Raw genomic sequence first — 60276 nt, forward strand, 5'->3', positions numbered from 1 at the left:
GCCTGCCTCTGCCTCCCAAGTGCTGGGATTAAAGGCGTGTGCCACTACTGCCTGGCCAGTTATCTCATAGTTTATCTCAGCCTTAACACACTTGTTCTTAAAAGAGAAGCCCTTTCTTGTGCATACGAGCAACCACACTTTTTATTATTACTATCATATCATTATTATAGAATAATGATAATGATAGTAATAATAATAATAATAATAATAATAGGAGTGATGGGGTCTTGCACATGCTGAGCCCATGATTTCCTAGTTAGCTACAACCTAGGCCCAGGAATCTTATAATTAAAATTTAGTAGCACCTCCACCCTCCCTTCATTTTCAAGATGTAGACTTACACTGGCCCTTTACCACAGCTAGTGAGCTCAGCGGGCCAGGCTCACCTATGCTCCTGAAGGGCTTAGTATTGGTGAGGTGCAGCTACACTGCACTGGCTCCCTGCCCTGGATCCAACTACATAGGTAAGCATCCAGCTCTCCGATTTGATTGGCCACTGGGGTCAACGGTGAAGTGGAGAGTGCTGGGCTGTTTGATCAGACAAGGAAGGGTTGGTGGGGTTCAAAGGCCGAGATAAGGTTGTCTTGTAAGCAGTCACAGCAAACAGGAAGCTCTGTCAGACACAAAGGATGCTTCCAAGGGCAGATTGGAGGCAAGAGGGGGCCAGAGCTGGCAGCTAACTTACTTCCTCCAGGAGGCCCAGCAAGACTGAGCTGCACAGATGAAGTTCTTTCTTCTCGCAACATGAAACACAGCAGGGCAAGCCAGACATATTAGGAGTCATGGTGGAGGTCTCAGGCCCATTCAAACTTACTGGAGCAAACAGCTCTACACAGAGTAGGTAAGTGTCACCTGAGCTGGGCCCAAGGCAGAAGTGGGAGAAACTGCTTCCAAAGAGCTTGGGTTCTGAGCCTGGATAATGCGGAAGCTACAAGTTGTGCAGTCTTGCTTACACCTACACTTGATCCAAAGCTAACCCTCAGTGATCCAGCCCACAATGTTCCCTGAAGGGCCACCACAGGCCTAGGGCCTTGACCCCTCCCACTTTCCAGACCATCTCTGGCCACTATTTCTTCCTCTGATGTCACGTCTTGTCCCAGATCAGCAAATTAGACACCTTTGTTTCCCAAGAGCTGCCATTCTTAAGTCTTCTTCAGGAAAAAAAAAAAAGAAGTGTGTGGTGGGTGAGGGATGGGGGAACACTTTCCAGAAGTCTAGTTCAATGCTATTTCCAACTAGACTGAATTGTCAGAAATGAGCCGCCCACCCTTGAAAAGCACACTGGGGAAAAGGCTGCCCAAACCCAGTAGGTGCACTCTGCCTGAGTCTAGGTGAAAGTCACCCAGGGCAAGGGGAAGCTCACACAGTCCCTGTCAAAACATCAATGATGAATTGCCAGGACAGATCCAGACTGGTTCTGAAAGCCCAGCTGCTGTCCTACTCCTGCCTACAAGGGGAGACACAGACACCTCCCTCCCCAGACTGGCACCATTAAGTGGTGGCTCTGGGAAAAACGGCAAGTGAAATCCAGGAAAGAGGCTCAGAATGATCTCCCGCTGGGGCCCACAGTCTTACTCATCCCGGGGTCGCAGAAGGATCTTAGAGCTGCGGGTGTAGGGGGGCAAACCAAGCACCTGGAGACATTTGCTGTCTTCCGTGTCCTGGCTCCTCCTCACCCTGCCTTCCTGTTTGCCCTGGGAAGGGAAAACGGCTGGAGTTAGAGAAGCTTCCAGAAGGTGCATGCTCCTCATGGTTTTTCCTTGACTGTTCCATTTCTGGGCCTTCTGGGTAAGTATCCTACCACGAAGCGTCATCTTCTGTCCCCAGAGCTCGTTTGCTTTCCTTGTGCGTCCCAGACACAGAGCCGCCTCTCCGATTGGTTACTGGGCAGACGCAGGGGCAGCTCAAAGCACCCAGACATGCCTAGCCTTGCCACCCATTGGAAGGCCAGATTATTCTACAAATGTGGGGCCTCAGTGGAAAGTTTAATCCATGTCCCCACTCCACACACACATACACACACACACACTCCTAAGAACTAGACCTGTAGTAGGCAAACACTCTATCACCAAGCCACACCCTCAGCTTTTGAAAACTTGCTTTGGGATAGAGAATTAAGTCCTCCAGTGATATTTTTTTTTTTGCATATTCCCATAATTCTCTTCTTTTTCGTGCCTTTCTTCATAGCATTACTGCCCCGATTAACAGGAAAGCCACCTGCCAGCTAATACCAGGGCCCTGGAAACGATTTATCTTTGCACATTCATCTCCTTTAGCTGAGGAAGGGTGCCTCCCTACCTCCCCAGTTGACTACAGGGTCTGCAACCCAGAGAGTAAGGTGAGTGAGGCCCCAGCCCTTCTGGTATGATCCTAAACAAGCAAGGCCAGGCCCCCAGCAGTAGGCCTTATTCAAAGCTGACCCCAGCAAAGGGCTGGAGGCCAAGTCTCAGCCTTAGTGGTCCCCTGGTACCCAAGGGCTGAGAGAGGTCTCCCAGGGCGGTCCATTTCCTGCTTCTAGAAACTTGGCCTGGGGCCTTTCCCAGCAAGGACCCGCCTTTCCTTTCCTCCCGCCCTCGGGGCGGGTCTAGCCTCGCCACCCAGGGCGGGCTGCAGCTTGTGGCCCAGGGCAGCGGGCTTCCAAGGCGCCCAGCTACCCCGCGGGGTGGCATTGGCCCTCCCTTCTCCCTCGGCCTCGTGACTTCTGGTAAAGGCCCCGTTAGTCCCCACCCACCTCCCACCACCGCCCTCCGCCGGAGCCGGACTGGTGAGGACCGCGCCTCCCCGGGAGGCTGTGCTCTCCCCCGCCCCTGGCAGCAAGCTGCGCTTCGGAAACTGTTGACTCAGAGGGTGGCCTGGCGGCCAGCGTCTGATGTCAGCCTGGAGCCCGGCCGCGCCGGGGAAGCCAAGGAGATGCACGGTGCGGGTGCGGGCGCCCGGCCCGGTGGGCGCCGTAGGGACGGCGCTGCAGCGAAGCTGGCGGGCTGCGGCTGCCGGGGCGCCCGTGACTCACGATGCGTCACGGAGCAGATGCCCGCAGCGGCTCGAGGCTCCGGGCTGCTGCTGACTCATCAGAAAGCTGTGCGCGGCCCGGGTGGCTTTGGGGCGCCCGGAGCCGGAAAACCCCCATGAAAAGGCTGGGGCGCGGGCGGGCACTGCAGCGGGAAGCCGCATGGCTGGCAGCTGCTGGAGCCACCTGCAGCGCAGCCTTCTGCGAGCGACCGAGACACACACAGAGACAGACGGACAGAACTGTTCCTAGGTGTCCACTGGCTGGGATGTTACCCAAGGTCGCTGGTGTTCGCTCCCCTGTCTTTAGACGTGAAGGTCTGTTTGGGAAGAGCAGAGCATCTGTCAGCAGCACACCGGGGACTGGATCCGTGCCTTCCTGGCCTCACTCTTACCCTAACCCTCTCTAGGGAAGCTACACTGCGGCTGTGGACACCACTTGCTGGCTCAGAGCCTGGCTCCAGATCTTTCCTGTCAATGATGGCTGGCCACAAGGCCCTGTGGCACTCAGGAAATGCAGCCAGGGGTCATAGAATTCTCAGAAAAGGGTGTGGATCTGGAGGGATTGTCTGTGTGGTGTCCACCCTGTCCTAAACTGGGACAAATGCTCTAAAGATACTTGAGGCTCCTCTGTGCAAGGCTTTCCACCCCAGGTAGGGCAATACTGCAAGATGAAATAGGATTTCACAGGCATGCACATATAGGATAACCTGCACCCAGAGTAGTCATGGGAAGGGGCGGAGGTCTGTATGGAACACAGTCGCAGAAACCCTAGTGGGCTGGCGTTAGGATGGGGGCTTTGGTAGAAATGTTGTGGACAGGTGGAGGAAAGGCATTCCAGACACCTAAACGCCCTGGGAAACGGGAGGGTAAATTTTAGAATCAGCAAGCAGTCCCTTTTGCTCGGAACCTCAGAGCATTAGCTGCTCCAGCCTAGCAGCACAGATGTGGCACTTAGAATCACCACGGTGCCCCAGGAGGACCTGGAGCAGACTCCAGTCTGCCCACTGCCCCTGGCAGGTAGTCACGTGCATTCCCAGATGGGTCCCTTCCAAGAATCCCACGCCCTGCTCAGTCACAGCTGCAGGAACCTCAGCTTTGGATGTCTTTTTATGACTTGGCGCCGAATGCAGATTGCAGATCGATCCTTTTTAGTCCATACTTCACATTCTTTTCCTGTTCTGTCCTTCGGTCACTGTACTGACCTACACCATCAGTTCTCAACTGACAGAACTTTGGAATTATTTAGAGGTGCTTTGGAAACTGTACAGGTGTAGCATGAGACTTCCCTCCTGGAAATGTGGTCTCATGGACCCACTGATTGAGGTGAGTCCCGGTGTCAGCCGGGAACTTAGAGCTGGATCTCCTGGCCTTCGGAGTCCTCATCTCTGGTAAGATGGTATGGGAGCTAGGAGGCCGACAGGAACATTTGGACTCCCCGTGACTTATGTCTTTGCGAGGCATGTGCCCTGCTGCTGAGGCCAAAGGTTCTAACAGGAAGGCACCTAAGATAGCCTTTCTGGCGGTGATAAACTGTGAACCTCCCTGGGGGGTTAACCCCCTATGACAATGGCAGTCAAGTCACACCCCCATGCATACTTAGGCACCAGGTACAGAGGGTGGGGGCTGGGAATCTTGCGGTAAATTCTCCATCAGTGTTCAGCACAGGGTTGGACAATTTTACCTTGATCCTGATTTACTAGTAACTTTGAAATTTTAGGGAGACTCCCAATCTGGGCAAGAGGCTTCCCCGAGTTTACCCCCACTTCCTGTCCACTGGGCTAAAGATATCACCGTCGTATTTAAATGTGGCTTAATTAGGCTGCTCTGCTGCAAGGCAGAGGACACTGGTTACTAAGTGTGAAGGCTCAAGCACTATAGGAAGAACTGCTTGACATAAATATTGAAAGAACTCATGGTCTGCAAACGGAGAAAGTTCCTCATGTGCCCCAGATCTGGTCACAACCAAGCAGTGTGGTTTCCGTTTGTCAGCTTAAGAAACAGGCCCTAGGAGGGCACTAACCCTAGGAGGGCAGCAAATGGGCAAGCTGGAACTGGGACCAGCCAGTATTAAGACAAACAGGACAACTCAGTGACCTTTGGCTCTAAGGTCTTGGGACTTATTGCTTTGCTGGTTATAGGTCCCTAATCCTAAGGGGTTTGGTGTTGAACTCAAGAAAGACTGTGATTGATTGAAAAGCAGCAACCCCACAGTAGAATTTGTTTTTTCCCTGAGGGTGTGAGAGAGGTAGGGAGGGTAGAGGGCAAGCGAACTGTCAAGGTCCTTAGGGGAATGCCTTGTTAGAGCTAGACTTCCTTGGAAACTGATGGTAGGCATTCTGGCAATTGCAAGCCCCCACCCTGGCCTCGCCCCGGGACGGAAAGCCTCTCTGTGTTTGGATTTGCAGGTCGGGGTAGATGGATGGGCGGGATAGTCCAGGTTCTCAAATTGTAGATTAGGAAATTGAGGGACTCAGCCCCCACCGTCAGATTTACTGCAATGCATGAAGTCCATCTAGTCCAGTGCAATAATTCTTACTCGTCTAGTGACTGTGGGCAGGACCTGTGGCCTGGCCCCCATCCCAGGCAAGGCTCTGAAGCGGGAAGAGGAACTAAAGGCTCGTTCTTGGAGAATGCACGCGGGTACGCAGAGCCGGGAGCTGGGGCGCCCGTTTCCCTTTCCCCTCCCCGAGGAACGCGAACTGCCCCAGGTGCCCCAAAGCTCAACCTCCCCCGCCCGTCCCTGGCGCGCCCTGAGTCTCTGCGGTCACGTCTCCCCATCCGGCTCCAAAGTGCGAGCCAGCTGCAGCCCGGCCAGCGGGTGGGAAGGCTGCGCCGGGGGCAGGCACGGGAGTGGTCCCCAGCCCTGCCTTGCCCCAGTCGGCAGGGGCGAGGTCGCCGGGAGGCAGGCAACGCCCCAGCAGGGCGCTCCTGGGGCACCAGGGCGGGGAGGGGCGGGGCTGGGGAAGCCTCCAGGCCGCGCCCCCGAGCGCCGCGGGGCCCCTGTTGCTGGGGAGAAAAGCGCGTCCAGCCCCGCCCCGAGCCCGCGGGCGCAGCGCCCTCTGCTGGTAAGGCCTCGGAACTACGCAGATACCCTGTCGACCTAAACTGGGGTGAAGGGTCCCCATCATCTTAGGGAAAAAGGAAGAAAATAACTAGATTAAAAAATGAGCCGTGCGTGTTACAGGACATTTTGAAAGGTGACGAAGTTATGCCTATTTTTTTTTCTAGAAAAAGCTCTCTGCAAATTTATATGTGTTTGTTTTTATACAGGGTCTTATATAGCCCAGGCTGGCCTTGAACTCTGGATCCTCCTTGCCTGAGCATCTGAGTGCTGTGATTGCAGGTATTTGCCATCGGACACTCCTAGATGATTGGTTTAGGAAAAATCCAGAGACGTTTTTAGTCATGTGGATGCTCAAAAAACATTTGTTTCTATAGAAATAGGATCAAGACTTACCCAGCTAGAATCACCATTTTTTTAATTTTAGTATTTATTTATTTATTTATTTATTTATTTATTTATTTATTTATTGTTACCATACTAATGTTTCCTATGTGGTTCCCTGGTTGTGAGCACCTACAAAGCTGACAGTAAAATGGCCCACTGGCCAGCCAGGTTGACTAGAATCTGAGGTGAATGAGGATGGAGTACTGTTCATAGTGACCTACAGATGTCCTTCTCACAGCACTTTCTGGGACAATACCCTGTAATCAAACACGCCCCATTTCTACAGTAGAATGTATGACTGTTCACACTGAGTAGGACAAATACGTGCCAGCAACCAGCTGCATGTCAGTTCAGGGCAGATGGGTTTTTATAATAAAGAAGTCTTTTTTGTTTTCCAGAGTGTTTTTGGGGTCTGGACCTGCACTAACTTCCATGCCAACGGAGAGGCAGATGGGGTGAGCAAGGCTTCCCCCAGCCCCGGCTGTTCAGCTTGCCTCTCGTGGTCTAGTGCTGGGCAGTTTGGTTGGAGTTTGGGAGTGTGGACAGACTGCCTTCTCCACTCCCAGTTTGCCACTTTAAGGCCAGTAGACCAACCTAGGTTTCCTGGCCTCCTGGATTCCCTTCAGGACTAACCTTGGCACTGGAACGCTTGCATGGACTTTTGAAGGAAAGCAGTGGTGTGACTTACTGACTGCTGGCTTGGGCAGAGCCTTCCAGCCCAGTCCCAACTTGGCTTTGCCACATGCAGCTAAAACATCCCATATCTCCTATAATAGGTTTTACCACTTCGTTCTCATATGCAGCCAGCAAGAATGGCGATATCTCAAATTGTTCAGGAGCCTCTGGGGCTTACCCAGCTCACCCCACTCCCCCATCCCCGGCTCTGGGATTTTCATTCAGTTAATCTTATGACTTCTCTGTGAGTCTGTGTGCCTTTCCTATCCACTCAAGGCGCCCTCTGCATTTAAATACCTTACATTACTCGACATATGTTTTTTTTCTCAGTCACCCTTGTTAGATATCATCGATACCTTACCCATCCTTAAAACTTGCAAGAGTTTGACAGGTATGTCTGATCCTGTGTGCTAAGCCAAATGATGTCTTACCTCTTTAGATGCCTGCACATCTTCAATGCTTCCTCAGCACACTCAAAGGTTGGAATTATAGCATATCTGCAATGAAATCTCTGTATAAAGGGTAAGTAGGATGTCTGAAAGCCCCTGTCATTCCAAACAAGTGCCATTCTGGCTGGGAATCCTGCAGTTAAGGAGATGCTGTGCAGGGAGGAGGGGTGTACCAAAGAGCCCACCACACCCATCACATGCCTCAATTGTCTCCTCAAAAGGGTGCGACTGGGGGTTAGATGGCTCAGTAGTTAAGCACACACCGCTCTGGCAGGGGAATCCCAGCTCAGCCCCATCACTGAAGCCAGGTGGCTCAGAACTACTTGCAACCGAAGTGCCAGGGAATCCAACTTCTGGCCCTCACAGGTACCGCATGCACCAAGCCATGCCCAGATGCACATAAACTCACACAATTAAAAATAAGGGGTTGGTGGGGGGGGTGAGAGGTGATGGGGTGAAGAACTCTGGGAGAGGGGGGGACTGGGAAAGGGATCAATGTAAATAAAAAGATTTAATAACAAAAATTGAAAGTAATTAAAACACAAATAAAAATCAATCTTTATAAAGAGTAACACTGGGTATGGCAGCATGGTAGAACGCATTACTTTATTCAACTCTGTAAGATGCAATTGTTCCCTACCAGCCACTCTACCTTCATGTCCTAAGGCCCTGCCTCCTGCCTCCCCAAGTCTGAGGAGCTCCAGGCAGGAAGCTGGCTCTATACATCCTACCAGTGTGAAGGAAGAGCAGAGCTAGGCTTCAGGTTCCCAGCATCTGATAGACTCTGCACCAACATAAGCCAGCAGCTGCCTCTCCATGAGCCACATTGGCTGCTGGGAAGGCCCTGGGCTTGGGTGAACAATCTCTACCCCAGGACATTTTCTTGTAGGGGAGAAATGTCCATAGCCTACTATCGGAGGACAGTTGCCTTTCCCCAACACAGCATACACAGAGATTTAATCTTCATTACGTGCTCTGTTCTATCATTGATAACCCTGTCAAACATTTGCTCAGGTGGAAAAGAGGCTCACAAGTGTCCAGTCTGGCTTCCTGTCAACAATTTTCTTTAGGAATTCTGACTCAACACAAATCTTGCCATATTTGCTTTCGAGTGACCCACTCTGCCTGCCTTTCTATTATTCTAGCTCTGTATAAACCCAGCTTGCATACCAGTCTAAGTCATTTGCATCTGCCAGAGCCTTTTCTACCTTGTAAAGCACGTGACCTACCTTTGGACTCAACAAAGCCACTAACGGCTCCACACAGTCCTCAAGGTCCCTGCTGAGTTAAATTGCTTTTAAAGATTACATTCCTTTATGCCACAGTGCATGTGAGGGGTCAGAGGATGCGCTACTGGGGTTGGTTTTCTCTCTACCATGTAAGTCAAGGAGATCAAGTTCAGGCCAAGATTGGTGGCTAGTGCCTTCACCTGCCGAGCCATCCACTGCACCAGCTTGTACATTCTTTAATTCTCTTATGAAAACAGTCCTACCAGGACCAGTGACTGGCCAAATCCCAGTCACTACTTGATGAGGATGTAGTCCCCACAGTAAATCCTGTCCTTCCTCTAGTGTGTCCAGTCCCTGATATTCATGGGGACTTCAGTTTGTGACAACCAAGTGTCTGTATGTTTGTGTTGGGTTACTTTCTGTTGCTGTGACAACACACTATGACCAGGACAGCTTGAAGAAGAAGAAGAAGAAGAGTGCATTGGGACAGACTTTTCCAGAGACAAACATGGTGACTGGAGCTGGAAACCTAAGAGAGGTCACAATGTCAACTATAAGCACAAAGCAGGAAGTGTAAACGGGAAGTAGGGTGAGGCTATGTCCTCTCAAAACCCAACCCCAGTGACACACTTCCGCCAGCAAGGACACACCTTCTAAACCTTCCCTAAGAGCACCAGTAACTGGAGCCAGGTGTTCAAATGCTTCAGTCAGTTTTCATTCAAACCACAAGAGCCCACGTGAGCCAGCCCATCAAAGACAAAGTAATCCCCCCTCAGCTTGACTTGAATAGTTTTACATAGGTTCTTCATCAGCTCCATGCTCAGACTGATGCCATCCACTCCCAGGTCCTACAGCCCTACTAACTATGAGAGGGTCTTTCACATTTGCTCAAACTCCTTCCTGCTGGGCAGCGCAAGTCTTTAACCCCAGCACTATCTACTGGGGGAAGCAGAGATAGGTGGATCTCTGTGAGTTCAAGGCCAGCATTGTCTGTCTGCAGAGTTACAAAATAAAGACCCAGTCTCAACAAAATAAAATAAAAATAAAAAGCTTTCCTAAAGTGTCACCCCTGGTTGTCATAGATTCCTGTACTGGTCTGCTATGCAAGTCCCGTCTGCACACCGAGAGCTTGGCCTGAGTGAGGGCCTACCTTTTCTTCTCAGTTCTTCCCATAGGTTAAGATTTTGGATACCAAGGAGGACTGCTTAGCACAGCTCTAATTTGTTTCCACCCCCCAATCCTAAGAACCCCCAAGGATAAAAGCATCGCACCGACACCTCCAGCTCAGCCTCCTTTCCCTTGCCAGTCCAGAGGCTAGTGCAGGCAATAGCATCTGCACTCCCACAGCAAAGGCCCCAACACAGATGCCACACCTGCTTATAATCTGCTCCCATACATACGAGCTACAGATGCTGCAAAATGATCTCTAGCACGTCAGCCACTTGGGGGCACCCTGGGCTCATGTGGCAGACCTCCATTTATCAAGGTGGTGTCACTCCGTGCCACATAGAAGATGGTCACCATGCCCCCTACCCCCCTCAGCGTGCACAGCTCCATCCTTGGATTGCTATGCTTCCCTTGCATGTTTTAAGGTTGCCCAAAGCATCTTTCCCTCTGTTATGCCCTTGTTTAGGTGCCCTGTTTGGGTTCTAGGGACACATCAACAGTTGTCTATTCATCCTGGGTGCAGCACTAACAGACCAAATAAACCTATCCATGTCTGGCATGGTGAGCCAGTGTATTTCCTGGTTATAAGGAATGTAGGTAACTGGTTACTTATGGGAGATGGGTCATTGATAAATAGCACGTCTAAGCCAGCAACTGCTAGCTGCTACTTTACTCTTGAGGTGTGAAGATGCCCATGGGGTTCTGGCATGGCGTGGGGTCCTAGAACTGTAAGGGCAAGGAGGGAGTAAAGGGCAAACACATGGACACACAGACAAGCTGGGATTGGGTGGACTGGGCTGATGGATAGACTGAAGGATCCTGGAGGCTCAAGGTGTTTATCATACTCAGTGGCATGCAACTGAATAAGGAGCTACTTTACTCAGACAAACGAGGCAGGGCTTTATAGGTTATATATAGCTGAATAGACTATAGACAGCTAAACCAGGAGGCAGGTATGGCTAATCTCAGTGGGAGTAGTCTCTGTAGGGGAACAGTTGTTCAGGCTTGTGAACGTGGTGGGGGTAGGTGGGTGGGTGACTACAGTGACTGTTTTCTGCATAGTCAGCATTTGCACTTGGACCAGAGGAAGACTTTGGGGAAGTCCTTGGGTCTGAGACATAGGTCCTTGACCTAGCTTTGCCACGTCAAGCAGTATATATACATCCACTAAGGACTTCACGAGTTCCCTCTAGGGGATGTCTTCATGTACCCTTTGATGTGTCCTCATTTTTCTCTATTTCATGGAGAGAATGTTTGTGCCCAGCCTTGTGAGGGGTTTGTGTAAAGGCCAAAAGCCATGTGGTGCAAGCACATCTCTCTACATAACACTTCAGTGGCCAGGGTCTATGATTTCTTACATAGAGCATGAGAAGCAAGCAATTCAGGCTGCTAAGGTCATGTGTGGCACAGCTCCTCATAGCAAAGTCTGTGAGGCCTCGGCCAACTTCTGTACTAGTCAGGGTTCTCTAGAGTCACAGAACTTACGGGTAGTTAGTCTCTATATAGTAAAGGAATTTGTTGACTTAACAGTCTGCAGTCCAACTTCCAACATTGTCCAGGCTGACTTACTCCTCCTTCTAGCACTCCCACTAAACCCGTTCTCTTCTGTTATTTGTAGCAGCAATGGAGGCCATTAGTCACCTACTGTGCTACACAAACTAGAAACTCCCTCCTTGTAGCTCCTCCTTCACCTTCCTTACTTAGCTCTAAAGCAGTCCTTTCTCTGCCTCCCATCTGATCCCAACAGAAGAGCCTAGCCAGGCTCCCCAGACTCCCAGTCTACAGAACCACAAGGCAGCTCTGAAACACACCAACCCCCATTTTAGTTAACACTGGGCGTCCATGATGAGAATGGATCCATAGGCCTGTCTGTTGGAATGCTTCGTTAGTTACCAGTTGGTGGAACTGTCTGGGAAGGACTATGTATGTCCTTGTTGAAGGTGTGTCACTAGGGATGGGCTTTCAAGTCTCAGAAGTACCATTCTCATTTGCCTTCTCAGATGTGAGCGCTCAGCTACTGCTCCAATGCCACGCCTGCCTGTCTGCTGCCATGCTCCCTGCCATCATGGATGTGGACTCTATCCCTCGGCAATGGTGAGCACCAAATTAGAGGCTTTTAAGTTGTCTTGCTCATGGTGTTTTTGTTCCGGCAATGGAACAGTCTCTAAGACAGGATTGCTGAGTCCTTAATGATGCTTGCGAGTCTACACACAACAGGGCTTCAGCACACACAGTGCTCTTTCAGTGAATTCTCCCTTAACCTTACTCTGGGTCTTCATTCACATCTCAGTGCAATTGCTAATTTCCCAGAAAAAGCTCCTGGTCCCAGTCAGCATATGTGCTGCTTGTCAAAGACAGTATCATGTAGCTAAGGCTGGCCCTAACTATGTAGTAAAGGGTCCCCTTCAACTTCTCATCCTCCAGCTTTGGCCTCTTTGGGTTCCAAGTATGCATCATAGCACAGGATTTATGTGCCTTGGAGGCTAAGCACAGAGATTTGCACATGCTAATTGAGCACTCTTCCACGGAGCATAGTTCTAGTCTCACCTAAAAGAATTTTTTTTTTTTTTTTTTGGACAGAGTGTCCCATTGCCTGCTAGCCCTGAACCAGGAGAGGATAGAGAAAAGGTAGTACATTGCACTCAACCACTCAAAGTAAGTGGAGGATGTGGCTCAGTGCTTGGCCCAGCATGCACAACTCCCTGGGAATATTTAAAAAGCTGCAGCCTATGTCCTCTACTTCAGAAAGACAGTAGATTAGAAGAGTCTTATCAGAGACTACACAGGGAGCAGGTGGTATTAAGACTACGAGAAAGTGGGCAGGGCAAAGAAAACTCTGGGGACAGGAAAGAGGAATATGGTAAGAGAGAAATCAGACCTAAGAGGCAAGTGAGTGGGTTCCGTGTGTGTGTGTGTGTGTGTGTGTGTGTGTGTGTGCGCGCGCGCCTATAGGCCCAGTTATGCAATAAGCCTAGGTAGGCAGGATGGCCTAGGCCCACGAGTTCAAGGCCAGCCTGGGCAACATAAAAAGAGACCTTCTAAAAAAAGATTTAAAAAAAAAATATTTCAAGACAAGGTTTCTCTGTGTAGGCCTGGCTCTCCTGGAACTCAAATCTGCCTGCCTCTGCCTCTCAGTGCTGGGACTAAATATATATGTCACCATGTCTGGCTTGAGAAACCCTTTAAATGGTAGACTGCCTTACAGAGTATAGTATAATGGGAAATTCACAGGCAAATGTGGATCACCAAAAGAACAAATCATCTTGGGAAGGAGGACAGAGAGGCATACCTCACCTTGATGAAGCTATATTTATATGTGAGAAAGCTGCTTGGGAGAAACAAACATCTAAAGTTTGGGAAACAGACTAAATGCTGTCAGACTTGGTCTCCTGTAAACCCTGCTGATTTGCCTGCGCCACCAAAGTCAATGGACTTCTCCCCAGTCCCACAGTCTGTCCACAGTGTCTGTCTGTCTGCACTCATCAGCCAGCACCCTTTCCCCCAAGGAACAATGCCAGCTATTTCTTGCTTTGCAAGCCTCCACCCCAACCCCCGACCCCAGAACCCACATGTCAGGCCTTTGCTTACATTGTCTCAGACTCTGACACCTTCCCACACTTCTCCTGTGGCTCAGTACAGCCGAGTTCCCAGCGAGCTCTCGGGTTAAAGGGAAACCTTTGTTTACAATTTACTTTTGGAGTGTGCTTTTCCCGATGCAGAGGAAAGTGAGACCATAATCTTCCTGCCCCTGACACTCCACATGGAACAAACCAAAGGATGGGAGGCAGGGCAGTTAGTAAAACAACTTTACAAAGTACCTGTAAGGCATGGGACTAGGTGCTGTACCCAATGTGGTCTGGGAGCGCCATCTAGCGGAATTATCAGCTGCCGCTACCTAAATATCCCTTTGAGCCCCAGGGCCAGGCCCTAGTAGTCACCTACAACAGGATCTCTGCATGCACATTTTTGGGGGTTGGGGGGGAGAAGACCTGGCTGTCCTGGAATCTGTAGAACAGGCTAGCCACCTGCTTCTGCCTCCTGAATGTGGGATTAAAGGTGTCTACTGCCACGCCCAGCTTGTTTTGTATATACCTTTTAAAGGCCACCCCTCGCTTACTAGTTTACTACTTACTTGTTCACTCTTGCTTCCTGTTGACATTCTATGTTAGCTATGATTGGGTTGGGAATGGCTATGTAGCCCAGGCTGGTCCCCCGAGGACAGAGGTTACCTTTATGCCCTTACCTAGTTCTACCTTACATGATTTGGCGGTCAAAGACAACTAAAAATTAGCTACTTCAATTCACTGTGAGCCACATCCTTCCACAAAGGTTAACCCACCACCCACTACATGGCAGTTACTACTCTTTCCTATTGTTTTTATGCGTGGAGACCAGGGTTTCTCTGGGCAGCTCTAGCTGTCCTAGAACTCACTGTGTAGACTAGGCTGACCTCAATCCCCACAATTTAAAGCTACAACCGAGTATTTGTATATTTAAAAGCCCTGCATGTATTGCCTATGTGGCGCCAGATGTTAGCACTGAGTGTATGCATCCACCTTGAGAAGTGTCTCACTACCTGGGCCTTGCTCTTTAATGTAGGCTGCACCACAGTAGGCCTCTGACATCCATTTGAGGTGGACTTCCATGACCCAGAGACCCCCCCCTCCCAAAGTGTCTGGACCTCCATAGACAGGAAAGGAAGCAGGTCCCTTAACTGCACAGCTGGCACTGCCCTGTCTCTACCTGGCAAGCCCAAGTTTGTGGAATGGGAAAAAACATTCATAGCAGGGGTGCTCTACTGACAGTGGCAAACCTTCAGCCCGACCAGTCCTCTTATCCTGCTGGGCCTCAAGAATGCTGCCAGATGGTCCATTGTGGGTAACAGCAGACTTCACAATAATGACATTGTTCACCAATTAATTTGCCAGGGCAGATCCCCCCCCCCCCAGTTGACAAGTCATACTTCTGGCTGTTACCCATTAAGATACAAGGATTATCAGCTATCTGAAAAACATCTAATGGGCAACTTACTGAACCCAAGTATGTTTAAGGGGGTGGGGCTTGAAATTTAGAGCTGACGCCACAGGCTTGGTGGAAGCAGAGAAGTGTGGCTTAGCTGAACATCTTGCCATACTGAGGCCTTCTAAAGGGACATCAAGTGTATGCAGCACCGGTTGTTTTCTCTGTGGCTAGGAATTACATGCACAGCATTTTATACTGCATGCATCCCACCACACACGGGCACTGTCACGGGCACTGTCTTCTTGTAAAAGGGTAGTTTGGTTATAGCACAGGCTGGATGTCTTCTAGTCTGGCTTTTCCAGGAATTTCTTCAAAGGAACTCATTAAACTGGTTGAGAATAGCCATCTTCAAAGCTACTTTTCAAACAAACCAAAACAGAAGGAAGTACACATCTTCTGTTATCTCACTCAGGAGGCTGAAACTAAGATGTGACTACACATGTGTGAGCTACACAGTGGTTTTCAGGCCAGCTTGGGCTACCATGTCAAACAAACACCAACCACCCAAAATCTAGCCAAGAGCTTTTAATTCCTGGACAGGTTCACCCTCACTCTGAAAGCTGCACTGCAAACTCATGCAACACACTCCCTAACAATACATAGCCAAATGACTGTAATTTCAGATAATACTTCCAAGTTAATGTTAAATCAGCGATTTGGCAGCAATGTACAGTAGGCCAGAGCAATAAGGAAGAGTATATACACGATGACTTCTGTCATTTCAACCATTTGTCAGACAAAGTGACTACAATCCCCAGTGACCGGGAACCTCAGCAACTGTTAGATCCCATTAGGTCCTATGCATAGTGTTATCAGTCTAGAAGGGTTAGATGTCTGGCCTCTGCTAGAATAGTTCAGTGCCAGAAGCAAGGTTAGAAGCAGACAGGATGAAGAACGTCTACCTCTAATTTTAAATCCCAGCCTATAAACTACCCTAAACAACACTGTCTAAACCTACTGTATTCTGGGAAGAATGGAATTCCTATCATGCCACCCAGTAACAAACAACTGAGGATGGAGTTTCATTTCAACAGACCAAACCGTTTAGTAATTATGTTCTTTTTAAAAAAAAAAAAAAAAACTAAATAGCATCAACATCCAATACAACTAGCAGACTCAACATCACCCAGGTTTTAGAAGGCGGTCCCATGAATATCCATTCATGAAAGCTTCATTGTGCTAGGCAATTCCCAGATCACTTTACTTTTAACAGATTCTGAAAGAACGTGGGCAATATACACAAAATCAATTCATAAAATTTCACGTCTATTTCATGATAGAAGCCATCAAAGTAAAGCATGAGGAATAAAAACATTTTATCTGTGTATTCAGAATCACACACAAGTTACCTTTACAGTTCAATTTACTATATATAGAAATCATTTGGGTTTTATATCTGCAATTAAATTTGAACTGAGATTACAATATCATATAAAAAGATTTTACATTAATTACCCTTAAGCATACCAAATTGAAATACATAGGTTTGACTTTAGATTTATGGCAAAAAGTCTTCAAATACAATACAGACATTCTTAAGTTTACCTATCATTCACATGTGAGATTAGCAATTTTGGGCTGTGTTACATACAACCACTCTCCTATGCAGATGGCAAAACTGATATGCCACAAAGACCAAGCCTATACAGTCAAGCCAAGGACTCAAGTTGTACCACCCTTTAAGTTTTGGCATTTCTGGACCACAACAATGCATATGGTAGCTTGAAATTTTGCATAAAACCCCGTATTATACCTTGGAAAAAAGTCCAAGGACAACTAGATGACAATGGACTGGGGTCCTTAGTTAGTCTCATTATTAATAGAACCCATGATATTCAAGTGGGCAATATTCAAATCAAAAATATTAAGCACCTACTGGTTTGATTTGAAATTAGAGATTCATGATCAATTTCTTTCCACCTTGAAATCAAGGTGTAAGATCCAGCTCTTCAAGTGCATCCCACACTTTATGTAGCACAGGCAGAATCTTCTGTCCATTGGCACCAAAGTGAAGTCACGTTTCCTCTTGGAGGACAGGAATTCCACTTGTGAACATAGAGTAAGTTAGGAAAAGTGACCCCTGTAAGTTGTCTCATTACTACTGTGATTCTGAGACTTAGGACTAACACACTAGCAGTGAACAAAGCCAAAATTCCTGGCAACAGTGTCAGGTTAGTGATGCTAAATCCTCCCCACCTCCACCAAGCTTTAGTAGGAAGGAAGAATTACTAAGCTTGAACGAATGGGAAATAACAAGAAACTAGGTTAAGGGACTAGGTTTAAACCAATATCAACAACAACAACAAAATTCCAATTTGATACTATTACAAGTGAGAAAGTGTGCTTCACCACCCCAAAGCCCTCTGGGTATAAATGTCTGTGCGAAGGAAGGGGCATCAGGATGCTGGAAACAGACAGACATAGCCCTTCTTTAAGGTTAGGGTTCTGCAGCCCTCTGCAGTCTCTTACCCCCTTCCCACCAAGTTTTCAGTGTTTAATAAAATCTTTTCTATCAGCCAAAAGATTTGTGATTCAAAGATTTACTAAGGTACTCTATGCATCCTATCTATACAGAAACACCTATTATTATTACAATTGGTTTATGCAGGATTAACATTTTTTGGTGTTAAAATTGTTAAACATCATGCTTACTGCACATCAACTCTCCATAATAAATCTCAACTTCACAATGATTACCAAACACGTTTACTTAAATTACTAATTAAATAACTAAAAAGTATATTGAGGCAAACCAAACTTAAAAGGGCTATAAAGAAACTAACCCTCAAAACAGACCACACACAACTAGTTCAAAACTACCTTTGCTAGCTAGCCCCATTCCCAAAGTTTTAGCCTGAAAAAACAGTAAAATCTACACAAAGTTTTATTGCAATCATACAAGGGTTACATTAGGTCAAATACAACAAATACTATGATGCAATTTTACATTTATTAAACTACAGTTCAAAAGCACAAATTTACACATCCTAAATACACTAAACATATCTAATGAAGTCACACTGGTCTTCCACTCACATGTGATATATCTGGGTGAAAGACATCAACTTTACAAGACTTTTAACAGGAATCCTTATTATAAAAACTGTGTACTTGTATGTAAACGATTTGATGGGGAACCCAGTTAATGGGCTTCCATCTCCACTAAGTCATCCATTTTGTTGCATATTTTATTTTAAACGCTTAAGGGGTGGGTCGAACTGGTATGTTTAAATCTGGATACATTATCTAAGTCCCCTATTACCCCAATGAATTATAGATGAAAGCTGATTTTGTCTGGTCCCAAATAGCTATTACTATGAATTTGTTTCCAAGAAATTAACAGAATTAAAGATTGATTTCCCCCCCCACACTGGAATGTAGACCAGACAAGCTTAACCTGCGACTTCAGATCTAAAGAAGCGTTAATGCCTGTTTAAGCTTCAGTGGAAAAGCTGTCTTCTTGGCTCAGCTGAATACAAGAGGGTGCAAAGAAGAAGTTTTTCATCATTGCATCTGAAGTAATTCCAGCATCTTGCATCTCATACCTGTATTTGTGAAGAAATAAGCAAAACTCAGAATTTAAATACTTTTAATACTTTAATCACACAAATACAATGAAACAGGTAGTTTCAGTCTTCCAGTCCCCCCTAAAACATTGACTATTTTGGGGGCCAGAGAGATGGCTGGTAAAAACTTATAAGCCTGATAGATAATAAATTTAATCTCTGAAACCCATGTTAGAAAGAGTTTTGTGGCCTGGAGGAATGCCTCATTGGTTTAGAGTACACACTGACTGGAGTTTGACTTCCTACAACCATTAGGTAAGGCAGGGCAGCCTGGAATTATTCCAGTTCCTGGGAATCTGACTTCTGTGTGGGAATAGTACTCATTCTTCACACAGTCATACACAAGGATAAACTAAAAATGGGGAGGGGGAAGAGGATCTACTAGGGGACAGGAGGTGTTAGTGCTTGTGTGCCAGGCCAGCAGTCATCCTCTGGTATCTTCAATTGCTCTCCAACTCATTTTTTTGGAGACAGGATCTCTTATCCTGAGCCTAAAACTCAAACATTGGCAAGACAGCCAGCTCCAGGGGTCCACCCATTTCTGCCCTTTTTCTTACCACTCAATTCCATACCAGGGTCACCCCAATTCAGCTGCCTGTGTGGCAGCCATCTCCACAGCCCTAAGACTTATCTACTTTTATTAAAAAGGCTGAAGAAACTTAAGAAGGAACTATCGCTGAGTGTGATGATAGCACATGCCGTTAATTCCAGTAGACTTAATCCTGAAAGGACAGCTGTGTCTCGGGGGTGTGTGTTTGCCNCCCCCCCCCCCGACAGCCAAGATGATATATGTAGAGACCCTGTCTCAAACAAAACAAAGGGAAACTATTACCTTTCTCTGTCATGCTGTGAAATTTACATGCAATGCTCACTTGAATGTTTTTTCCTTAGTACGTTAAGTTACGCATCTGTTTGTTATATAAGGTACCAGCAAATCTAAACTGTCACTCATATATCTCAACTGCTTTTCAATAAAATCACCTTACCAATCACTGAATGACATCATGAAATAAATAGCTGGCCTTTGAAAATCATTAAAAGCAGATGGTTCGTGGAAAGAATCTGCTCCCATGTTATCAAAGATAAGCCAATCTCCCACATTCAGCTCAGGAAGAAGACAGCTTTCCACAATTTGATCAAGCTCATCACAGGATGGACCCCAAAGGCTGCTTGTAAACAGAGGCTCATCTTCCTTGTACTTCTGTAGAAAAAGAAAATCTGTCAAATTCTTTAAGGTATTTGAGTAGATGAGTAAAAAGCAGGTTCAGTTTATCAACGATCAGGCATAAGTCTCAATTATCATCAACTCCACAACAAGAAAATAAACTGAAAAGACCAGAACATGAATCCTAGGAAAACCACTCAAAACAAAAAAACATGCTGAATATAACAGACAAGGTGTAAGGAGGTAGAGATTCATGACAGTTGAATTCAGGACCTTGTACATAATGAGAATGGACTCTGACCTCTATTCAAGTCCCTACAGATAAAAAGAAAAATTTCAGTTACATTTCTCTGTATGTATATTTGTAAGGTGTATGGTATGTATATGTGTTTGCTTAGGCATGCATGACTGCATGAATGAAGATCAGTGGACAACTTGCATGGATCAGTTCTCTTTTGTTGCCATGTAGACCCTATGGCTTAGTGCCTTACCCACTCAGCCACCCAGCAGGCTTGGTTTTTTGGTTTGTTTTGAAACTGCCAAAAACATTTTGGAAAAACAAACTTGCCTTGTGAACCTCTGGAATGGTATTTAAGTCCTCAGAAAGCTTACTCGCAAAAGAACCATAAACACCATCATTCATGTAATACACGAAGGCTGGCTCATCACTCCCATTTTTTTCTACTGAAATAAATAAAAGATGAATTTAAAACAACAACAAATGAGCACACCTTACTCGATACACAGGAATCCTACTCTCAATAGAATCAACACTCCCTTCTTGGGTTTTAAATTCTCCCCACCAGGAAAACAAGTCAGGGCTCCATGGAGAAAATGACTCAATCCAGTACTGAGACTGGGAAAGAACAATGGGCCCCAAACACCTTGATGTACCAGAAGATAAAGCATACAGAGGCCTATTGTTGTGGTCCACATCTACAGTCCCAACATATCACACAGACAGAAACTTAGCTACACAGTGACTTCCTAGCTAGCCTGTACTTCAAGAGTAAGACCTGGTTTCTAAATAAACAAGAGCAAAACCCAGGGGCCTGGGAAGATGCCTCACAGTTAAGAGGACCCAAAGTTCAACTTCTATTACCCTTGTCGTCGAGCAGATCACAACTGCCTCGAACTCCAGCACCAAGGGATCCCACACCTCTAACCTGTTAGCACTTATACTCATTTTCACAAGTATACATAAAGATTCAAAAATCTTAAAACAAACCCCATAATACAAAACTTGTCAAGTACCCATTGCCCAAGCCCAAATATAACAACCACCAATATTAGAACAGACTATTATGTGTTTCCTAATTTGGTAAGAATATTCCAAAACTCTAGTGGAATTCCTGAACCCCACCCCACCAAGATGAAGAATCAACTCAAATCAAAACAGCCTACTCTTCAAAACTATCAAAGTAAACAATGCAAAGGAGAAAAAACCCCCAGGCAATGGGGTCCTGGACTGAATTCTAAGGAAAAAGGGAAATCAGAAAAGAACAGTAGTGAGAAAGCCAACTTTTCTTTTTTTTTTTTTTTAAGATTTATTTATTTATTATATGTAAGTACACTGTAGCTGTCTTCAGACACTCCAGAAGAGGGTGCCAGATCTCTTTGTGGATGGTTGTGAGCCACCATGTGGTTGCTGGGATTTGAACTCTGGACCTTTGGAAGAGCAGTCGGGTGCTCTTACCCACTGAGCCATCTCTCCAGCCCCGAAAGCCAACTTTTCTATGGAAGATTATTCCATAATGAAAATTATAATTGATTTTATTAATGTAAGCCATTATTTCTACAATGACACAGGCCAATTTCTGTTGGTTTGACTTGAGGGTAGATTTGAAGAATTTTTCTGGCACTCTAGTAAAGTAAGAGGTAGATTCTCCACCCAGTACAAGAGGAATGTAACAAAACCACAATAAAAAAAGCTTTTAAAAAAACCACAAGGTGGTGTAGTTGTATCTAAAACATGAGGTATAAACTTTATAACTTACTTACCTCCAGAGGAAAATTTATCATTTTCAACAACTTTCTTAGCAATAATGTTGACTGCAAGTGTAAATGCAGAAGAGACATAGTAGCTTCCAGGTTCTGAAATTATCTGAATGCCAGATCCTTCAGGGAAGTAAATATCCAACAGAGGACTGATAACATGATTAACCTATGAGATTCAAATTATAGATTTAAATTTCAGTACTGGATTATAGAATGCTAGGTTGAAAAGCTACTAAAAGTTCCCCAAGAAAACTATTCCAACCAAGCAGGGATTTTCAAGTAAGCAAGCTTTTACTGTTATTTGGTAACAGTCACAACAGCATTAATTAAAAAAAAAAAAAAATCAATTCTAATACTGTACTCAATTGGTACAAACAGAAAAGTAAAATTTCAATTGGTCCCTTCTAGACATCACAGAATAGAGACAGGAGTGATATGCATCTTGCTATTGTAGTCACTAAGTTGGGGGTTCATGTGTGACAGACATATAATACAAAAAATACAATTCAAAACAATACATTTTATGAGCTATGGGTGTAGCTCAGTAGCTGAATATTTGCCTAGATTATGAGAGTGAATTTGGTGCTTAGCACGTCAGCAAATCAACGTGTGGCTTTGTGATTTGGTAGTGCTCATATTAGTTCAAAGTAACTATGCCTAGTTTCCTGTTTATTTTCTTAGAACTTTGAAGACAGATATGTTAGAGGCCTTAGTTTATGCTCATATTAAAATTCTGATCTAGGTAAACACCATGTAGCAAAGAAAGCAGATTATCCCAATATAGTCAACCCCTGAAAAAAAATTTACCTCTTCCAACTGAATTTCAGTTCCTGTGAAGCCTCCACCGATGTCTAACATGTTCATTGTAAAGCCAAACTCTCCCTAGAGACCAAAAAAAACCTCAGTTTTTCAAATTGCAATGTGTATAAAAACAATAAAAAAATCTCATCTTCTTAGGTAAATATTTCTGACTTTTAGTAATAACAATAACTTTGATTCTCTTTTTAAATTTTTTTTGTTTCTTATTCTATGACAAGCTGTACACTTTTTCCCCAGACAGTCTTTATGTAGGCTGGCCTCAAACTTATCTTCTCGCCTCAGCTTTCTCAGTACTCAAGTTACTAGCACATGTCTGCTATCAAAACTCAGCTTCTTTGATTCTTACTATCAGGAAGAGATTAAATGTTATGGATTTATTTTATCTCCTTGATCTTGCCTGTGCTTTCTTTTAAGACATTAAATTTCTACTTCATCCTTTTGCCCACTGAAACTATTATTGTATGGAAGCTTTAATCTTTCTAGTATAAAAATCAAAAAGCCAGGTGTGGTGACCTACATCTTTAATCCCAGGACTGGGAGGCATAGGTGGGCAGTTCTCTGAGTTTGAGGCCAGCCAAGGCTACCCAGACAAACTCTGCTTGGAAAAACATAAAATAAACAAATGAATAAAATGATAAAAATCGGGTATGCAGGATTGCAGGACTAGAAATATGGCTCAGTGGTTAAGAGCCCTTGCTGCTTGCAGAGGACCTGCGTTCAGTTCTCAACTTTACAGCAGTTCCAGGAGCTGACCTCTGTGGGCACCAGGTATAAAACACGGTGCACATACATGCATGCAAGCAAAACATATATAAAAAATCTAAAAAAAACCCTTTTCAAATTATGTGTGTACTATACTAATTTTAGGCAACAATTAGTTCATACTAGTTAAAAACTATTCTGAAATGAATTAATACTCTGGTTGAAAACAGGAGAATAATTAAAGAACTTACAGCCATGTCAAACACACATCGAGCATCAGACAGGGCATGTACATATACTTGATATTCTTTGCAAGCACTTGAAACATGAAATCTGAAAGAAATAAGGTAGTAATTGAAAGAAGCATGGCTTTGAAGCACTTTCAGTAATTCCTTTCAATTATCACTCAGTATGACGATACTATTGAGTATACTTCTTAACTTTACCAAATATTTGGTACAAGAGTGTCTAATCCCAGCACTCGGGAGGCAGAGGCAGGTGGATTGGTGGATTCGAGGCCAGCCTGGTCTACAAAGTGAGTTCCAGGACAGCCAGGGCTATACAGAGAAACCCTGTCTTGAAAAACCAAAACCAAAAACAAACAAACAAACAAACAGTGTAACTCTAAACAAAAGTGCATTTTAGTAAGTCAGGCATCAATTACTAAAGCATGCTAGGTTTTTTTTTTTCCTGAACTTGACATAAACTCAAGTTACCTAGGAAAGGGAACCTCACGTGAGAAATTGCCTTCATCAGATTGGTCTATGCGCATATCTGTGGGGCACAATTCTTTTAATTGATATGGGAGAGCCAAGCCTAGTATAAATAATGTCACTTATATGGACCATGTAAGGTAGGCTGAGCAAGCCACAGAGAGAAAGCCAGGAGACATTGGTCTGTGGTCTCTGCTTCAGTTCCTCTATACAGGTTCTTGCCTTGAGTCCCTATTTCAGCTTTCCTTGATGGACCTATAAGCCAAAAACCCTTTCCTTCCCAACTGATAGCAACAGAAAGTTAACACAGAACAGTCATAGTTCACGGATTAAAATATGACTTACTTTTATGTATGTAACAAAGTAACAAGCACCATCACACAAATGGCATCACAACGCCTTCATCTGAACCCTGAATCATCTGACTAATAGAGTTCTAGAGAGCAAGGTCCTGTCCTAAACAAATCAAACCAAACCAAATCAATATACATGAGTGCTCTATCTTCATGTACACCAGAAGAGGGCATCAAATCACATTAAGATGGTTGAGAGCCACCATGTGGTTGCTGCGAATTGAACTCAGAAGCTCTGAAAGAACAGCCAGTCCTCTTACCCGCTGAGCCATCTCTCCAGCACCAAACCATCCAACTGTGTCTTGGTTTCTTCACATGGATGGATGGATGGATGGATGGATGGATGGATGGATGGATGGATGGATGGAAGGAAGGAAGGAAGGAAGGAAGGAAGGAAGGAAGATAAAGCCTACAGCCCCCACCCTGCTTTTGGAGACAAGACCTCATGTAGATAGAGCTGGCCTTAAACTCATAATCCTCATCTCTAATCCCTGAATGCTGGGATTATAGGCATCACCATACTTAGCTCCAAAGTCTGACTTACTGAAGTGCCATTGAGAGATTAAGAGACAAAAACAAAACAAAAACGCAAACAAAAACAACAAAAAAACATTAGAAACATCAAAATGATCTGTACAATTTATAGGTTGAACATCATCTTAAAAAGCATTAGAATTTGGAGGAATTTCCTGTCATTCAAATGATGATGGTGACACACACAATGCAGCAACACTCCCAACACGTGGGAAGTAAGGCAGACTCAGGTTCAGTCCAACCAGAACCACACAGTGAGACTGTTTAAAACAACAAAGAAAATCCATAAGAGGGAAGACAGTGTGGGAGATGGGTATGTAGTATAGCTTGATAAAGCAAAGGCTTGAGTTCAATGCCTAGCACTGCAAAATCAAAACCAACAGATTTAATTATCCTGTATTACTTTGTGGCTCTAATATGTAACCTTACTTATAACAGTGTAATTCAGGAAGCAGAGGCAGGTGGATCTTTCTGCGTTTGAGGATACCCTGATCTACACAGCTGCAGAGCTAACTCCAAGACCACATAGAGAGACCCTATCTAACAACAACAACAAAAGAAACATGTTTTTTATTCTTTTCTGTGCTAAAAAAACATTATACTCACTTAACCCCAATTATTTGGACATCAAGTTCCTTGGCACATTCCAAAAGATGCCTACAATTCTTCAGTGTAGTGCCAAACTTCATGTTACCATCTTCACCTCCAATATTCTCTTCTGTTGCAATATGTAGTAAGACCCTAAGAGAAGGGGAAGATGATTGGGGCAGAGTTGGTTTACATCATCATCAGCACATGTGAAGCCTGAAGACTGTAGGAAGGATGTTGATTATGTTGCCAGTATTCCCAAATCCAGCGATGGATGAATCAAGTGAACCTAATGAAAAACAATCCTGTATAGAGAAAAAACTAGCAATTAGGGCCTAAGGCATGAAGCTTGCAAGGATGGGATTATGGAAAATGCAGCAAGTTAAAAACTCTGTTGTGGCAGCATGAGTATCAGTTGGGCTCTGGAATGAAAGATGACATTACTTCCAAATGAAGTCCATCAGTCCATGAATCTACCAAAATTCAACAGCAATGCCATCAATGTCTTTCAATAAAATAGTAATAAGGGCCTTTAAAATTACCAAAGTTCCTTGAGTTTTCTAGTGAGCCAAAGAAGCCAATCCTTGCCTGTTTTCTGAAGATTGAGCATATTTCTTTGAGGAAAAACAAGTGTTTCTTGTAATTTTCCCCCTAAGACCTTTATCCAAATGTTTTCTGGGTAATGAGTGCTTCTACACCATTAAAGCCACCAAGTTAGACCATTATCTTTCAACCTTCCTAATGCTCCAACAATTTCTCATGTTGTGGTGACCATAACCATAAAATGATTTTTGATGCTACTTCATAACTGTCATAGATCATAATGTAAATAGATGTGTTTTCCAGTGGGCTTTTAGGAGACCCCTGTGAAAGGGTCAGTTGACCCCCGAAGGCTGAGAATCCACAGTTGAGAAATCAGGCTGACTGAATCCGGCAGAAGATACACAAGCTTCTAGGAACATACATAAACTTTTAGGAACAAACAGAGCTTTGACCATAATTTGATGATCACACCATGGAATTGTTCCATAAGCTAGTAAGTCACATCCCAGAATGTATCGCTGTGTATCTCAATTCCATAAAAATGATCACAAGTGGGCAGAAAGTAAAATGCTGCCAACCTTTCTCAAAAATTCCAAATAATGTTAAGTTACAATACATACCAACTCTGCCATTATTGCTCCCCTTCAATAGCTTGATAAACTAGGGCTAAGTAGCAACAACATTTTCAAGTACTTCGGTATGCACTTACTTGGCATTTGGGTGATTCCTTGCAATTTTCTTTAATTCAATCTCATTGTCACATGTCATAATATTTACTCCAACTTTTGCTGCATACTTTATCTGAGACACTTGCTTACAAGGACTTGTGAAAATGATGTTTTCTGGAGATACACCCAATTCTTGCACTAAAGCCATTTCATTCTATAAAAGATTTATTAATACAATCATTTAACAGAAAAATTTTAATTACTTTTTGAGTACTTTATCCTTTTTTCCCCTGCCAAAGGCTGAGGACTGAACCCAAGAGCACATACCTTCTAAACTGTTTCATAAATTAGTTTAATCTTTTAATTAAACCAATATTATGTCACAGAATTCATATTTTGGTAATGCTTCCCTACTCTTGTGTTTTAAAAACAAATAGGACCAGTGAGCTAGCTCAGCCTAAGGGCACAATGTTGCCAAGTCTGATTACCTGAGTTCAATCCCCTGGACCTAACAATGAACCTATCAAAGAGCTGTCCTGACTTTCATAGGTGTACTGAAACTTGTGAAAATCCACACAAAAATACAGTAAATTTTAAAAATACAATCTTCAAAAAAAAAAAAAAGACTAGAAAGGGCCGGGCGTGGTGGCACACGCCTTTAATCCCAGCACTCGGGAGGCAGAGGCAGGTGGATTTCTGAGTTCGAGGCCAGCCTGGTCTAGAGTGAGTTCCAGGACAGCCAGGGCTATACAGAGAAACCCTGTCTCGAAAAACCAAAAAAAAAAATAAATAAATAAATAAAAAATAAAATAAAATAAAATACAATCTTATATATGTGTATTTGTGTGTGTTCTCCCCACCCACCCCCCCCACCCTCCGGAGAAGTGACCTCAGAAGCTAGGCACACTGGATGCCCTGGAGCTGGAGTCACAGGTAGGTGGTTGTGACCTGCTGGGTGCTGGGGAAAGGAGCATGCACTCTTAACTACTGAGCCATGTCTTCTACCCTCACAAAAGACACAATAGGAGCAATCTCAAAGGTTATATTTACTGCAGTCAGAAGTCTCTTAGAACAGGACTGGGGCTATAGCGCAATTGTTAAACCCTCTCTAAGCTCTGGGTTGAGTCACAGAACCGTACGAATAGGGTGTAGTAGCACCTACCCCTAGCACCCGGAAGGTAGAATAAGAATAGCAGAAAGCTACCTAGAGTTTTAAAACCATCCTGAGCTGTCTCAAAAGAAAAGTACAAAGAGAAAAAGAGTAGATCGCCTAAGAATGGGAGTTCCCATATGCTAGGCTGGCTCAAACTCATTATGTCACTAAGACTAGCTTTGAACTCTCGAACCTGCAGCTAACTCCAAAATGCTGGAATTAAAGAAGCTGCAACTATCATAGCTAACAATAAACAACATTGCTACTCTTGCACAGAACCCAGGTCTGACTCCCAGCACTAGTTACGTGGAACTGTACAATCAACCGTAACTCTGTTCCCAGGGACTCCAACAACCGCTTTTGGCCTCTGTCGGTAGCAGGTAAGCAATGTGGTATATATACAAACACACAGATAAAAAATAATTTTAAAATAAAAAAAATAATGTTTTTTTAAACATTCTTGATTGATAAAAATGTTTCTCCAAACTTCACCAGGGTAACATCCCTTTTATCAATACACTTGAAAATTTAGACTTCCTATGATTAAGTGTAGCAAAGGACTCCATTTAAATAGTTATTTTAAAATGCAAACATCAAACTTCTTGTATTTGTTTTAATGGTGTCTAGGAGTTAGTGATTTCAAAATGCTTTTAGTGGAAAAGAGAAATACTTACTTTGCTGGAACAAGCAAACCCAGTTCCAAGAGCTGCCAAGATCTCAAGTACAGCTGGAGTGGAGTTGCACTTCACCGTGTAGAACGGCTTTATCTGAGCCACCACGTTCTGCCACTGACTGTGCTTCTTCACGATCTTCCCAAGATCCCCCACAAAAAATGCATTTTTTCCTGTCTATTGATGATAATGAAAGAGAAAAATAAAAATAAAAACCACTGAGAAGAAGATACATGGGAAAGAATATACCCACCATGCTTAATTAAGTAGTTAAGAGTAGAGGACAAACTGTCACTAAAAATTCAATGACTTTAAATGTCAAATAGAATGGATGTAAGTAGTAATTCTATCTGGTATGAGAAACGCAAGTTAAAATTTAATTAAGAGTATCCTAACAGGCTGAAGAGATGGCTCAGTGGTTAGAGCACTAACAGCTCTTCCAGAGATCCTGAGTTCCATTCCCAGCAACCACATGGTGGCCCAAAGCCATCTGTAATGGGATCTGATGGCCTCTTCTGGTGTCTGAAGACAGCTACAGTGTGCTCATATAAATAAAATAAATCTTTAAAAAACAAAAAGGTGTCCTAAGAATATGCTATGAAGAGCTTTGTTGTTAGTGGTGTCTAGCATCATCAAGTGCCACTCCTCCTCAAGAGTGCTGATAATAAAGTAGAGAAATAGGTGAAGTTTGCTAGGAGATGTGGTCATATTTGTATACTGAAGGTCAAGAATCTACTTTTACTGAAAACTAGAGTAACTTTAGAGCTCTTCAAGAAACCTAGAAAACACAAGAAATCTGGCTTTCACAAAGAAAAATTGTGCTACACTGTTCACATAAATGGAAATAATCTTATAATAAAATGAAAATAAATATTTAAAAGTAGCAATAAACTGGTTCTATGATTTGTTTCCTGGTAGTAGATAGTAACTAGTATAATTGATCAAACTTTATCAACACATATTGGCAAGGACAAATGAAAATAAAGCTGCAAGAGTTACCCCGACCAAGTTCTTTAAATCAAATCAGTGTCTGAGAAACATAACCAACCATGTTTTCAATTTTGGAAAATTACCAACATCATACTTGAGTAATATGGCACACTTACCAGGGTATGTTCATAAACATAGTTATCAATAACATTTCCAAGGTTTGTTCCTTCATCCAACAGGCCAACGGAGTAGTTCGCATCGTCAATAAATCCTTTCATCTCAGCCGTATTCCACAAAGCCGAAAGTCATAAACCAGGAAAAACAAGAGACGGGCCACCAAGCCTATGTCTGGGTCCTTAGAATATGCAACAAACTGTCAAAACAGAAGTTCGATCAAACTCAGCATTATTTCAGTAATTAAAACATGGATATATTGAGTGAATCACTAAAATTGTCAAGTATTCAATTCTGTGAGGAATTTATGTGATCACTCAACACTTCCAAAGCCACTGGACTTTTGATATTTTAAAAGTAAATTAAATGAGGAGGTTGGGGAGATGGTTTAGTCAGTATGTACTTGCTATGTAAGCATGGGTTCTTCTTATCTCCAGCATCCACACTGAAAAGTCAGGCATGATAATGGACGCATACCATTCTAAAGCGGGACAAACAGTTAACCTAGCTATAATGGGTGAGCTATGCATTTAGTAAGAGAGCTTATCTCAAAAAGTAAGATGGACTGTGACTGGCAAGATACCCAGTGTTGACCTCTGATCTATGTAGCAACACATGTCTACACATACAAGCAGGCCAGGTAAAGAGGCATATAATCCCAGCACTCCTAGCACAGGAGGTCAAGAGTTTAGCTGGTTACTTAAATTCCTATCTCCCTAATTACCACATAAATAAATACAGATATAGCCGGGCGTGGTGGCGCACGCCTTGAAACCTAGCACTCGGGAGGCAGAGGCAGGGGGATTTCTGAGTTTGAGGCCAGCCTGGTCTACAAAGTGAGGTCCAGGACAGCCAGGGCTATACAGAGAAACCCTGTCTCGAAAAACCAAAAACAAAAAAACAACTCCAAAAAACCACCAAAACAAAACAAAACAAACATATAAAAAATTTAAAGTAAGCTCAATATAACTTTCTAAAAAGACAATCTCATACATAGATCACATGATCTAACATTGTAAAGTTAAGTATAGATACTTGTGGACACAGTGAGTTCCACAACAGTCAAGGCTATGTAGAGAGCATGTCTCAAACAAATAAATAAAAAATATAAGTAAGTATAGGGGCTGGAGAGATAGCTCAGTAGTTAAGAGCACTGACTGATCTTCCAGAGATCCTGAGTTCAATTCCCAGCAACCACATGGTGGCTCACAACCATCTGTAACGGGATCTGATGCCCTCTTCTGGTGCATCTGAAGACAGCTACAGTGTACTCATATAAATAAAATAAATCTTTAAAAAACAAAAAACGTACATATGTTTGTATTCTAATAGCTAACTTGGTAGCTTATGAGGTGCACTTGGGCTTAGGCAAGAGATTATCATGAATTTGAGGCTAGCCTAGACTATACAAAATGAGACAGTTTTAACATATGTGTACACACATGGCAAGCAAGAACACCCTAGAGTAGGTAAAGGAAGAGGGACAGGTAAGGGACAATCTGCAGCTATTCTAGGTCTTAACTTCAAATTAAAATAGCTTACCTGCAACTAGAGTAAGAATATGGAAAATTCAGCTAGTGACCTATGAAAATAACCCTGTCAGTTCCTAAGAGACTGGCCTAGCAATGACAGATCCCAGGAGGCTCCTGGTTTTAAGTGCCCACAGCTCTGAATAATGTTTAAATGAGTATTTCCATGCAATAGTTAGAATTCCGTTTGTTACAAATCTAAAAGATATGCCTTGTATCATATCATTTAGGATTCATTTTACTTTCATGCAACAGATGCAAAAGACATTAAAATAAATAACACAGACATGGACAAGACTTTCTTAGGTGCTTGGCTCCTTTTGGGACCCCACCTTCAACTGCCTGTTTTAGAGACCACCTTGAGTGATGATCCTTTATCCTGAATATATATACCATTTCAATGGCTCCTAAGCAATGTTAGCTTTCTGGCTACATCAAAATCAACCACTTACAATGTCAATAAGTCGTAGTAACTGTGAAATTTCATGAAATAACATTCAATTTCAACTTGGAAGGCACTAAGATATTCATTTCCAAAACAACTATATTCAGCTCAAAAAATAAATCTTGTTCTATAATGGAGACTTAAAACAGAGTGTTTTTCTTCTTATCAAGGAGTTTATCCATAAGATTCATATTATATACAGTGGATATAAATCACAGACATTCTCTAAAGGATGCTAAACTAGGATTGGAATTTAGGATAGATCCTGTTTTAAACAGTGTAACTCCAGCTAGAACATCAATTTTAAGGATATAATCAATCAGGCACCAAGAGTAATAGAATGAAAACGATGAACGCCAAGGTCATTATTATAAAAAGTAGGGGTAAAGAACTTCCAATTACATTTGACATCACTTGATTGTTTAACAGCCAGCTGTATTTATTAATAAGCCCCTTCCAAAACACGCATGCACACACACACAATTAAAAGGCTAGAGAGATGGCCCAGCAGTTAAGAGCTCTTTTATTCTTAGTTGGCCCAGTATTATGACTTTAACCCCAGCAATGAGGAGTTTTGAGGCCATCTTGGTGGTCTATAAAGGGAGTTCCAAGACCACCATGACTGCTACACAGGGAAATTCATTTTGGGGGAGGGGGAGAAAAAAGGAGTCAGGTTTGGCTACCAGAACCCACATGGTGGCTCACAACCATCCTCAACTACAGTTTCTAAAGATCCAGTGCTCGCTCTCTTCTGACCTTTATAGGAACAAGGCATGCACATATATACACTAGAGAAAAGCTTATACACATAACACCTTTAAAAGAACTATAATCAAGATCTTTAGCCTAAAAAGTTTGGTAGGATTGCATATCTACAATTGCAGCACTGAAGGACAAGAAAGAATTTAGAAGTTGAAATAATCTGAAACTTGGTTTTGTTTATAAATCTCATTACATGGCTTTAAAAAAAAAAACTATACACATTGCAGTACTTGGGTCTCTTGGGTTGGTTGTGGACCCCTACAGGTAACTGATGTTGAATGTAAACATTCTGCCTTTCAAAGACAGAATAGCCTCAATTTATCATGGCTCAAAGATCCTCAGTATTTGTGAAAACAACAGGCTCATTGGATGAGTTTTACTAGAGTATTATCATGGGACTATCCATGAATTTTTAACATATGTGCAACAATATGTATCTCTATTAGTATATATACTTGTTACCATTCATACAAGTAATTTTTCTCATGTCCCTTTAACAATCAATCTCCAATATCATTCCAATCAACCAAACACCTTTTAAATTTCAAATATTTACTGACCAAACCAAAACAGTGGACAAAGAATGGTACTGTTGATAAGAATAAAAATGAACTAATACGAACAAAGCGTACTCTGCCTCTGAAGGAAGCCAGGAGTGCTTAGGAAAGTGTTCACTCGTCTGTAAGATGGGATTGTCGCTTTAGATGCAACTACAGGGTTGCCTGACACAGACTGTTACAAGGATGGTATATTGGCAAACAACCTTAATCTTGGCACTCAGGCAGAGGCAACTTGAGCTCTGAGCATTCAAGGGCCGAAGCCTAATCTATTCAAGGAGACCCTGCCCCAATAAGGTAAAATACATTTCAAATACATTTCGATTATGACACAGCTAGATCCACAAAAACAAATGTAATGTGATACATGCTATTTGATTTCCTTGCACTAAGATGCACAATAAAGTAATTAAATCAGTATTATAGAAGTTTTGATGTATTTATCTTCATTTCTGAGATCCCCACAAATTACAAGCCCACACCTGAGTCAAGGACATATGGACAATAAAGTTCATATTAAGAATACTGATGTTTTGTTTTTGCAGCCTGGCATCAAGGCTTCCATATTTGTCTTCCATAACCCTAGCCATAACAGAAAGTTCTTGTAAGAGATTGTGATACAACAAAGTCTCTGTAGGTGTCAAGTTCATTCCCCAGGAGACTGAAGCTCTCAGCATAGTAAGAAGCACCAGGCCTTGGCTTGATTCCCCAGCACAGCATAAACTGGGTGCTGAAGAGCCTGTAATTCTAGCCCTTGTGGAGCCAAGGCAGAAGGACAAGAAGCTTAAGCTCTTTCCCCAGTTATACAGTGAGTTCAAGGTTAGACACGGCTACATGAAATCAAACACACACACACACACACACACAAACCAAGGCCAAACCCAAAACAAAACAAACCAAAAACAAATCTACCTTCTACAATCTTAAAACTGTTATAAGGCCCTGCAGCCTTACCACACAAGTAACTGACACAGTTAAAAGGTACATGCTAGATCCAGAAAAACTTGATTTGATAAAGAATATGCAACATATATCCTCAGGAGACCAGTTTTCCATAGTCCTCTAAGCCAACAAACTCAAAGTGTCACTGGGCTTGGAGGGAGGGATGCAGAACTGAGATATAGCTCAACTGGTACAGTGCTCATCTAGCTTGCCTGAGGCTCAGACACAAACAAACAACAGGGCCTGGCAATACACACCATAATCCCAGTACTAAGGAGAGGCAGCACTGGAACCTTAAGTTGACTGCTGGCTCTAAGTTTGATAGCCTGAGACACTCAGAGTAATTTGGTAGCACAGTATTTCAAACAATTGGAAAGGGGTTAAGCAGAGTCGTGGTAGCTTGACCCTTTGCCTTTCCTACCTCCACTATACCTTATTTTCACTGAAGGAACCCCTAAAAAGTATAATAAAGACTCCAGGACTCCTTGATTTCAATTTTTAGTTTTTAAAAAATACCTTCTTTTGTGTGTATTTGTGTGGAGGTTCAAGGACAACTTGAAGGAGTCAGTTCTCTCTACCACATGGATTCTGGACATTGAATTCAGGTTGAGAAGCTTGGCTGCAACACTGCAACTTTACTTGCCAAGCAATTTTCTTCATTTTAGAAAAAAAATACATAAAGACGACAAAATTTTTGCTTAACTGCTAGTAAAGACATATTTTGTTTTTAAGAGGTATTAATAGGGGGCTGGAGAGATGGCTCAGAGGTTAAGAGCACTGACTGCTCTTCCAGAGGTCCTGAGTTCAATTCCCAGCAACCACATGGTAGCTCACAACCAGCTGTGATGAGATCTGATGCCCTCTTCTGGTCTGTCTGAAGACAGTTACAGTGTACTCATATAGATCATACATAAAACAAATAAATAAATCTTAAAAAAAAGAGGTATTAATAAACCCAGGTATGATAGAATATGCCTTTAATCTCAGCAATGGGAGGAGGCAGAGACAGGCAGATCTCTGAGTTCAAAGCCAGCCTGTTTTACATACTGAGTTTTAGGACAGTCAAAGCTATCGAAGGAAAAGAAATACAAAAACTAAACTCCAAACAACCAACCAAACAAAGGAGAGGAGGAAAGGGGAGGGGGAGGGAGAGAGAAGAGCGTCAAGTTAATCCACAAGGGGCTGGTTTCCAAACCTCTCAGTTCTCTTCACTAAAAACAGACTGTCTTGGATGTGGTGGTACAGGCCTGTAAAATCCCAGCCATGGACAAAGTCTAAGACAGGAAGACCGTTCCGAATGTTAAAAGTGAGCACAGGGTACAGTGAAACTCAAAAGTAAAAAACAATTTCTAAAAAGTATTCTCTATTTTCCACCATATTGAAAGCTACTTTTAGCAACTAAATACCTATTAATGTATGACTAAAAGCTCATTTAGTGTTGCTGAAATCCCAACACTACTGTTGTAAAGAATTTCCTTTTGAATTCATGGCTGGGAAAAAAAAAAACCTGTAACATTTCTTATTTACACCTGTACATTGGTGTTTTGATTTTGATAATACATTTTCCATGAAGAAGTGGCCAAAAGAAACAATGGCTCCAAAGAACCACACATTGTTCCCTGGAGTCTTACACGAGGTGGCTGAATCCTCATGCTCACTCCCAAGAGTCATGGCTGCTGGCAGCTGCGCACTTGCCTTGGTACACACCTGCTACAAAGGCTTCTAGAGTAATGGCTGCTGGCAGCTGTGCACTTGCCTTGGTACACACCTGCTACAAAGGCTTCTAGAGTAATGGCTGCTGGCAGCTGCGCACTTGCCTTGGTACACAACTGCTACAAAGGCTTCTAGAGTCATGGCTGCTGGCAGCTGCGCACTTGCCTTGGTACACACCTGCTACAAAGGCTTCTAGAGTCATGGCTGCTGGCAGCTGTGCACTTGTCTTGGTACACACCTGCTACAAAGGCTTCTAGAGTTGATTGCACTTCAGAAGAAACTGATACATCTTTCATACAATCACAAGATAATCCTGGCAGCAACAGCCCACTTGACACCAAGCTGGATGAATATGAGTCTTGGGTTTCTGAAGTGAAGACCTCCCTGGAAGTAGAACAGGGAGAGCTGAAAGGTTTAGAGTATTGTTTCAAACACCTAAACAGGAAACCCAACCTTAATAAAGCCAATCACTTCTCAACAGGACCCTTACTCACTAAAAATGAAAATATATTTTGAAATGTATACTATAGTTTCTGTAAAGATGCCTAACACAAGCATTTCTACTGTATTTCATGTAAGCATTAGATGGCTCAACACTCAGCTTCAAAAATGTACAAGAGTGTCTAAGCTCCTCTCTGCATTCCTTTTGCCAACAGAAAAATGTTACCACACAAGATAAGTTTGGAAGTAACTGACTAAAACCACTAGAAGCAGCTTCTAGAGGATGGTTGCACTATAAGGACCTCCAGGAGGAAAAAGGCACCAAGAAGCTACATACTAAATAAAGGAGGTAGCTGGGATATCCAATGAGTGCTAAAAAGATTAACAGTACTTTCGCCATTAATGCACCAGAAACCACCTCCATAGATAGAGCACTCATGATATCCAGAACAGGGTTTGCCTCAACAGACAGTAACTGGAAAGCTAATAATCACAATTTAAAAACATTTTTTATGGATGAAACAACTCACTGTGTCTAGACAAAAACATTTCCATGAAACATTAAAAAAAGGACAAGAATGAACAGAAGATATGAAAGAAGAGATTAAGAAATGAACACAGCTTACTTTAAAATATAAGATGATTCACAATAAACATTTAGAAACTTTGTTAAAAGATTTATGTTTTGCAAAGACTGGCAGTACACACCTTTAGTTTCAGCACTTGAGAGGCAGAGACAGGCTGATCTCTTCAATGCCAACCTGGACTACATAGTTAAAATTATGTGTCTATGTTTGTATTGTTTGTATGCATCTACATGTACCTATGCCTATGGAAGCCAGAAGAGGGCACTGGATCCCCTGGAACTGGAGATGTAGGTTGGTATAAATGCACCTTGGCATGGTTACTGAAAATTAAATTTGAATTCCCCGCAAAAAGGGGCAATAGCCCGGTTGCCCTCACCTCTCACCCCCTGAATTAATTTTACCTATGTGTATTGTATAGCTGTCTGTGCATAAACATAGGTGTCTGGGAAGGCTAGGAAAGGGCACTGGGATGCCCTGGAGCTGGAGCTGTAGGTGACTGTGAGCAACCAGCCACAGATGCTTTCTGGAAACTGAAATCAGGTCATCTGCACGAGCAACATATATTCTAAACTTCTGAGCACCATATCTCCCAAGCACCAAATATTAAAATATCTCAATGACCAAATGAAAGGACTTTTACAACCATATTATACTCATGCATTGTAGACCTTCCGTTTGGATGTGTGCGACTCTATAATCTGGTACAAGTGACACTATCCTACTAAATGGTAAACTAGGTAAGATGTCCCAGAGTCTAGGGTACATAACTAGGACCAGAGGATTTCAAATGGCAATAGCTTAAGTCTTTTACTTGTTTTCCCATTATGTATTCATATATACTCCAGGAGTTAAGGGGATAAAAATCATTAATTTTTAAAAGACCATCTCAGGATTATTATGGTTTCCATGTAGAATATAGTAGAAAATATCAACCTACTCTATTTACACCAAATTTGACATGTTATGATACTGAGCTAAGAAAATACAGAGCCAGATATGGTGGCACACATCTTTAATCTCAGGAGAGAGAGCAAAGCAGGTGAATCACTGTGATTTTGAGGCCACCCTGATCTACATACACAGGATAGGCAGCTGTACAAATACAGAGATAACCTGGGCTCAAAAACAAAGAGCAAAAAGGGAAACTATACACTTTTATTCTACTCATTATTGTGTGTGCATATGCCCCTGTAGGCATGTAGACATCAGAGGAGACTCTACAAAGTCAGTTTGTTTCCTCCATCCTATATGGCTTCCAGGGATTAAACACTTGTCAACTCAACCATTCATTGAACCAGTCCGAAGTAAATATTTTTTTTTAACAATTTAATGACAGATCTTTGCAGTAATGAGCAAGAAATTAAAAATTTAACTTACATGGGGCGTGGTGGCCCATGCCTTTAATTCCAGCACTTGGGAGGCAGAGGCAGGCGGATTTCTGAGTTCGAGGCCAGCCTGGTCTACAAAGTGAGTTCCAGGACAGCAAGGGCTACACAGAGAAACCCTGTCTCGAAAACCAAAAAACCAAAACCAAATAAAAAAATTTAACTTACAACATACAGCTAATAATGGTTTCAGTCTACAGGACAATGTCATACAGCGCTGTATCCTAAAAATGTTGATCTTAAAACACCCAACTAGAATATTCAACTGAAAACCCCTCATAGTCAAAAAACCTGAGGGAATTTAGGGGAATAGTGCTTTGTTACAGCTTTTGTTAACAGTTCATATAACTAACACACACACACACACACACACACACACACACACACACACTCTACAGTGGAATCTCACTATGTAGCCCTGGTTGGCCTGGAACTTGTTATTAAGACCAAGATGGCTTCCAACTCAAATCCACCTGGCCTTGCCTCCTTAGTACTGGGATAAAGGTCTGTGTCACCATGCCCAATAGCCTAAAAGCACAACAAACCCATGTTTCATTTATTTTCTGACAGTCTCACATATGTATATAATTCATATTGATCGTATCCATCCAAATTAACCCAGGCACTCCCCAACACACCCTCTGCTCTAATATTCCTTCCCCATTTTTTGGAACCAGAGTCCACTCAGTGCTGCTGAATGATCTTACATGTCTCATACAGGTAACCATAGCCACAGGGAATCTGAGGGATAAAGCATAGCAACAGCTGTTTTAAGTCTATTAATGCTACTCCATTCACAGTAATTCTTCCAGAGCAGTTCTAGGACAACAGGGAATCCAAAATTAAACTGTGTTTCAAAAAACTAAAAAGTAAATACAACTCCATAGAATGTCATGAATAGACATTCAAAATTACTCAAGCAATAAAGCCACACACACTACTATCAGAGCAAAGCATGGGTGTGGTAGTACATACCTAACAAGTGGATCTCCAGGAGTTTGAAGCTAGTTTTGGTCTATACAGCAAGTTCCAGGTTAGTCACGATTACATTAACAACAACAAAAAATTACTTAATGGAATGAACTAGCTCAAAAATTGACTGTTGATTCAAAACCTTATCCTGAAACCAAGTGTAATAATAGTATATGCCTGTAACTCCAATGCTTACAAGGCTGAGGCAGTATTGCAGTGATTTCCAGTGCATACAATAGTGAGACCCTGACTTTTATTATAAATAAATGAATAAATGCCAGGGAGAGGGAGAAAAGAAAACCCACCCCATGTCCAATCCTAGAGACTAACACCTGCACAAAAATACAAATAGAGTACTGGAGACAGACAGCTCAAATGCAGTTCATACAGTCAAATAGCAAGGGTTTCCATAAGGATAATGTTTTAAGTTCTTCCAAAAGTTCTCCAGTTATTGTTCAGCATATTAATCCTATGATTCTTCACTCCCATTCCAGTGACACAACTATCATATAAAAAGAGGCTGTATTTCTAAGGCACTATATTTATTATTCTAATGGAAACCCTTGAAACAATGTATGTCTGGATTTATTAAGATCAGGTAGTACAAGTTAGATATTATGTAACACTCTACAAGAGATTAAGTTAGTGCACTGTAATAATATTATTTCTAAACAAAACTCAAGAACATTAACACTAAACAGAATAAAAATAGCTTCAACTCAGCACAAATTCAGATTAAGTTTTTCTCTCAAATTAGTTTGAACTCGGGGCAGGCCTAAAACATGAGCTCAATTCCAAGGACCTACATGGTGGAAGGTGGAACTAACTCCTACAGGTTGTCCAGTCTGTGGTATATGTCCAGACAGACAGACAGACACACACACCCAACCCTCAATAAACAAATGTAAATATTAGCAAAAGAACAGGTGCCATAAAACAGTCCTCTAATGTACCCCAATAATAATATACAAAGTCCAATACTTAATGAAGCAAAAAAATTGAGTTAGGTTTATCTTTAACTGTGGATTCTTAAACTGCCAAGTCTGGTGGAATAGGCCTTTAATCCCTGCTCTTGAGAGGCAGAGGCAGGCTGATCTTTGTGAGCTTTAAGTTCCAGGCCAGCCTGGTGCACATAGTGAGTTCCTGGTTGGCTAAGGCTATTTAAAAAAAAAAAAAAAAGTTTTCTCAACCTTATAGCTACTACCCTCTGAAAAGTATATACCCATACTTGAGTATGTCTCTCCTCTTCCCTGGAACACCTGTCATTTCTACTCATCCCTACCTTAACTAAAATCTGTTATAAAAATCTTTTAATAAAGTGAGAATATGACTCACCAGGAAAAGGTACTTGCCATGCAACCCTGGAAACCTGAGTTCAATACCTAGGATTCACATTGGGGAAGAAAGCTTGGCTTCCACAAGCTGTCCACCAACCTCTGTTAAGTGTGCAGTGATACGTGTACCAGCTCACACGTGTAAAAACTAAACCCCAACTGGTTAACATGAAACAAATGGGTCAGGGTCTCATGTGGCCCAGACAAGCCATGAGTTCCTGACCCACTATGTCCCTAATGCTTGGGCTCTATACATTGCATGGCTTTGGAACTATTTTTATTCAACAGAATCTATATTATAGCCAAAATAAGAAACACTACTATGATCTACTGTTTTCCTAAGATAACTGCCCCCTACCCCCATCTTTGCCACCAGGCTGGCCTCAATACTCAAAGATCCACCTACCTCTGCCTACCAGGCACTTTGAGATTAAAGGCATGAACCACCACCACCTGGCTTGATTTTACTCTTCTTAAAAGGAATACTTATTGACTATACTAAAGCTGAGGAGTAACTTGAAACTGCCCCATCTGAGATTTTTTTTTTTTCTAATACTGCTGTTTATTCCCATGTAAAACCCATTTAAGTCTCAAAATTCCAAATTTCAATTCCATGAAACATGGAGATGGAATTTTTAACTTTTTACAATGTAACTATTATTTGTATGTGCAGGTCATGTGTGTACACATAGAGTCCAGAAGTAAATTTCAAGTGTTATTTCTCAAGAATCATCCACATTTTCAAAGAGAACCTCTCACTGAACCTGGAGCTTCTCCATTCAGGCTAGCCTGGCTAGTCAATGAGCCCCACGATTCTTATCTCCATTGTCCCAGCACTAGATTACTAGCTGGAAATGGTGGCATAGCACCATGGATCTGAGAGCACAAATCTAGCCTGCTTTATATAGTCAGTTCTAAGCCAGCCAGAACTAGTTAGAAAACCACTCTCTAAAAAATAATAAACAAACAAATAAGTAGATAGACAGGCCTCTCAAACTTAAGCCAGCTTGCTGAGAAAATTATAGTTTGCACAGCGTTTTAAAATAATCCAGGCACAGAATATCAAGTAGTCAAAAGATATCCTTGACTATCTGGAATGTGGTATGCTGGGAGTCTCAAGTATCTTTCAAACCATTGGTTTCTACAAGTTTAATAGATGAAACCAATTATAAAATATACAACTCTTTAAAAAAAAAAAAAAAGGCAAAACATTTGACCAGCAGGATATTCATTACTAGGAAAATGAACTAAAATTGTTTTCACACTCATATGCTAAGATATAGCCTTACCAAACAGAATGGCAGAATCTTTTGCTTTACCAGGAGGCTGGCAAGATGGTATCACAGGTAAAGCACTTCTTGCCAAGCCTGAAGACTGGGATCTGATACCTGGAACCCACATGGTAGAAGCAGAGCACTAAATCCTACACTCACACACACACACACACACACGGAATATTTTCTAAAATATCTTTGATGCTGAGGAATGTTAACTCAATGCAGCACATATATAGTGTTGAGGAAGCCCTAGATTCAATTTACAAAGTCTGAGTCTTTTCTCATTCAGCCAATACTTATACCTATTAATAGGTAATTGAATATGAGAAATTATATTCTAGAGTCAAAATCCACTCTCCAAATTATATTAAAACCTGGACTGGGGCTGGCGAGATGGCTCAGCAGGTAAGAACACTGACTGCTTTTCCTAAGGTCCTGAGTTCAAATCCCAGCAACCACATGGTGGCTCACAACTACCCGTAATGAGATCTGACACCCTCTTCTGGTGTGTCTGAAGACAGCTACAGTGTATACTTATGTATAATTTATAAATCTTTGGGTCGGAGCAAGCAGGGACTGAGCGGGGTTGAGTGGAGGGAACAGAGGTCCTAAAAATTCAATTCCTAACTGCTACATGAAGGCTCACAACCATCTGTACAGCTACAGTGTACTCACATACATTAATAAATAAATTTTTATAGAAATTTAACAATATATCCTTTGTATGTGTATAATATGTATCTCCCAATGATAGAGAATCCATCTAGAATATATGAAAATTAAAAAGAAAAAAAGAAAGATAACACAACAGGCAAACTGACTTGAGACACTTCAAAAACAAAACAAAACCAAAAAAACCAAAAAACAAAAATTAAAAAGAGATTTTGGGGCTGGTGAGATGGCGGTTAAGAGCACTGACTGCTCTTCCAAAGGTCCTGAGTTCAAATCAGAGCATCCACATGGTGGCTCAACAACCATCCATAATGAGATCTGATGCCCTCTTTTGGTGTGTCTGATATAACAATAAATAAATCTTTTAAAAAAAAAGAGAGAGGGAGATTTTATTTTTACTTCAACTCAACTCTGGACGTATGTCCATCTCTGCTTATGAGAACGTACATGTGTAATGCAGGTGACAGGAAGTCAAGATGGGATGTCAGATCCTCTTAAGCAGTTATAGGCAGTTGTGAACAACCAAACATGGGGGGTGCTGAGAACACAAGTGCTCATAACCACTGAGCCTTGCCTCCAGACCTCAATAAAACATCTGAAGTACACTAAATATAGTGCTATTCATTATGCATTCAAGTCAAAGCTATAGTGATTCTATTGTTGGTAAGTACATATAATCTTACCTTACAAATAACCTTACACTTGTTATCCAACCTGTTTAATTTATTAATTTTAAGAATCTGAAGAGGAGACAGAGTTCCAAGTTCTGAGAAGCACTGAAGCAGCGTTTCAATTGTATTCCTACCTCCTCAGATGTGAAGACACTTACATGGACAAGTTAGGAGATGGAACCCCCTATCATCAGCTAGGTTCCCAAGGTGGCTCAGCGTTGAAGTCGAACTGCTCTCTATACAGCACTTCTCCTAGGCCTTCTGGGTAGTTGTATACTCGGTCAGAAAGTTCGCCCTAAAGAAATAAAGAAAAATAGAAAGTTCTGTGTTTTAAAAATTAGGCTGTAATTCAAACAGGTTGATTTAAGTAAGTTTTAGCTTATTTAATAATGTTCTATTAAAGTGACATTCCAGTTGTTTATGGTACCAAATACTTGTAATCTCTGCACTTAGAAGGCTAAGCAGAATATTTAAATTCAAGGTCAGCCTAGGTTACATAGCAAGGTCAAAATGACAAAAAAAAACTTCAAATATCTAGCACAAATCTTGGAACTATTTGGTCAAGTTCATACTATCCTTTGCTGCAAATTCCTACTACAATACTAAAGAGTTAGACCTGGTAGTACACATATTTTGTAATTCCAGGATTTGTGTAAACAAACTAGGAACTAAGAGTTCAAGGTCATGCTTTATAAAAAAACAAGAGCCTGAGGCCAACTTAGGAGACATTAGCCCCTGTCTCCAAAAGGAAAGTAATTGGGAAAGCCCTGAGCAAGTCTATATAGCTTTTCTCCTTATATCTAGTCCCTCTAGACTTATTTCATTTTACTATCACCAGAAGCAAATGAGTGTGAAGCTTATCATATTACAAAAAAAAAAAAGTTCTAAATTTAGTGCTTTAGAAATGGTCATTTCAATAATGGTTTAACTGAGTGGGGTTAAAATTTACAAAGTGCTATATATACAACCTAAATATATCATTTGTGCTTCAGTAGTTACTACTTTAAAGTACTACATCCTGATTATATTTCCTAAGAAGGGGGTAGAAAAAAGGGAACCAGATACTAAACTAGAAACTATATACAAGGTCAAGAGTTTGTAGGTTCTCAGAAGTACTCTATTACCTACTTAAACAGGATCTAGGCAACTTTAAACTTTAAACAAAGCAAAAATGTTCTACCTAGTGAGGAAAACTGACCACTGTTAAAAGCATTCAGGGTTGCTGATAACTGATGTGTGTGACCCAGGTCTGTAATCTCCAGCACTTGAGAAATAACAGCAGAAAGATCAGGAGTTGAACACCAGCCTCACCTACATTAGGAGTTGAAAACTAGTCTAGGCTCTATGAGATGATATCTCAAAACAACTTGTGAAAACTATGACATTCAGATTCTAAACAATATACTGACCTAGCAACTTTGTTACTGTACTATATATTGAACTCATGGCCATCATGGATGCAGGCATTTGACCAAACAAACTAAATTCCCATGTTTTAATCTATAAAACCTTCTACTTCCTCAAACACCTAATTTTTAAAAACTAAATCATGGTCGGGTGGTGCTGGCGTATGCCTTTAATCCCAGCACTCAGGAGGCAGGCGGATTTCTGAGTTCGAGGCCAGCCTGGTCTACCAGGACAGCCAGGGCTACATAGAGAAACCCTGTCTCAAACAAAACAAAACCAAACCTATATCATGCTGAAAATTAGCTCATTCTTACCTCTCCTAAGGAATGTAACAATTATCGTGGATAAGACATTCCCCCTGTTTTATTCACAGCCATTATTTGCTGCTTATGGCAATCCAAGATCAATTCTGTGAAACACTGAGGGCATTAAACTTTAGACACCAACTAATGTTCTTCAGTGATAACTAAACCTTTTCATTTAACACAGATACTACTAGGAAATGAAGGCTCCCTGATTTTGAAGATATCTTAATACATACAAAAAGTGGTGCAGTGTAAGAAGGACATTTACATACAGGGTAAATGTAAATGTTTATCTGGAGGAGATAGTATAAAGGAAGGGGTACGTGAAATGTGGATGAAAGGCAATACTGAAAAACAAATTCCTAGCCAAGCAGTGGTGGCTCACACTTTGAATCCCAGCACTTGAAAGGCAGAGGCAGTCAGATCTTTGAGTTCCAGGCTGGAACTACAGAGTGAGTTACAGGATAGTTGTGCAGTTTTGAAACTGTCTAGAATATGCGAAAAAGAAAAAAAGAAAAAAGAGGAAAGAAAAATTACTCTCCTTTAGAATAACCTGTGTAAATTGGGAAGGAGGTGGAGATGGGCAGAAAGGTCATGCAGCCTTAGGCTGGTTGGCCCTAAACACTTCTGTGGCCAAAGAGGTGAAATCCTGCCTCCATTTCCCAAGTGCTGGGATTACAATCAATTTGAGGATTAGGATCTCAGGAGTGCTTCTCACCTGGTTTATAGGGTGCTGGAAATCAAACCCAGGGCTGGAGATTCTAGGCAAGCACTTGACCAACCACAAATCTAGCTCTACCTTGACACTCCTCAAAATTGTTTTCCTCTTGGCATTATCTTTACAAATGTTTCTACTATCTTTGCAGATTTTCCAAAAAAAAAAAAAAAAATTGTTTTTTGTTTTTTAGACAGGATTTCTCTGTACAGCCCTGGCTGTCCTCAAACTCACAGATCTGCCTTGCCCCAAGTGTTGGGATTAAAGGAATGTACAACTGCCCAGCAATGTTTTTTAAAATAGGGCATATACATATACACACAATGGACTACTCAGAAACAATTTATTAACATATAAAAATATGCTAAATAAAAGCCTTTTGCACAAAAGCATGCATATCAATTGATTCCATTTAAGTCCCTTGATTTAAAAAAAAAAAAAAAGGAAGGCTAGATGAGGGTGTTAATGTTCTGTCTTGACAGAGATTTAGATTATAAAGTTCTTTCTCCTTTCTTTGCACACAGGATTTTGCTTTATGTGACCATAGCTAGCTTCAAAAACTTCCTGGAATTAAGGTGTACAACACCTGGCATCACTTTGTTAAAACGTACTAAATACAAGCCAGACTTGTCCTGAGCCTGGAATCCTAGCACCAGGCTGATGAGGAAGGTAAATCAGACTCAAGTCTGGGCTACCAAGTGAGGTCCTGTCTCAAACAAACAACAAAAACTAATCAAACAGTACAAATAAATAATGAGAATTTTACTGCCAATTTCTAAAAATTAGAGTATGGAACTGTATTTAATGTATGGAAATATTCAAGTTAGAGCTATGAAGCATTTTGATGTCCGTAATGCAGAATTAGTAAGATGGCTGGAAGGTAAGTAGAGTAAAATGTTAGCTGTGGAATCTAAATTGAAGGTACCACTCTGAGTTCATTGTTGGGCATCATACCTTAGAGAAATAAATTAATTACTCCATTTATCTTTATAACTTACAATTTTATGTAAACACCCTTTCCTACTTATTGTGAATTCCTCAGGGCTTATTGGTACCAAGCTTGCTTTCCTGTCGGGCCTAGTTCACATAGTCCTTTCCTGAGGAAGTTAATCAGCTCTCACCCAAGCTGAGCATATATTAATGGTAAAACACCACAGGACAAGAACAACCTAAGATATCCACCACAAAACTGAGTTCAATCTGTTCAAACAACCTGAGGCTGTAAACAGTGTCCCCGACTGCTTGCTTCGTTTAGCCAGTAACAACACGTTCATGATACTTAATACCATAAAACGTTTAGACAAAACTAACCGCTGGCAGCCAACCGAGTCCTCGATAAGCCGCATCAACCTACCCTTTGCCCTCTTTCTGCCCCGCGATCACAGCGAGGACCAGAAAACGAAGCCATGGTGACTAATCTCCAGGCTTCAGGAGGTGACTGGGGTAAGTGAAAGCGACTTGGCCCAATCAGGAGAGCCGCAGGGGCGGGTCAGCAGCGCCGAGGTTTCCAGAAAGGGCCAAAGGCCTATTGGCTTGCTACTTGACACCGGGGCTTCCCCGCCGCCGGCCCCGAGTGAGGTCAACTTTCCACCGCCAGAGGGGGAGCGCGCACTCCGCACCCCCTCTCCCGCCCGCAAGAATCCAGCCTCCTCCCAGCTGTCACCAGATGCCGGCTCGAGGCCCGCCCCGCTCCATTCATAACCCGGAGCCCGGGCCGCCGCAGCCCGTCCACTCCGCACCACAACCCCCTGCAGGCACTGAGACAGGGAGAGGGCGATGGGACCCCCAGCCCTCCAGGCTGCCGCCGGACCCCCTCCCCGGAAACAGCAATGCACCACGGGAGTGGGGTGGGGGCCGCATGCCGCCGAGAGGGAACAGCGACCACCGCCAGCCTGCCCCCGAGCGCGGCCCCACGCGCACACGCCCCCTCGCTCAACCGCGGCTGCCGGCTGCCGCCCTGGGTCGCGAGGCGCCGGTCGCCGCCCGGGCCACCGGCAGCCGCCACACACGCCGCCGGCCGCCATGTTCGAGGCCGCCGGCTGCGGGGCACTGCGGGGACACCGAGGGCGGCGTGGCCCAGCCCAGGCGCCGGACCCTCCCGCGCCCCTAAGTCCGGTACTCACGTGAGATAACGGCCCAAAGAGTCGGGTAAAGCGTCTTCTCTTTTTCGGCGGAATTTTTAAAGAGGGATGTGGTTACCTTGAGCAGAAATACCCAAGGCGGCCTGGGCCATAGGCTGCGGGGAGGACGTGGGGGAAACGCGCGGCACCGACACCAGCTGAGCAGCAGTGGCGGCGGCAGCCGAACTGGAGAAATGGAGCGGCGCGAGAAAAAGACGAAAGGCGCGAACTGGGTGGGAAGAGGATTCAGCCTCGTCACTCCGCAGAGCAGCAGAGCGAGAAGGATGAGAAGAGCAGAGCAGGAGACAACCAGGGAGAAAAACGGAAACACAGCGGCGAGAGTTGAGCCAGAGAGTGTGGGAAGGCGGTGCCAGAGACGCCAGTATTTATACTCAGGGGGCGGGGGCTGCTGACGTCACAGACGGCCGGTCGGCCGCACGACGGGGGTGGGGCCTGTGCCGCCGGGGAATGTGGGAGGGGCGGAAGGGGAAGGACAGCCTTGCGCAGTTGGGGGGCCGAAGGGCGGGACCACCGGGCCTGGCAGGTGCTGGCCCGGCGCTCGCTTCCCGCCCTCGCGCTGCCGCCGTTCCCCTGCGGGCTGCTAGCTTCAGAGGCGGGGCAGAGGGCGCGCGGCCCAGCGGATCGCGCCCTCGCCTTTGCGGCGCCTGCGCGCCACGCTAGCAGCCAACGATCCGCTTTGTGAGCCGGCAGCTAGTCCATGCTGACGGCAGCCTTCGGGACCGTCCTGGGTCCTCGGCTTACCGACTCCAGTATTTTAGGAGAGGAGGGTGGGCGCCATCACGGGGCTTTCTCGGTGCACTAGTTTATGTAACAACTGTAGACTATGCCCGGGGACTGTATTCCGAGGGAGAGGTACCCGCCTCTCCATGGGATGCGGAGCTCCGTTATGAAAATGAGTTCCCCGTGGCCAGCAAGAACCAGTCTGGTGTGGTTACTGAGGCTTTGATCGTACCAGAATGTTCCTCAGTGTTCGCATGTTGCAATATGGTGCAGTAGATTTTTTTTTTAATGTGGCTTTTCTTTCTTTGTCTTCATTTTCAAAAAGGGTTGATGCAGTCAGACCCAGCCCTATTAAAGCGGGGCCAGTGTTGCTGAAGTTACATGACTTAAAGGCACATCTCTTTAATCCTCTGCATTCCTCGTTTGAAGTCATTCTTATTTTTTTATTCTTTTGTTTCTCCAGAAAGGCTTTCTCTGTGCAGCCCAAGCTGTCCTGGAATTCCCTTATATACCAGGCTAGCCTTGAACTCTGCCTGTCTCCTAGGTGCTCCTGTTAAAGGCATGTGCCATTACACCAGGGTTTCTCTCTATTCTTGTTTGTTTTGTTTTGTTTTTCTTCAGTTTTTCGAGACAGGGTTTCTCTGTATAGCCCTGTCTGTCCTGGAACTCACTCTGTAGATCAGGCTGGCCTCGAACTCAGAAATCCGCCTGCTTCTGCCTCCCAAGTGCTGGGATTAAAGGCGTGCGCCACCAAAGTAAAATGACAGATGTAGCCTCCTCCGCCCCCTTATGTTTAAAATCCTTTTTCTAGCTAGTTGAGGTGGTGCATGCCTTTAACCCCAGCATAAGAAGGCAGAAGCTGATGGATCTCTTGAGTTCGAAGTTAGCCTGGTTTCTAGACATAGTGAGACCCTGTCTGGAAAAAGGAAAAAAACAAAGGCCATTTTAGCACTAGCAGTCAGTCCTAGTCTGCTAAATCTTTGCAACTCCAGACTCAGCACAATGAAGGGGAGGGACAGGCAGACAGGGCACTTCTCTGTAGCTGAAACTGACCTCCAAATAGCAAGTCTCCTGCCTCAACTTAAGGGGCTTGAGGTTACAGTCTTGTATGTACCCTATTTATGATGCCCCTTCAACATAAGATCTTTTAAAGTAAGACCCTGAACCCTCTCCCCTTCACATTCTTTCACTCCATTTATCTTGTAATCGGTACAGTAATTAATAAATCACCAAGGCAGAAAGAAAGGAAGAGCCCTTGCAGGTTTGGTAAGGCCAGAAGGGTTCAGAGGTAGAGAGTATTACAAGTCGGGAACTGGGAGCTCAGTTTCTGGGTTTTGTTTCCCCTAGTTTTCTTGGCATGTCTTAGCTTTCTCTTACCTCCTCCCTCTCCATCCCTCTCTCCCCCTTTCCTTTTCCTTTTTTTTTTTTTTTTTTTTTGGTTTTTTTCGAGACAGGGTTTCTCTGTGTAGCCCTGGCTGTCCTGGCACTCACTTTGTAGACCAGGCTGGCCTCGAACTCAGAAATCCGCCTGCCTCTGCCTCCCAAGTGCTGGGATTAAAGGCGTGCGCCACCACGCCCGGCTTTCCTTTTCCTTTTTTGAGATAGGAAGTTAATATATTGCCCGTGCTGGCCTTGAATTCATGTCAGTCTTGACCTCTAGAGTTCTGGGATGTGAAGTTATGATCCACTGTGCTCAGTCTCTAACACTTTTGATCCATTTAGACTACAGCAACTTCCCAAGGAGGCTCTTGCCCACATGAACACACCATTTGACATTTTGTTTACAGTCTAGCAGGAGAAATGGAATGTTCATAAAATAACCAAATTGTTGGCAGATAACAAGGTAAATGCTGCAAGGAACCAAGTAGAAGGAAGAAATAACTTCATCTGAGAGAAAAGTTCCCAGGAAACAGTTCAGAGTGAATCTAGGGTCTATGTTCCAGGGAAACAGGATTCTGACAAAGGAAGCAGATGAAAGAAAGGGCAGAAATGGGTGGGCTGGAGAACTGGGAGTGGCCTTTCCCTTTCCACTCTAGAGGCATGTTTGCAAAGGAGATTAAATAAAAAGTTCTATTAGGGAGGGATTGAGAAGGAATTAGAACTTACCCTTCATTCTAGAAACATTTTAAATAGGGACAATATTGAATATCGTACCCATAATGTCATATACATATGACTAAGTACATATGATAGGCTGCTAGTTTTATTTGATTCATGGTCTAACTATGTAGCCCAGACCTCCCAGTCATCCCAACGCTGCCTCCCTATTGCTGGAATTACAGTAGAATTCCACCACACAGCGAGAGATGTTTTAAAAGATTATTTAGTGGATTGCAAAGAAGAAGATAGATGGTTTGGCAGAAACAAGCACAATCTTACTAAGAAATTCAGCATGTTGATGCATGCATATAATCCCAGGACTGGGGAAGCCAAGGCAGGAGGCCAGCCAAGTCTACACAGTAAGACCCTAACTCCCAGCTGGGCGTGGTGGTGCACACCTTTAATCCTAGCCCTCGGGAGGCAGAGGCAGGTGGATTTCTGAGTTCGAGGCCAGCCTGGTCTACAGAGTGAGTTCCAGGACAGCCAGGGCTGTATAGAGACACTCTGTCTCAAAAAAACCCAAAAACAAAACAAACAAAAAAAGACCCTAACTCTCAACAATAGTGATACTCACTCCCATCCTCCCCCTCCAAAAACCCCTAGACATATGTGATGGTATATGCCTGTAATCCTGGCACTGAGGGCACAGGGAGTAAAAAGCAGAAAGATTGCCATGCATTTTAGAACATTCTAGTTCAGCCTGGATGATGAGAGCGCCTCCCCTTTCAAAAGAGAGAAACCCAAATTCAGGTGGTCCCCTGGAAATGACGAACTGTAGAGCCCTTTGGTGTGAGCTTGGGAGCCTTTATTATAGACACAATTGAAATGTTGCACTGTATAAGAGATGGAAGTTAAGCAGAATACCTAGAGAAGTGCTAGGGAGAGTGGACATGAGCAGAAAAGGCAAAGAGGACTGGTCAAAAAGGAGAGAATTAGAAGTATCAGGTCATTTAAGAGTGGGGTGTTCGGTCTAATACAGAGTGGTTGTCATATTTCTGGAATAAGATGAAAAAGAGCTTCTAGTGTTAGCAAATGGAATGATGTTGGTAAACTCCAACCTCATGTTGTCTGACTTTTTATCAAAGACATTGGGAGAGATAATCTGGAGAGTTAATTCCTTTTTAGAAAATATTATAAATGTGGGAAGAAAAAAAAACCGAGTTTTGACAGGAATTGCATGTGAGACCCAAGTACAGTCATTAGTGGAGAAAGGGTCTGAAGGGTTATTTAAGATTTTCCGTTGCCCAGTTTCAGTGGAGTAGGAGGGCAGGAGGTTGCAGAAGTTCAAGTGAGGAATGTTGACATCTCTGAGTGGTAGGATACTGGACTATAGCCTAATCCAACATTTACAGCAGGAAGGATTCAGCAACGTTAATTGAAACTATGTAGCCATGTGTATTCAAATGGAAAGAACAATGTTAGCTTTTAATGAACACAGTAGAAACTTGAAAATTGTACCGGGTTAAAATAGACAACATAGTAGGGAACTATCAGAATGATGACTATCTAATGAGAACAGCATATTTAATTATGTTTGAGGTTTGGGGTTTGGGTTATTCTGCCAAGTCAGGTTACTCATACACAAATCCACAGGTAGTGCCAGTGGAAATATTAAATAGAGAACCTGGAGATTAAAATCATAATTACATTTACACTTAGGTCATTCTGATCCATTGATTCAAACCTACTTGCCTTTGTGCCAATAGATAGAAAAGATTGAATAAATTTATAGATAAAGGTAGCCAGGCAGTGGTGGCGCATGCCTTTAATCCCAGTACTTGTGAGGCAGAGGCAGGCGGATTTCTGAGTTCAGTGTCAGCCTGGTCTACAGAGTGAGTCCCCGGACAGCCAGGGCTACACAGAGAAACTCTGTCTCAAAAAAACAAAGATAAAGGGAAGTCACCCAAAAATAGGTAAGCATAAAATCACTGGTGATTTTTATTAAATCACATGTAGTCAGTCAGTCACATAAGTAAATATGACCAATAATAATTGAGAAAAAAACTCAGCTAATAAGAGCTCTGGTTTGAATGCTTACGTCCAGATTTAACAGTATTAGCAGATGGGGCCAAATGAGGTGATTAGATCTTATGGGTAAAGCAACTGGATGAATGCCATTATGAAGAAGAGTTCCTTCTACAGGAGCAAGTTCAGTTCCCCACTCCCTCCCTCTTGTTCTTGAGACTTCCTTATTCTATTAGGAGATCTCACAGCAAGAATGTCCTTACTAGATCTCAGCCCCTCCATCTTGGACCATTTGTTATAGCAATATAAAACAGGACAGTCCCAGAAGTTAAGACTAGCCTAGACTATATAGCAAGACCCTGTTGATGGGGGAGGGGGATAATGCAGAGTTTTATTACTAAAGAAGATGTCTAGAATATTCCCTATCCTATAGAAACAAAATAATACATCTATTTTGAGTAAAACAGTCATATCTTGAAACAGGAGGTCAGTGTGTACAGCTCAGAGGTAAAACATTGCTTGCTTAGCCTGTGCAAGTCCCAGGTTGGCTCCTCATTTCTGCAAAAAAGCCCAGCAAATAAAAAATATCTGATAGGGATATCGATGCATGAGTTATCTCTCTACCTGAGAGATAACAACAGGAGAGCCAGGAGTTGAGGGTCATCCTTAGCTGCAAAGGTCAATGAAGGTCATCGTGGGCAACCTGAGACTATGAAGTGTAGGGTGTGTTGTGTGACAGGTAACATTTAGAACTTACTCCCGAAGGTTTTCCTCTGATCTCCATGTATACACACATGTATGTACACATACACACATATATCATAGATAATTAGTAGCCTTTTATAGTAAAAAGTAAAGGTTGTTAAAACAGTTCTGTGCCAAGTATAAAGTTCAGATTAAAGGCTGTTCCCTCTGAAATGAATATGTAAAGAGAGTATCCCTTTATTTTATAGATGTAATTCCTTTACTTGGGTGGGGTTTCACTTTGGATAAGGAATACTTTTATTATGTATTTATTTATACACACCAGATCAATAGGGTCACATGGCCTTCCAGTCTTTTGGTGCCCTGTGTCCCAAGCACTGGCCATCAGGCAGGCCCACATCTCCCTGGAGACAGGATGCATAGCAAACAGGGGACTAGATCCTAGTTTCAACTCCAAGCGTGAGAAATTCAAAACACCCTATTTTATTTCAGTGGCTGTGTGTGTCACTGGATGTAGGTCAGCATTTTAACTTTCCTGAGTGACCTGGATGGTTTCTGATAAGCGAGTCACGAGAATACTCTGACGTCTTCTGTTACTTCAAGAAACAACAGATTACTCACTGTTAATTTAAGAGGACTGATTTAGAAATCTACGTCAGAAGCCAAAGTGATAATCAGTTTTATGAGTTAAATGCAATTTACATGACCCATAACTCTGATGTTATGTCTCTCTGTGTTCTTTGGAAGTTAGGAAGCCCTTGGAAAACTAATTTCATTTGCACTCTGCTGCCAGGCATTGTCTGATGGCAGTATACTGTTTGTTGGGTAGGACAATACATAGTCAGAAAGGTTTATAGCTCTTATCTCAAAGCAGTTGCCTGGGGTAGCCTAACATTTGTGGTGGGGCTTAGAAAATAGGAGCTCTGAAACCAGCTTCTCTGCTTGAATTGTGGTTTGCTCTGTATGCTTTAATAAGTAGTATAGCTTCGTGAGCTAATTCTGCTGCCAGAAATGATTGTTAATAATGGTATCAAGGCCAGTGGCTGAGCTGGTAAGGCATCTGCTCAAGACTGAGAGTCTGTGTTCAATCTCAGGGACTCACATGGTATCATCCTCTGATAGTCATACACAAGCAAAACAAAATAAACAATACCCCCCCCCAACCCCTCAGAGGCTGAAGATGTACCTCGGTTGGTAAAACGTTTACCTAGGATACTGGTGGCCCTGGATTTGTTCATAACAAAAGAGGAAAATGGGGACGAAGAGAAAAGGGAATGGAAGAAAGAGGTTAAAGTGATTCTAAGTTTTTTGGTTAAGATCAAGTATAGAAAGGGAGGGCTGGAGAGATGTCTTGGAGGTTAAAAGCACTGGCTGGTCTTCCAGAGGACCTGGGTTTGATTCCTCAACACCTGCACAGCAGCCCATAATGTGTAATTGCAGTTTCAAGGAATCCAGTTCCTCCTCCTGGCCTCCATGGGCACCAGACACGTACAGTGTACACATACACACATGCAGGCAAGACACTTACACACCGAAGATATTTGTTTTAGAGAAAAAGAAACTATTACTAGGAATAGTAGCCAAGCATGGGGACGTAGACCTTTAATCCCAGCACTTTGGAGGCAATGGCAGACAGATCTTCTAATTTGAGCCTGGTGTAAAGAACACGTTCCAGGACAGCTGGGGCTACAAAGAGAAACCTTGTCTCAAACAGCAGCAGCAGCAGCAACAACAACAAAGGCAATGGGAAAGGGAAATGAAAAATGTAATTAGATACAATGTTACAGCCTGCACTCTTTTACTTGAGACTGAGTTGAATATTGGGAGTTGGAGGCCAGTCTAGGCAGAGACACAAGAGATCCACAACTAAAGTGCGTGTGTGGGTGCATGTATGTGTCTTATGGTTCTCTAGAGTCACAGAATTTATGGAATGTCCCTATAGTTTAAGGGAATTTATTGTGATGACTTAGAGTCTGCAGTCCAACTAACCCAACAATGGGCAGCTGTGAATGGGAAGTCCAAGAACCTAGTAGTTGCTCAGTCCCATGAGGCTAGTTGTTTCAGCTGGTCTTCTGTAGAAGTAGGTTCCAACAGATGGGCTGGCAAGTAACTGCAAGTAAGTGAAGGAGAAAAAATTTTCCTTCTTCCAATGTCTTTATGTAGGCCTCCAGCAGAAGGTGTGGCCCAGAGTAAAATTGTGTGCCACCACACCTGGATCTGGGACTTGCTTTGTCCCAGGCTGACCTTGAACTCAGAGATCTGCTTGCCTCAGTCTCCTGGAATTAAAGGCGTGTACTACCTTGCCTGGGCCTAAGATTTTCATGGCCTCAAGATCTCCATGTCAAGATCCAGGTCAGAAACCTGTCTTCTAGCCTCAAGATTTGGAACACAGGTGTGCCCTCCATTTCTGGTTCATTCCAGATACAATCAAGTTGAGAACCAGGAATAGCCATCACTCTGTGTGTGTGTGTGTGTGTGTGTGTGTGTGTGTGTGTGTGTGTGTTAAAGACTTATCTGAGGCTGTGGTGGTTTGAATAGGAATGGTCCCCCATAGACTCGTGTGTTGAAATGACTGGCCATATGGAGTAATACTGTTGGGGGCTATGGCCTTGTTGGTGTAGGTGTAGCCTTGTTGGAGAAAGTGTGTCACTGTGGAGGCTGGCTTTGAAGTCCTATATGTTCAAGCCATGCCTAGCATGTGGCATAGTCTGCTGCTGCTGCCTGTGTATCAAGATGTAGAACCCTCAGCTCCTCCAACACCATGTCTGCCTGCATGCTGCCATGCTGCCCACCCGCCATGATGATAATGGACTCAACCTCTAAATCTGTAAGCCAGGCCCAATGAAATGTTTTCCTTTATAAGACTCTCCTTGATCATGATGTCTTCACAGCAATGAAACCCTAACTAAAACAGAGGTGTTACACATGTTAAGGTATCTTATGTTATTAATTTTACAGTCAGCTTGTTGCATATCCCATCAAAAGTAAAAACTTATTTCACATAAGAGAAAACAGAAGTATGAGGTTGTACCACTTGCCTTGCCTCCTCAAGACCTCCCTCCTGGTTGAACAGAGAGGGGACTGATAGCCTGAGGTCTCACTGGAGAATGCAAACCAGGCTTCCCTTCCAAAGCTTCATGCAATGAGTTCTCAGGCTACTCCATGCAGGGACTCATCTGCCACACATTGGTCTCCGTGATTCTCTGAGACCATGGAGGAAGATCCTACAACCCTTTGACTCGTGTATCCTTCAGGACACATTGACAACATTACCAGTTTCAGCTGCCAACTTGGGCTAGATGTGTAGCCCTTATAAAATGACACTTGCTGAAGTTTGGTGTTCCTTTGTAGGAGCAGACAGTTGCTTAGGTCTTTCCTCAAGTTGGCAGCCTAGCCAGGTATAGTCTTGCCTTGAGTACAGGCTTCCCTTCATTCCAGGGGTCACGACCCCTTTAGCAAACCTCTGTTTTCAAAAATATTCACATTGTGATTTATAACTAGCAAAACTACAGTTAGGAAGTGGCAACAAAAATGATTTTATGGTTGAGGGTCACGACAACATGAACTGTGTTAGAAGGTCCAGGAAGGTTGAGAATGGCGGCTTTATTTCACTACAGAGCTGGTTGATCTCTTTCAGCACAAGCCTTAGCTGCAACATTAAATTTCCTCGTGCTTTTTTTTTCTCTTCAAACTGTACAGCTTGTGTTTCTGGCCCACTTCTCTTTTCCGCTGTAGGCCTGCATAAGAGTGTTTACTATAATAACAGCACAGCAGAGTCAATATTAGGCCATCTTGAAATGTCTTCTGCCACCGGGAGGTGGTGGCTCACGCCTTTAATTCCAGCACTTGGGAGGTAGAGGCAGGTGGATTTCTAAGTTCAAGGCTAGCCTGGTCTACATAGTGAGTGCCAGGATAGTCAGGGCTACACAGAGAAACCCTGTCTGGAAAAAACCAAAAACCAACAAACAAAAAACAAAATGTCTTCTGCCATAGAAATTAATCCATTATTTTGTAGTCTAGCCTCAGGCAAGCCCTGAGGACACAGGCAGAAAGCAGCCGCATTCTTTGCCAAGATGGCACAAGACAGATCTCTAACTGTGTTTCCTGATAGATATTCTTTCCCTTTGAAACCTCCTGAGTGGGGCCTCCACAGTTTGCATTGCTCCAAGCTCTGTTGTCTTCCATGTCCCTACCAGGATGAAGCACCAAGTTCTGCTTACAGTGTCCAACCACTTATCCAGTCCAAAGTTCCAAAGCCTTCCGTATTCCAAACAAAACAAAACAAAAAGGGAAAAAGGAAACATAAGAAAGAAAGAAGGAAAGAAAGAAAGAGAGAAAAGAAAAGAAAGAAAAGACACATGGTCAGGTTCTTTACAGCAACAGTAACCCATCCCTGCTCAGTGTCTGTTCCTTTTCTATTGCTGTGATGAACACCATGACAAGGCAATGCATAGAAAGGTTTTATCCGGGGCTTACTGTTTCAGAGAGATAGGTGTTTGTCACCATCACATCACATCACATCACATCACAGGGAACTGTGGTGGCAAGCTCCAGGCATGACAGCAGGACCAGCTGAGAGCTCACACCTCAAACTGCAAATAGCAGAGAGAATTAACTGGAAACAACCAGTCTTTAAATTCTCAAAGCCTGCCCTCAGTGACATTTCTTCTAGCAAGGCCATACCTCCTAAGCCTCCCCAAACAGCCAGCAACTGGGGGCCAAGTACACAAATGTCCAGAATGTGAGGGACAGCTCAGTCAAACCATCACAGAGAGGGGCCTTGCTTCAAAAACAAGGTGTAGAGAACCCACTTCCAAAAGGTGTCCTCTCACTTTCACACATAAGCCACGGCACAAGTACTCCACATGTATACACACACTATTGCGACTACTACTAAATAAAATAATAAGGGGCTGGAGAGATGGCTCAGCGGTTAAGAGCACTGACTGCTCTTCTGAAGGTCCTGAGTTCAGTTCTCAGCAACCCATGGCTCACAACCATCCGTAACAAGATCTGACTCCCTCTTCTGGAGTGCCTGAAGACAGCTACAGTGTATTTACATAGAAAAAATAAATAAATAAATCTAAAATAATAATAATAATAATAATAATAACAAAAAAACCCCATTTGGTATAAGTTGAGAAGAATGAATAGTTTGTTTTTTTTTTTTAATTAAATTTTAGTCATACAGTGGGAAGAAACTTCTCAGCGTTTCGGAGTTGTATGGCTGGGAGCATAGCTTGAAAGTTGAGGTTCATGCTTTACACCAGCAGGGCTTGGATTCACTCTCCAGCAGCCCACCTCCCCACCCCCGCCCAACACAGAAAAAAAAATCAAAATAGTGGGGTGTTTATTTTTGTCCCTAATGACTAAGTGTGTTTGCTATTCAGAGAAAGTAAATGAACTGAAAATGAGGGACATTCTAATAGTATGAAATCTAGAGTGCTTAAGAAGAAGGAAAAGGAGCCTGGGTCATTGTTCTTTGTACACAGAACAATGGGCCTTAACAGTAAATTGAGTCCTAAATCAAATTTCCAGCGGCCAGTGGCCACTCCGAGTAGGAGCTGCTTTAATGCAGGAGGGTCTGTGTTGCACTCCTCCAATTCCCAGACACTGTAAACCTCTGATAGAAAGGTTATCAGGAGGACTGTCACAGGACCATTGAGCACGGGCATCTAAAACATGGTTGGTATAAGCACTGTAAAATACTGAGCTAAATTGCTAAAGCACCATGGTCAAAAATCAAATTCAACGTTCTTCCAAATACAAGGGACTGGCATTGCTCAGGGCTGCCTTCCGGTAGCTTGGCCCAGCCCTCTGGTTGCTTAGATTCAGGGAGCTGGTTAGATAGGGCAAGGCCTTGGATGATCTGATAGCTGCAGTTAACTAGATTTCAGGGACGTGGTCTATACTGATGGCTTTCTCGGAAAGAGAGAAGCAGTTGTTTTAGAAAAGCCTATGGCCTCTCCTGGGTAGTGATGGTGCATCACTTTACTCCCAGTACTCAGCAGGCAGACCTCTGTGAGTTCGAGGCCAGCCAGGGCTACAAAGCAAGATTCAGGACAGCAAGGCTATGCCCTGACTTAAAAAACAAAAAGAAAAAAAGAAAGCCTGTATCTTGTTCTGACATGGTTGACCCCCAGCAAACTACAAAGCTTGCCTGAGGGAAATTCTTTCATTCTGTTTATGCTAAGCATGCAGAACACAAGGGGAAAAAAACAAAACCCTCCAAAACTAGAATTTGGGTGAAACCCACAAAATTAGTAAAACCAGCAGTTAAAATGCAAATGTGGTAGATGGGTGAGGGAAGTAGAGAAATGGCTTAGAGGATCTGAGTTCAGCTCCTATGACCTGTGGCTCACACTGCCCAAGAGTTCAGCTCCAAGAGCACCTGATACCTCTGGTCTCAGTGGCTCAGTGGACACCTGCTCTCATATGAACACACCCACAGAGACAGGCACAATTAAAAATAAATCCTAGGGCTGGAGAGATGGCTCAGCCATTAAGAACACTGACTGCTCTTCTGAAGGTCCTGAGTTCAAATCTCAGCAACCACATGGTGGCTCACAACTATCATAATGAGATCTGACGCCCTTTTTCTGGAGTGTCTGAAGACAGCCACAGTGTACTTAGATATAATAAATAAATACATCTTAAAAATAAATAAAAATAAAAATAAATCCTAAAAACAATACAAGCTGGGCTGGAGAGATGGCTCAGTAGGTAACAGGACTTGCATGAGTATGAGGAACTAATACGGAATCTTCACCATCTACTTAAATAGCCAGAGAAGCCAGGCATGGTGGCAGACACCTTAATCTTAGCAGCTGAGGAGCAGAGGCAGAAATCTACAAAGCAAGTCCCAGGCCAGCCAGGGCTGCACAGTGAGACCTGGTATTGGAAAAACAAACAAGAGAGGGAGAAAGAAAAGCAGCAGCAGCTAGGCTTGATTGTGCACGTGTCTGTAATTCAGGTGCTTATGCTGAGTGGGTGAGAGGCAGGAGGGAGGGTGGGGCTTGTGGACCATAGTCTATCCAGAGGACTAAAGCAGACAGTGACAGAGCACAGTACTCTCTGCAGTGTATTCATGAACATACCCACCCACCTAAGTACACTGTGGCTGTCTTCAGACACTCCAGACACTCATAAAAATACACATGCATGTGCATACCACACACACACACACACACACACACACACACACACCAGACCATAATTTCAAAATTTGAGAGTTGTCAACAGGAGAGTCAGAATGCCTAACTCAGTTGTCTATAAGTGTGTGTGTGTGTGTGTGTGTGTGTGTGTGTAAGAGAGAGAGAGAGAGAGAGAGAGAGAGAGAGAGAGAGAGAGAGAGA

The 60276-nt window shown here is 43.2% G+C and overlaps 1 protein-coding gene across 3 annotated transcripts; it reads right to left on the reverse strand.

Moving 5' to 3' along the window:
- Positions 1 to 16180: 16180 nt before the first annotated feature.
- Positions 16181 to 47786, reverse strand: Azin1 (antizyme inhibitor 1). Of its 3 annotated transcripts, XM_029469718.1 has the most exons (13): positions 47414 to 47786; positions 43022 to 43158; positions 35763 to 35908; positions 29579 to 29775; positions 28476 to 28649; positions 26690 to 26862; positions 25456 to 25590; positions 23501 to 23582; positions 22536 to 22610; positions 21732 to 21894; positions 20299 to 20414; positions 19552 to 19766; positions 16181 to 18544 (listed from the first exon to the last, which is right to left on the reverse strand). In XM_029469718.1, the coding sequence occupies exons 4-13, from the start codon at positions 29678 to 29680 to the stop codon at positions 18433 to 18435; spliced, it is 1347 nt and encodes a 448-aa protein (XP_029325578.1). In that variant the 5' UTR covers positions 29681 to 29775; positions 35763 to 35908; positions 43022 to 43158; positions 47414 to 47786; the 3' UTR covers positions 16181 to 18432. The 3 variants fall into 3 exon arrangements, with proteins under 3 accessions (XP_029325578.1, XP_021039044.1, XP_021039041.1); XM_021183385.2 differs by lacking the exon at positions 35763 to 35908 and having other exon boundaries at positions 20299 to 20411; XM_021183382.2 differs by lacking the exon at positions 35763 to 35908.
- Between the last annotated feature and the right edge of the window lie 12490 nt (positions 47787 to 60276).

This window comes from Mus caroli, chromosome 15, assembly GCF_900094665.2.
Source record: "Mus caroli chromosome 15, CAROLI_EIJ_v1.1, whole genome shotgun sequence".
NCBI classification, from domain to species: Eukaryota; Metazoa; Chordata; class Mammalia; order Rodentia; family Muridae; genus Mus; species Mus caroli.

Bases quoted from the DNA above. Each gene is read 5' to 3' on its own strand.
- Azin1 (XM_021183382.2), bottom strand. From the start codon at position 29,680: ATGAAAGGATTTATTGACGATGCGAACTACTCCGTTGGCCTGTTGGAT. The intron at 26,863-28,475 runs GTAAGTATTTCT...AATCTTTTATAG, and splicing joins GGTTTGCTTGTTCCAGCAAA to AATGAAATGGCTTTAGTGCA. The intron at 25,591-26,689 runs GTAAGTGCATAC...CCCTTCTCTTAG, and splicing joins AGGAATCACCCAAATGCCAA to GGTCTTACTACATATTGCAA.